Source organism: Biomphalaria glabrata, chromosome 7, assembly GCF_947242115.1.
Source record: "Biomphalaria glabrata chromosome 7, xgBioGlab47.1, whole genome shotgun sequence".
In the NCBI taxonomy this organism is placed as follows: domain Eukaryota; kingdom Metazoa; phylum Mollusca; class Gastropoda; family Planorbidae; genus Biomphalaria; species Biomphalaria glabrata.
The window spans coordinates 13,764,170-13,836,258 of record NC_074717.1 but is presented as its reverse complement, the minus strand read 5'-3'; the positions used below and the strand labels follow the sequence as shown (position 1 = coordinate 13,836,258).

Sequence of the window (72,089 nt, the reverse complement as noted above, 5' to 3'; positions counted from 1 at the left end):
TATTTTCACATTTGTCTATTCTTTTTATTGGTCCGGCACCAAGGCTGATAAATACAACAGTAACCAGTGACAAGGGCTTAAAGATGACAGATATCCTAAGAATGCATATCAGTTAAAGGGAAGGCATGTTAAGGTATTCAAGATATTTTTTTCAAAACTATTGTATCTAAACTGTAGACTGACATTGTTGTATGCAGATTCCTTGCCTTTGTGCTGACACCAAAGTTTGGCTGACTGATACAAGATGCGTGAATGTTGTTGACTATTCGGAGGTGGGAGTTTAGGACAGAAGAATTGGTGGAATGACGACGTATTCCAGATTAAATTTATTTCTTATGAATACACACAAATGAAACCATTTCTCTCTCTTAGATAGATAGATAGATAGATAGATAGATAGATAGATAGATAGATAGATAGATAGATAGATAGATAGATAGATAGATAGATAGATAGATAGATAGATAGATAGTTATTAATTCTTCATCTCGAAAATGAACATATAAAAATCGAAGTTCATTTTACCATTTGCTTTATTTGTGCTTGAAATAACATCACCATTTCCTTTAGTTCTTTAGAAACTGAACTTTCTTCTTGTTATAATTGAAAATGCGAGCTTTTGTCTTCTGTAATAAAAATACATATTCAAAGTAGCAAAACTTCTTTTAAGACAGTCTAGTCAAATCAATCTTCTGTGTTCGTGTGCACACTATAGTATTGGTTCTAAAATAAGATTTTAAAAAAGCAATTCTGTTTAACAGCAATAGAGTAACCTTTACCAAGTGAAATTATATGATGTGAAATGTTGAAGCACGGCTAACCTGCCTACCTAGTTCCTTTCATTTTAGACTTTTCATTTCTTAAGTAGAGACTATCAGCGAAATTGTGTTTTAGTTAGATCAATCTGTTAGATATTCTTTTAAGTTAATTAGAAAAGATGATACGATTCACTATTGTTTAAGAAAAAATTTCTTACAGTTGGCGTGCAAGAAGACACCATAACAGTTCAACAGTTTCAACTACAGGATGATTTTTTCCCCTGATAAGGTAAGTAGTAAGTACACATTAATTCTTTCAGATTTTTAGATTTTGGAATTCTGCATTTTGTATGTTGAAAAATTCCAAGTATTCGATACTTAAGCAGTTATTTGCTTCATTTACATATTCCTAACTCCTGGCTGAATGTTGATGTTGCCATGACAACAAACAGACGATTGTTGAACACGTTGCTGACATCTCTAGTTCATGTGACAGACATGTTTGTCTTGGAGGTATTGATTCCTAACCTGGCATCATGACACTCAGCTTATGACATTTTGTGGCTTGTACCGCCCAGCCATCGTCCACTTCGTACCGGACTCTCTGGGTTAAATCCGGCTGGGTTTTGATCTCTGGGTTTATCCAACTGGGTTTTGATCTCAGAGTTTATCCAATGTATTTTGATCTCTGGGTTTATCGAACTGGGATTTGATCTCTGGGTTTATCCAAATCTGTTTTGATCTATGGGTTTATCAAACTTGGATTTGATCTCTGGGTTTATCCAAATGGGTTTTGATCTCTGAGTTTATCCAATGTATTTTGATCTCTGGGTTTATCCAACTGGGATTTGATCTCTGGGTTTATCCAAATCTGTTTTGATCTATGGGTTTATCAAACTTGGATTTGATCTCTGGGTTTATCCAAATGGGTTTTGATCTCTGAGTTTATCCAATGTATTTTGATCTCTGGGTTTATCCAACTGGGATTTGATCTCTGGGTTTATCCAAATCTGTTTTGATCTATGGGTTTATCAAACTGAGTTTTGATCTCTGAGTTTATCGAAAAGGGTTTTGATCTCTGGGTTTATCCAAATGGGTTTTGATCTCTTGGTTTATTCGATTGGGTTTTGATCTCTGGGTTTATCCAAATGAGTTTTGATCTCTGGGTTTATCCAAATGGGTTTTGATCTCTGAGTTAATCCAAATGGGTTTTGATCTCTGGGCTTATTCTAATTGGTTTTCATCTCTTGGTTTATTCGACTGGGTTTTGATCTATGGGTTTATCCAAATGGGTTTTAATCTCTGAGTTTATCCAAATGGGTTTTGATCTCTGGGTTTATCCAAATGGATTTTGATCTCTTAGTTTATCCAAATAGGTTTTGATCTATGGGTTTATCCAAATGGGTTTTAATCTCTGAGTTTATCCAAATGGGTTTTGATCTCTGGGTTTATCCAAATGGATTTTGATCTATGGGTTTATCCAACTGGGATTTGATCTCTGGGTTTATCCAAATGGGTTTTGATCTCTAAGTTCATCCAACTGGGTTTTGATCTCTGTGTTTATAAGACTGGGTTTTGATTTCTGGGTTTATCCAAATGGGTTTTGATCTCTGAGTTTATCCAAATGGGTTTTGATCTCTGGGTTTATTCAAATGGGTTTTGATCTCTGGGTTTATCGAAATGGATTTTGATCTATGGGTTTATCCAACTGGGATTTGATCTCTGGGTTTATCCAAATGGGTTTTGATCTCTAAGTTCATCCAACTGGGTTTTGATCTCGGTGTTTATAAGACTGGGTTTTGATCTCTGGGTTTATCCAAATGGGTTTTGATCTCTTGGTTTATTCAACTGGGTTTTGATCTCTGGGTTTATCCAAATGGGTTTTGATCTATGGGCTTATCCAAATGGGTTTTGATCTCTGAGTTTATCGAAATGGGTTTTCATCTCTTGGATTATTCGACTGGGTTTTGATCTCTTAATTTATCCAAATGGGTTTTGATCTCTGAGTTTATCCAAATGGGTTTTGATTTCTGGGTTTATACAAATGGGTTTTGATCTATGGGTTTATCCAACTGGGATTCGATCTCTGGCTTTATCCAATTGGATTCTGATCTCGGAGTTCATCTAACTGGGTTTTGAGCTCTGGGTTTATTCCACTGGGTTTTGATCTATGGGTTTATCCAACTGGGATTTGATCTCTGGGTTTATCCAAATAGGTTTTGATCTCTGAGTTTATCCAAATGGGTTTTGATCTATGGGTTTATCCAAATGGGTTTGATCTCTGGGTTTATCCAAATGGGTTTTCATCTCTTGAATTATTCGACTGGGTTTTGATCTCGTAGTTTATCCAAATGGGTTTTGATCTCTTGGTTTATTCGATTGGGTTTTGATCCCTGGGTTTATCCAAATGAGTTTTGATCTCTGAGTTTATCCAACTGGGTTTTGATCTCTGGGTTTATTCGACTGGGTTTTTGAGCTTTGGGTTTATCCAACTGGAATTGGATCTCTGGGTTTATCCAACTGGGTTTTGATCTCTGGGTTTATTCGACTAGGTATATTAGAGAAGTAGACGATAATGCCTAATGTCAATAAAGTGCAGTATAAAAGTACATGCGAGAGAGAGATAAACGAAGACAGAGCGAGAGAGAACGGAGAGTATGGGAGAGTCAGATGAAAAGTTCGAGCTGGGAGAGAGAGAGCGATGTTTAGAAACTAGAATGTAGAGAAAGAAAGTGAGAGTCTCAAGATCTGGGTTTATTTTAAACGTGTCGTCTCTTGTTATTAGATTTTATTTTTCAAAACGAGGCTGCTTGTTGGATATCTGCTCACTTAAATGACAAACAAATAAATAAATTGTTTAAAAATTGATATTCAGGGTGGCCGGGAAACTTCGCATCTTATCAGAAAAAGCTCCGGGCCTGGTGAATGGGAACAACTTATATCTTCCCTGGCGATATGCCAATGTTGATGAAAAAAAAAAACAGGGGGGGAGGGGAGTTTAAGCTCGGAAATGTTCCAACATAACATATCCCCCCCCCCTCTCCTACATATTCTGATCTGCCGTCTTCTCTATTTTCCCCACTCTATCTGCTGTTCCCCCCCCCCCTCATTGCAAGTCTATCTTGGTGTCATTTGTACTTGATGCTCTATCTAAATATAGCAGACGACACTCGTACACTTAGACCGGGCCATTTTTCACTTCATATTTTTTTTTATCTTCCTTCCATTTTTTTTTCGTTGTGTGGTTTTGTCTGCGTCTGTGTGTGTGGTTTTGTCTGCGTCTGTGTGTGTCTGTTTTTAAATGCACAATCTGTCATGATAGTGTGTGCGTGACTGCGTGCATACAAACAAGATGTAACATAGCTCCATGCAAAGAGCTCACATAACTCAATATCATAGTATTCAACTTGATGTAGACCTGTTTAAAAATGCTTGATCATAATGATATTAACTGACGTCATCCTTAGTTATATACACGCAGAGTAACAGGGTATAGTGAAATTGTTTTCTAAATGTATAGTTTTCAAAATAGACATGTAATTTGTTGCCTTTGAAAACATTTATAGGCTTATATTTTTTTTTAATGCTGAGCGGGGTATAGTCTGGTACTTTAGCTGCCACTGAGAAAGCAGACTTCATGGTCATGTGACCGGAGTGTCGTCATGTTGGTTCCAAGTTTGAATAAAATAACCTTAGCACATTTAGTCTCATTGGCTCTACCGTACGGGTATTGGTTTCCTTTTTAACACAAGTCATAATTATAATGGACTCCCCCCCCCCACATCCCACACAAACACACATCTTTAAACACACACACACTTATACACATGTACACATACATTATCTGTGCTTGAACACATAGTAGAGCTAGTATTGTGGAGACACCTCGTTAAGCCAGCGCCATCTATCACCTGTAGACGGTAGGCCCACACTGACTTATCACCCGGAGTCATACACCTGCCATCTCCCCCAAGACACGTACCTATCACAGCGATCAATTGTACTCGTAGCTAAAAGAAGAAGAAAAAATTCTCCTACCGGAGAGCAAGACAGAGTTAAACTATTTACAAAAATATAAGACATGTTCACACACACACGGAGACTTCTGGGTCCAACAGACGCACAGATAAGGTCCGAGTTACCAGGTACACGCCTGGGAATCTGACCAGTGTGAGTAATGACGTCTTCATCAGAGATACGCTGTCCAGACGTGAGTACAAGGGCGTGCTTGTTGAGCAAGAAACTGAGGCAAATTAGATCTACAAATGTGTGTAGGGGCTTCGACCTCACGACCTTTGAACTTCGTTGAACGTATTTCCTTCTTGTAGACATCAAAAACTTGTCCAACATGCAATTTACAAATGAAAACAAAACATCATTATGTATATGTTGTTCGAACTTAATTAATTGGTATTTCTGTGCTAAACGCATAAGTAAGTAGTCATTCTGGGATTTGGTCCTGAGGATATTATATAAGCAATAATCATTTTCCTTTTTTTTTTTTTAGAGTAGTCTATGTCAAGAAAACCTCTTTCTTTGTTAATATTGCTGTTGTCTTCATGAGTAGTCTATGTCAAGGAAGCCTCTCTGTTTGGTAATATTGCTGTTGTCTTCATGAGTTGTCTGTCCATGCGTTTGACTCATCTACGAACATTTTTAAGCTGAAGATTTATTCGTAGATGCTTTTGTAAATTGTAAAGGTACATGTTTTAGGCTTTAACTCTATGATGTCAGAAGATGTAAAACTGTTGTTTCTAAGGCCGAAAGTTACCAATGGGCAGCTAACGACCAACCACCTTTACCCTACCCCAACTTTAGACAAGTACAAGAGTTGACGTACAAAATCTCGAATTTTAAAATCCCTCGGCTTGAACTCGGCCACGGCTTTAGCTTATCGAAGATGCTTTTGTAATTAGTAATACGGCCTCTCTTATCGACGCGTCTATGTTCTATTTGAAGGCTACACTTCTAATATTAGGTTAAATGTTTGAACTTCTGAGTGTGTACTTTTCATCAACATATAAAAAGACATATTGCGTTACTCTTAATAATTACACTTGTATTACTAAATTCACTTTTCATCCACATTATCTGTCCCTTGACTTTTACTGGTCAGCATCTATCAGCAGAAATCAAGAGAGTGACCGGTCCATTCCTTCACTAGTCCAGCCAGCTGGACGGCCCTCTCTTGGTATCACCTGTACATGTCTTAGTTCCAAATCTGCTTAGCTTTACTCTTCACAGTATGGAAAAGTTCCTCCTATTTGTTAGCCAGAGTATTGACTTGTAAAAGTAGCCTTCACGCTACGATTATTCAATTATTGAATCAATATGGACATTTTAGTGGCATGAAATATTTATATATAGCGGCATTTCATTTATACATATTTGTTTTTAATTTATATATATATCTTTCAAGGTATGAAAGGGGAACTTAACTTTCACTTTTTTAAAATATCTATGTCTATCTATCTATCTATCTATCTATCTATCTATCTATCTATCTATCTATCTATCTATCTATCTATCTATCTATTTATCTATCTATCTATCTATCTATCTATCTATCTATCTATCTATTTATCTATCTACCTATCTCCCTATCTACCTATCTATCTATTTATCTATCTATCTATCTATCTATCTATCTATAAATCTAACTATTTATCTCTCTCTCTCTCTCTCTCTATATATATATATATATATATATATATATATATATATATAGAGAGAGAGAGAGAGAGAGAGAGAGATTGAATGATTTGTTTAAAGTTTAAAATAACCAATATAATGAAATATTGCCCTAAATGGTTAAACTGGTTAAAAGTCAATTTAGAAGCGCAACAATTAATTTTACAAGTTTAGTTTGAAATAGATATTTCTCATGAATACATTAAGGAACTATCCGGTAATAAAAAAAAATGATGTCTTGTTCCATCTGACTGTAAGACAGCTGACTGTGGCATGGTGAGATGAATTCAGGCTTTAAATAGAAAAAAACAACAACTTCTTGTTGGAGTACTTCTGACACCCGACATGTTGGTAGAGACAAAATCTGACGGAGCTGTTTGGTTCCCAGGCAATTTATCAAGTCTCGAGAAACCTCATATTTAATAAGAGATAACTGGGTTATACGTGTCAGGGGCGGAGAACTGACACATCTTCTTGTGCTTCTCACCATCATATTCATCGTCATCGTCATCATCATCTCTCTTTTTCTCTTTCTTTCTCTGTCTCTCTCTCTCTCTCAAATTTCAAACTTTATTTATTTGAAGAGTTTTATTTCATTTGAAGAGGCCGGAGTGTTATAAATGTTTTAGCTCCTAAACCACAACCTAACATGTGGCTATGTGTGGTTCTATTTGTTTTCGTACACCCACATTCAAGTTAGGACAACATCTTAGGCTTAATTGTATTGTTTTAATTATGTATGAAATCTTGCTCGAATAGTATCTTTCATTCATGTCAACACTATAAAACCTGGTTTGACCCCTGTCCGTTACAAACGTCTGTTATTCTGTCATAGCTTTCTAATGACTAATTCACATCTAAATCTTTCCAGTCAGTCAGTTTTACGTTAGATTTTAAAATTTAAAATAAAAACCTTTAGTCAGAAAATTATCATTGTATTCTAGGATGTAACAAGCAAAATAAAAAAATCCTTTAAAAAAAAATCTTATCTAGAAGGGAAGAACTTTACACTTGAAACTATATATGTATCAATGATGTACAAGTTATTTCCTTAATTTGATATCAAACAAAATAAAAAATTTTCACTAATTAATTGACTTATTGGGTATTTTTTGTTTTGTAATGATTTTTGTTTTTTTAGGTACACTAAATACTTTTTCCAAGTATCAACTTGACCAGAAAATGCGTGTGGGAAAAAAAAAACGTATTGAATTGTTGAAGCAGACTAAACCCCAAAAAAATTGAGCCATACGGTGAATACTGATTTGTTACAAGTGTAGGTATCAAACAAAGTAAATTAATTATCAGTAAATAATTGACTATGGCTAATTGATTTTTCTTCTTCTTCTTCATCGTTCTCATTGTTATGTTGGAGCGTTCATATGACTAGACCAATATATGAGATGAACTGCGCAGTGGTTTCCAAATCAGGGAGCTCTCCAAATAGTTTTCTTTCTATTGGGGTGATTTGGGGCCAATGTCTTATACGGGCCTCTTAGTAGAGAGAGCAGTTTTGGAGGACGTGGTCGGCATTTTCTGGTGATACTCCACATGGGCAGATTTCACTGGTTCCAATTTTGAGCTTCCGGAACATGTGTTGTCGCATTCTGTTGTGTCCGGTCCTGAGTCGAAAGATTAGACATTGGTCTTGTCGTGATAGCTTATAGTAAGCATCATCTTTCTTGTGATTTGGATGGGAGCTCGTCCATTTCTCATTTATTTTATCTACAATTAATTTCTTCATTTCTTCTGGATAGAGTGCAGAGTTTACTTGTGAGTTTGTTCTCCCACTCTTGTCGAGTGTGTCAGCCTTCTCATTTCCTGCTAGTTGTATGTGAGCTGGTATCCATTGAATAACAGTTTTTTGCTGTTGTTGTTGAGCTTTGTAAGTGCTGCTAATTGATTATTTTTAAAGAATTAATTCATGTCTTGTTTATGTCCATAAATAATTGTGCAGAGTTGTAACTTGATCCGAGAATGGGTGTGGGAGAAATAACCTGCACACATTTTTTCCAGACTGACAAATAGATAGACAGACAGACAGACAGATTGAGTTGATATAAGCTTTAGAAAAATGTCTCTTTTGATTTTGAAACAATGTTCACGTAGACGAATAAAGACCTTTGGACCATTAATTCCTAGAGGTGAACTCAATGGTGTCGAGTGGGATGTTGGTCTTGTTCTGTTTGTAAGTAAACTCATTTTAAACTCTTACCCTAATCCTAACTCTAGCTCTAGCACTAACCCTAAACCTAATCCTGACACTAATCCTAGCACTAAATGTTACCCTGACCCTTAACCTTACCTTAAACCTGGTCCTAACCCTTACTCTAAGCCTAACCCCTAATCCTAACCTTTTATTATTCGCCAATGTTAACAAGACCAAAGGACACAGCTCAATCCCATGAAGATCTAATTAAGGAGCGAAAAGTCTTATAAATATCAAAAGACTCATATTCTCTTAAACTCAATAAATATCAGTTCTTAGAAAATTAATTGGTATAATTCTAATCAACGGATATAAACAGGCAGTAACTAACATCTATTTTTAGAACCTATATGAGTCTCAATGCTAGAAGTCTCATCTAAATGATTTTCATTCACTTCAGACAGTCATTGTGCCTCCATTAACATCTAAAGGCAAACTTTTCCTAGGCTCCAGACAACCAAACACACTTAATAACACTTCATATTATATGTTTCATTTCAGATCACAAGTTTTACTAAAACAAAAGTAAATCCACTTGGCTAAAACGTAAGTTGATGATAGTTGTCATTATTATGGTTCTGTTACTTGTAACATTTAAATCTATACGCCAATGTTGTTCAGCGTTCTTCTCTATATATGTATATGTCATGATGTCCTCTGACCTACTTTGCATATGTATGTCATGATGTCCTCTGGTCTACTATACATATGCATGTCATGATGTCCTCTGACCTACTTTACATACGTATGTCATGATGTCCTCTGGCCTACTTTACATATGTATGTCATGATGTCCTCTGGCCGACTTTACATATGTATGTTATGATGTCCTCTGGCCTACTTTACAAATGTATGTCATGATGTCCACTGGCCTACTATACAAATGTATGTCATGATGTCCACTGGCCTACTTTACATATGTATGTCATGATGTCCTCTGGCCTACTTTATATGTGTATGTCATAATGTCCTCTGGTCTACTTTATATGTGTATGTCATGATGTCCTCTGACCTACTTTACATATGTATGTCATGATGTCCACTGGCCTACTTTACATATGTATGTCATGATGTCCTCTGGCCGACTTTACATATGTATGTCATGATGTCCTCTGGCCTACTTTACATATGTATGTCATGATGTCTTCTGGCCTACTTTACATATGTATGTCATGGTATCCTCTGGTCTACTTTACATATGTATGTCATGATGTCCTCTGGCCTACTTTACATATGTATGTCATGGTATCCTCTGGTCTACTTTACATATGTATGTCATGATGTCCTCTGGCCTACTTTACATATGTATGTCATGATGTCCTTTGGTCTACTTTACATATGTATGTCATGGTATCCTCTGGTCTACTTTACATATGTATGTCATGATGTCCTCTGGCCTACTTTACATATGTATGTCTTGATGTCCTCTGGCCTACTTTATATATGTATGTCATGATGTCCTCTGGCCGACTTTACATATGTATGTCATGGTATCCTCTGGCCTTTTTTATATGTGTATGTCATGATGTCCTCTGGCCGATTTTACAGATGTATGTCATGATGTCCTCTGTCCTACTTTACATATGTATGTTATGATGTCCTCTGGCCTACTTTACATATCTATGTCATGATGTCCTCTTGCCTACTTTACATATGTATGTCATGATGTCCTCTGGCCGACTTTACATATGTATGTCATGATGTCCTCTGGCCTACTTTACTTATAAATGTCATGATGTCCTCTTGCCTACTTTACATATGTATGTCATTATGTCCTCTGGCCTACTTTACATATCTATATCATGATGTCCTCTTGCCTACTTTACATATGTATGTCATGATGTCCTCTGGCCGACTTTACATATGTATGTCATGATTTCCTCTGGCCTACTTTACAAATGTATGTCATGATGTCCACTTGCCTACTTTACATATGTATGTCATGATGTCCACTTGCCTACTTTACATATGAATGTCATGATGTCCTCTTCCCTACTTTACATATGTATGTCATGATGTCCTCTGGCCTACTTTACAAATGTATGTCATGATGTCCACTGGCCTACTTTACATATGTATGTCCTCTGGTCTACTTTACATATGTATGTCATGATGTCCTCTGGCCTTTTTTATATGTGTATGTCATGATGTCCTTTGGCCGATTTTACAGATGTATGTCATGATGTACTCTGTCCTACTTTACAGATGTATGCCATGATGTCCTCTGGCCTACTTTACATATGTATGTCATGATGTCCTCTGGCCTTTTTTATATGTGTATGTCATGATGTCCTCTGGCCGATTTTACAGATGTATGTCATGATGTCCTCTGTCCTACTTTACATATGTATGTCATGATGTCCTCTGGCCTACTTTACATATCTATGTCATGATGTCCTCTTGCCTACTTTACATATGTATGTTATGATGTCAATTGGTCTACTTTACATATGTATGTCATGATGTCCTCTGGCCTACTTTACATATGTATGTCATGATGTCAATTGGTCTACTTTACATATGTATGTCATGATGTCCTTTGGTCTACTTTACATATGTATGTCATGATGTCCTCTGGCCTACTTTACATATGTATGTCATGATGTCCTCTGGCCTACTTTACATATGTATGTCATGATGTCCTCTGGCCTACTTTACATATGTATGTCATGATGTCCTCTGGCCTACTTTACATATGTATGTCATGGTATCCTCTGGTCTACTTTACATATGTATGTCATGATGTCCTCTGGCCTACTTTACATATGTATGTCATGGTATCCTCTGGTCTACTTTACATATGTATGTCATGATGTCCTCTGGCATACTTTACATATGTATGTCATGATGTCCTTTGGTCTACTTTACATATGTATGTCATGGTATCTTCTGGTCTACTTTACATGTGTATGTCATGATGTCCTCTGGCCTACTTTACATATGTATGTCATGATGTCCTCTTGCCTACTTTACATATGTATGTCATGATGTCCTCTGGTCTACTTTACATATGTATGTCATGATGTCCTCTGGCCTACTTTACATATGTATGTCATGGTATCCTCTGGTCTACTTTACATATGTATGTCATGATGTCCTCTGGCCTACTTTACATATGTATGTCATGATGTCCTCTGGCCTACTTTACATATGTATGTCATGGTATCCTTTCGTCTACTTTACATATGTATGTCATGATGTCCTCTGGCCTACTTTACATATGTATGTCATGGTATCCTCTGGTCTACTTTACATATGTATGTCATGATGTCCTCTGGCCTACTTTACATATGTATGTCATGATGTCCTTTGGTCTACGTTACATATGTATGTCATGGTATCCTCTGGTCTACTTTACATATGTATGTCATGATGTCCTCTGGCCTACTTTACATATGTATGTCTTGATGTCCTCTGGCCTACTTTATATATGTATGTCATGATGTCCTCTGGCTTACTTTACATATGTATGTCATGATGTCCTCTGGCCTACTTTACATATGTATGTCTTGATGTCCTCTGGCCTACTTTACATATGTATGTCATGATGTCCTCTGGCTTACTTTACATATTATGTCATGATGTCCTCTGGCCTACTTTACATATGTATGTCATGATGTCCTCTGGCCTACTTTACATATGTATGTCATGATTCCCACTGGTCTACTTTACAAATTTATGTCAGTAATGTCCACTGCTCTTCTTTAAAATATTTTATATCAGAGTTGTCCACTGATCTTCTTCTTCTTCTAGCCAGCTTTATTGCTGCTGAGCTGTGAGCTCTTTTGCAGACTGTGCGAAGGAAAAAAAAAGTGTGCTGTTTTCTTCAGTTGTTCAGTACAGGGTGTTGGTTATATTGGGCTGTAGTGTAAGTAGGGTCTGCCTAAGGTGGATTTAATGAGAACAATGTCAGCAAAGGGGGAGTTGTGTGGAGTTTATTTTGTTCAGGTTGTAATTTAATAGTGGTGTGTGTCCTGTTCTTTGTTGGAAAATTGTAGATTGTTTTTTGCGGGGGAGGAGTTAATACTGTCCAGTTTGTTATTAGTAGTCATTTCTTTGTAGGTCCACTGGTCTATTTTTTTATTAGTCAAATGAACTTTAGTATAGTCTCAAATAATGAATGTTTCTTTTATTGCCAAGCAGTATTTGTTCTATTTTAACAAATTTAGCACTTTCTTTTTTCAATAGAATTTCATGAAGATTTAAAATTCTGTCCACACGTAGAAGCTTGCTTCCATTGGACGTTTTCACGAGGATCTAGCACGTGACACATTTGAGTAGTTTGGTTCTCCGGCTGCTACTAGCAATGTTGATTGGCACTTTGAACATCTACATTTATGTTGCTATTTTCTTACCAACTTAATTAGATCCAATGATCAGTGATTTCAACTATGTTTCACTATTTGCCACTAGTGACGTTATATATATTATATTAAAAGTAAGCCCCTCCCACCCCTTTTTATTTTGGGGGGGGGGGTGGGAGTGAAAAAAAAAGAATAATAAAAAAAAAATTAAAAAAAACGCTAAATACGTTACAAAAGCATATTAGTATTTCCGCAAGCTGTAAAGGCAATAAGCACTTCTTTACCTTTAAAATTCTTCCATTGGCATGTGTCTCAAATAGCCTCTGACAAGCATTCAAATACCTTACCTACACGTGTGGATCAGATAGTGGATCCGGCGTAACCATTATTACCAACAGAAGGGGCTAAGGCGAGCCATAGATGCCTAAAATCATTAAGCTTAGTGCGAGAGCAGCTCTTAGTTATGGCTAGCTACTCCCCTAGGAGAAAACAATTCTGAATCAAAACCCCTGCTGGAAAGGATTCGGGAGTCAACCCCAAGGAAAAATCAGATGTCGGCGCCTCTTAGGTATCTTGCAGTACATAGTGGTACTCCCTGGCAGAACCAGCGACGCCGCTGATCCCAATCTGTATCTGCATTGGCCGCTTATATGGAGACATCAGTTGCGTGGAGATGTGGGAACCTTGTGTGGGCGACATCGTTCAACGTTCACAGCTACTGTCCAGGTTTACTCTATAGTTGCTTCAAGACAGAGGGAGGCCATAGATAAGGCGTTACAAACTACAAACATAGTACTGTTATTGTTATTGGTAGTAAGGAAGATGCATAGCCATCCAAATATATCCGTTAAAATATTTTTGTTAAAGTCAAAATATTCTAAGTTTAACACAACATATTGCTAACACAATCAAAGAAAAACAATGATCTCAGTTTAGAACTCATATATTTAATTTGTGAATATATTTTGTTGAATTAAAAACATTTTCAAGCGTCAAAATTTTCCCACGTATTGTTTTTTTTAAATACAAGAAATGAATGCGATACAAACTAGACATGCAAGTAAGAGAAGGTGTCAGGAAGTAGGATCAACATTGAAAACAGATTGAAACATAGCAAGGAGACAAGCATGAGGACATGAAACAGTACGTCTGTCAAAATCAAATCATTACTGACATAGATGTTGTATATAAGTACTGGTAGATGAATAAGGATTGCATGATCTAGTGAACATTTATTTATTAATTGCTATTCAACAAAAACAGATAAACGAAATTTGTTCTCCGAAATGTAATGCTACTTCAATACTCAACCATTATTCCTAGATTATTATTCTAAAATCTGTTTATTTAGAGAGGCTCGCAGGGAAAACAGTTGGTTGAAAAACACGAAGTGGTTATTTCAGGATAGGCTACTTCGGGTAGCTTCACACCGAGAGTTCGTGACTTTAGTGAGTATCTTGTTTCATTGTCTTTACAACGATCTAGGGCACAGTGATAATAATGTTTATAGTGCAGTGTTATGCTTTCGTAGATATATCTGGGTAATACTTACTCTTTTATTTTTAAAAACAAAATAGGTTTTAAAACTTTAAATATTGTAATTAAAAAATATCTGTAAGTCGACTGTGATCATTTCATTATTTAACATCTCTATAATTATAATGTTTTATCATTCTAAAGTCTTATATTCATAAGTCTACACTATATTACATTTACATAGACAGTAAATAAATCTGATTCAAATATTGTTGTTTTTTTTTACATTTTAATGAACAATATTTTGTTTTCTAAACATTCAATATTAAATTTTACATCAAAATGTATACAATTATTTCATTTAATATTAAACGAATAGAAACGAAAGAAAATAAATATTTTAAAAAAAAAGGAATTTCTCCTGGACGGTACTGACTAGCGATAAAAGAAAATTTCAAACATTAACTCAAGAGATCGTATTGGTGAGTATAAATGGGAGCTGCATGTCATAAAGTGGACATGATAGAAGTGAAAAAAAAAACACATGATTAAAACATTGGATTTGCCCACGACCCATAATAACATGTATACAACAGATTCAATACAACCCACAATTATCAAATAGTACATCATATTCATAAGAGCAAGATCTAAAATGTTGGATTTTTATGAATATATTTACAGCTTCACAATTGCGATTCAAAGGTCAAGGGTTTGGAACTACGTCCAGTTCAGATAAGTTTATTACTTCCCTTGGCGATATGCACACACGCAAAAGTTCGTTTAGTTTTGGTGCAGAGAGTATGGCGTACTGGAAAGGGGAAGGACATGTGAGCGGGAGTTGGGAAGCGACTTAAGCCGCCATATTGGAGTCCGTGTCACGCAGACGTCGGCCAATCCAAGGCTGATGTCACGTGCCAATGCTTGAGGACTTGCATCTAGACGTTGGTCGTATTTACAAGTCAAGATGGACAACAAGATTGACCGGAGAGATCTAGCGCAGGAAAAAAAAAAATGAAGAGATTTTTGTTTTTCTGCTTTTCCCCCTTGAAGACAGTTTTTAACCATGTTGAGAAGGGAGGTAATCCGAGTCAAATTGACTTAACGGTATTTCTTGATGTTGTGGTCAATGCTAAGTAGGTCATGCAATGCCTGGACAAGTTGTGCTTTGTTTTAATTGCGAGTCCCGTACTTCAATATTGACAAACACGAAGTTCTCTAGTAAGTACTGAAGGATGGCGCCTCGTTTTGAAGTAGGACAATACACAGAGCAATCGTTGACAGAATATAAACATCTGGACACTCCCATTCTGGTTCAATCTGTTAGCCTGGAGTGTTTACTTTCCACTGACACCAGCCGATAAAACAAAAAACAACCTTTAAGCACTCGGTGGACATTTTTGAAGGATGCATCAAGGCTAAAAGGATTTGAGCTGGCACCGTGAGGCAACCGATATACGGTGAATTTCATGCTATACAGTTTAAACTTGAGGAGATTTCCATTGTCAATGATCCTTCAGAGAATTCTTCTCTGGATCTACCTCCTTGTATAAGTAGACTTTAGTTGAAAACCTTGTCTTTGTGTGTGTGTGTGTGTGTGTGTGTGTGTGTTGTTGTTGTTGTCCTTAATATAATATACAAATATTCTGTTCTTGTTGCTAAGTAAAAATAAGACCCTCAATTAATTGTGCCTTCTGGTATGAGACCCGCAATAAACTGTATAAGACTCAGAGGCTTTCACTAAACTGTGCTGATATCTGCTTTACATTTTCACGACAGGGCATCGTTGACCATCTGGTAATGAAAGCCTAATGGATGAAACCAATGTGCTCCGTTTGAGGGTCGATCTATGAACATAAAAGATGTCTTGGTGTGCACACGTGACTTAGTGCCAGGAGCTCACCGGAGGCTTGAATCTACAACCAGTCTGGATGGAGCCATAACTGTTGAGAGAGAAACAAAATGTGTTACCTATAACTGTATTGTTATAGTACAAACTATCGTAAAGATAAAACAACACAAACATATGAATAAAATGTTATAAAGTTTTGGTTTTGGTTAAAGTTTACATACATGTGTGTTGTGTGTGTGTGCATAAATATGTATGCCCATTTGTTGCAGGAGAAATGGCTGCCTGGTCATGAGCTAGTTGCCACAGGTCAAATGTTTAGTGAGTTACTAAAGTAGCGATCATAGTGAAGTCGGTAGGAGAAGTAACAAGGTAGCACGAGAGTCAGTAGAAGGAGTAACAAGGTAGCACGAGAGTCAGTAGGAGAAGTAACAAGGTAGCACGAGAGTCAGTAGGAGAAGTAACAAGGTAGCACGAGAATCAGTAGAAGGAGTAACAAGGTAGCACGAGAGTCAGTAGGAGAAGTAACAAGGTAGCAAGAGAATCAGTAGGAGAAGTAACAAGGTAGCAAGAGAATCAGTAGAAGTAACAAGGTAGCGAGAGAGTCAGTGGGAGAAGTAACAAGGTAGCACGAGAGTCAGTAGGAGAAGTAACAAGGTAGCACGAGAGTCAGTAGGAGAAGTAACAAGGTAGCACGAGAGTCAGTAGAAGTAACAAGGTAGCAAGAGAATCAGTAGAAGTAACAAGGTAGCGAGAGAGTCAGTGGGAGAAGTAACAAGGTAGCGAGAGAGTCAGTAGAAGTAACAAGGTAGCAAGAGAATCAGTAGAAGTAACAAGGTAGCGAGAGAGTCAGTGGGAGAAGTAACAAGGTAGCACGAGAGTCAGTGGGAGAAGTAACAAGGTAGCAAGAGAATCAGTAGGAGAAGTAACAAGGTAGCACGAGAGTCAGTAGGAGAAGTAACAAGGTAGCACGAGAATCAGTAGGAGAAGTAACAAGGTAGCAAGAGAATCAGTAGGAGAAGTAACAAGGTAGCACGAGAGTCAGTAGGAGAAGTAACAAGGTAGCAAGAGAATCAGTAGGAGAAGTAACAAGGTAGCACGAGAGTCAGTAGGAGAAGTAACAAGGTAGCAAGAGAATCAGTAGAAGTAACAAGGTAGCGAGAGAGTCAGTGGGAGAAGTAACAAGGTAGCGAGAGAGTCAGTGGGAGAAGTAACAAGGTAGCACGAGAGTCAGTAGGAGAAGTAACAAGGTAGCAAGAGAATCAGTAGGAGAAGTAACAAGGTAGCACGAGAGTCAGTAGGAGAAGTAACAAGGTAGCAAGAGAATCAGTAGAAGTAACAAGGTAGCACGAGAGTCAGTACGAGAAGTAACAAGGTAGCAAGAGAATCAGTAGGAGAAGTAACAAGGTAGCAAGAGAATCAGTAGGAGAAGTAACAAGGTAGCACGAGAGTCAGTAGGATAAGTAACAAGGTAGCGAGAGAATCAGTAGGAGAAGTAACAAGGTAGCGAGAGAGTCAGTAGGAGAAGTAACAAGGTAGCGAGAGAGTCAGTAGGAGAAGTAACAAGGTAGCGAGAGAGTCAGTGGGAGAAGTAACAAGGTAGCGAGAGAGTCAGTGGAAGAAGTAACAAGGTAGCGAGAGAGTCAGTAGGGGAAGTAACAAGGTAGCGAGAGAGTCAGTAGAAGAAGTAAAAAGGTAGCGAGAAAGTCAGTAGGAGAAGTAACAAGGTAGCGAGAGAGTCAGTAGGAGAAGTAACAAGGTAGCGAGAGAGTCAGTAGAAGTAACAAGGTAGCTAGAGAGTCAGTAGTCTGTTCGGTACAAAGTGAATATACATGTATATTGAAATTCAAGTGATCAGTGTGTATTTCAAGACAGGTATAAATTATTTGTATCTATTATGTACATAGAAGTTGGAATGATCTTGTATCTTCTATTTAACTTAAACATTTGTCTTAATTATACAGTGAAGAATTAAGTCATCATATGTCAAGTCTCAAAGTAGTTCCTGTGATCATTGTTGTCTAGTGTGTCCGAACAATAGTACTGTGCCTACAAGCATCCTACAAATAAATGTCATGATGTTTGTTATGTCATTGACAGTAATCCTGTACGTTCGGACTGATGTTACGTTAACCCCTTGCCAACACACACCTGCAGTAGGTTTAGACTAAGATAAGAGTTAGTTGTTTTAATAATCGAGATAGTTAATAGTATAAATATGAAAATAAAATCAGAACCAGAATAAAAAAAAACGCTACATGAAGTTTTAAATGTCTTAAGTGCCGGTTATAAATCTTGGCAAATGAGGCGAGGCTAGGGAGCACAGCCACGTCCCAGGCACCACGGTCCGTCAAATGTTGCCCTTGATGTCGCTGCCCAAATATCCTTTATCTGTGCCTTGACGAAGTGCACACTTGTCACGTGAACGGTGAGACTCCTCGGAGTACAGAAAGTAACATCCCTCTATGTGATAATAGTTTCTCCCGAGGTCAGAGGTTATCTTGCTACAATGTCTCACACGAGTTGGCGACAATCTGGCCACTTGAGTTTGGTGGTTACAGATCAGATGACAGCATTGTTTTGTTTTTTTCATTTCTTTATTTTCACCGGACTAGAGACTCGGGGCAATCAAAAGAAAATTTGTTGATAGGATTTGCTAATTGCCCAGAGAAGGAGTTTGCCCTACAGGTTAAATGAAAATTACTAATTAGATTTTTGGTAACTCTAGACCTCCCTGGAGGTGTAGTCTGTATTTCTGAAAATTTGATACTAAAATGAACATCTATGCTTTATTTTTGTATATTTCTTTCACTTTGTTGAAATGTTTTCAACATCTTTCATTTAATTTAAATTAGGAAGAGCAATGCATTTTTAAAAAGAAGCTATTTCGTTTTAAAATAAATATAATAACGACAATAATAATAATCTTTACTATACGTATATATATATTTTCTTTACATTGTGTATTGCAAATAACAATATAGTGATGCAATAACATCCTAAAATGAACTCTATAGTTACATATTCCACAGGTCTGAGTATGGAAGACATTGCTTTGCCAATGGTGATCCTAATTAAAGTGTGCTAGATCTTGGAACAGGTTAAAGTTAGCATTGTTTACGTTAGTTCATACCTACAGCATGGCGGCACGTCACGAGTTTCGTTTTTAGTCAATGCACATTTTTAACTATTGATAGAAATTAAAAAATTATTTAAATGCGATCGGTTTTTTTTTTATAGATTGAAGAAAAAAACAACACCATTACTACAGAGTTTTAAGTTCATTATGTTTGTTTTTATAAAGCTTATATCAACTCACTCAGTCTGTCCGTCTATCTTTCTGTCTGGTAAAAAGTTTAAACATGTTTTTTTTCGCCCATTTCCCATACTTGGATCAAGTTGAAATTTTGCATAATTATTCACAGTTCATGACAATACACGAATCAATCCAAAAATCAACCCAAATTAGTTAATCCTTTAGTACTAATAAATTAATTTTATTTTAAATAGCAGAAAGGGAGCTAAATCCTGTAATTCTCAGATCAATGGCAGTAATTAGAGGTTCTTTTCCTCATATAAGCTTTCTTTTTTAAAAAAGTATTCTATTTTTCTATTGCTTGTTACTCTCCACAGTTTCTTTTCAGTGACTGCGTACGTTCCAAACTAACTGAACCACATCTTTTGTATGTATCAGTTCGACTGTTCCAGTAAATAGCTTGGTAGATGATTATCTCATGTATTTATCTCATCAACTAATTACATGTAATCTTTGTTGCCATTTTCTTTTCCAATCAAGTCGCTGGCTGAAAGCAGACGTGGAAATATTCAAAATGTTAAAAACCAAAACTTCAACACGTGCAACAAAGAGGGCTCAATTCTCTTGACGTGAAGGCTGCTGGAAATGAATCACACTCTCCAATAAAAATGTCTGAAATCCCTCTGCCCTCGACCGATCCTCCCAGAGCGATTGGGCGCCATTGTCTTCTGGATTCCCCTTTCGTCTTCCAAAAGGCGCGGCCATTGTCTCATACAGATAATGGGTTTATTTGGTAAAATAATTTGTTAGTATAGAGAATCGGGACTTCCCAATACTCTCACTGTCAGCTCTTTTACAAGGCGACTCAATCAAATGAAAGAGAAAAGAGGGGGTGGGGTGAGGATAAAACCGTGAAAGGGGGGATGGAGGGGTTGAAGTGTTGCAGCTACGGCGCTTGAGGATAAATGTTTGCCCCCCCCCCCTCCCTTTTTTATAATTATCTGGATCAATTTCACCCTGTGCTCCTTCGTGGACCCTTTTTTTTCATACTTGTCTTGCTCTTCGTTTCTTCCTTTCTGACCGTCCCCCGCCCCCCTTTCGAAGTCCATTCATTTTCCATTCATTCTTCCCCTTCTCTCCCAGTTCTCTATTTTTCATTCTCTCTTTCCGTTGTCTTCTATTCTTTATAATTCCTCTGGCCACAATCTTTCAATTAATACCAAAAGTGATGAATGCACACAGCTTAGACAGACGTGGACCTTGGACAGACCTCACGGTAAAGACCGCCGTCACGGCGTGGCGATCCTCAGGGACCGGTGACCTCCGGCAGAGAATCTTGCGGATGTTTTTAGATAAACGGACCAGCACGCGAAAGAGCGAATGAACGAGAGAGAGAGAGAGAGAGATAGAGAGAGAGAGAGAGAGAGACTGAGGGTTCTTCCAGTTTGATTCTGTTGTCCTGACTCATGAAGGGCTAATTAATGGAACTGAAGAAGGAGTCTTGTGTATCTGACAGAATGGGCAATGCTGCCCTTATCGGCACCAAGCCAGGCGTCAGCGCCCTCTTTCCACCCCTGTTATCGTTAACGTCTTCGACTCCAGCCAGCGCCCTAACTCCGCACTTTCCTCCCGCCCCTTCCTTCCGACAAGTTTCTGGACATCGAATTGTGTTCTCCTATTAGAAATTCTAAATGTGACATATCCTATACTCTTAAGCGAGCAATTCTTGTATGTATGTATGTATGTATGTATATATATTTATATTTATATATATATATAAATTTTATTTCGAAAACGGCTCTAACGATTTTCTTTAAAAGTTCATGGTATGTGCATAATAGTGAGAAAAAAATTCTCAACTCATTGGCCACATCGGGAAAACTCGAGGTCGACCGTTATATCGGTGTGAAAATGCCTCATTATCGAAAAATTAGTTTTGGCTAGAATGTTTTATGAATGAAAATTTTCCATGACGTAAACGGGAAAAACGCTGCTTACGTCACTAGGCTTACCGCAGTACACTAAAATATTTCTTTGCAAACAATAACTAGTTCTAAAGAATCAATAGACCTAATGAAACATTTGCGCACCATCTTAATGTAGATTGATTTATTATAGAACTATGAAAGAAAAGTAATGAAATTAAATGTGCCGATATATGATTAGTTATTGTGTTTTAAGTGCTTAATAAGTTGTTTACACTTTAATTGTGTAGAGCGGTGTAGATACCTTTTACTTTGTTGTTTATTTTGCTGGTGACCTCCAGCTGTCTCGTTCTGAGGTTGAATGCAACCATGTGCTCTCTTCTATGTCAGCTAAGTCAAGTTTGCGCCATAAGCTGGTCTTTTAAGGGTTTCGGTGTTACGTCGACCACTTTTTAGCTCACCAAAAAAAACACTGCCTTTGGCATGCGTTCGTCTAAGATTCGTCTCCCATATAGGATACTGCTCTGTCCAGCGTAACTGTCGGACTTAAAGAATTCCCTCTATACAAAGGCCGCGGATACACATTTGAGACCAAAAGAAAATTTGCTGCCGAGGACAGACGCAGACGCTAAAAGAAAATCTTAATCGAGCATCGCGGACAATGGTTATGCTTGCCCTGGATGTGGCAAGATATGTAGGTCACAGCTGCAATCCTCATTAATTTTCGGACTCTAAGACAAGCCTTATTATTATTATTATTTTGCTGGTGAATTATTACCATGTGTTCATGCTTCAGTGTCTACCTCTCCTGTACCAAAACAAAGGAACTGGTCATAACACAGCTTCTCTACGCCTTACTTGCTCACACTAAACATGATATCCATCTAGCGGTCAACGAGTTTGAGTACACTGCAGCCTCTTTTGATTTAACTATAAACCTCGGTAAAAAGCTTGGAGTTAGGGCCAGGAGAGATCTGAATGGATGGATGTGTAAAAGCAGGCCATAGTACCACAAGGATGGATGGATGGCAAAAGCCGGTATGAACTTCCTATAGTCCGACTGTCAGGCTGGGCAGGGCACGTATCCCGTATGGGTAACGAGCATATTGTTTTGCGTAACAGAGGTGCCCCACGGAAACGTTTCTTTAGAAATCTAATGCCATGATTTAAGTCTAATAAGAAAAAATGCGCCATTTTACTTTGTCACTAAGTGCATGTTTTACCCTATAACGTAGAGAAGTTACATTGCAAAGACTTTCTTCCAAGCCAATAATAGTAAGCCTACAATAGTTTTACGCAAAAGATAGATTGTAAAACTATAAGACGGACGTGAGCTGTAGTTTGTCTAGACTGTAGGAGGACTTAAAAGACTTTAAATTTAATCGACATGTACAATTAGGCCTACAATTAGAACTAACAGAACACTAAAACAACTCTTCAGATTAGTAGTCTTTATCCGATCGTTCATTTTCGTAATTACAAGAATATTCCCAAAATGACTTCGGGTATATAACCTTCCGAAATTATTTAACAGAGCGAGGTTCGGCCACCTGGTACAAAAATATTCTCAAAATGACTTCGGGTATATATCCTTCCTTAACAAATTATTCATCCGAGCGAGGCTCGGTCACCTGATATTATATATTTATATATGTTATCCTTTGAAAATGTCTTCTCACAAATAGACTGAATATTATGTAGCACCTGTTGCACTCTTAAGAAGAATTCATCGTCCTCCTTGTGTTTAACGAAAACTTTGTATTGTTTTTCTGGAGTAATGTCTTAAAGGCATTTATAATTGTTTTAGTTTGTCATTGAAGATAAATGGTCTCTTAGTGGTCAACTCATGGTCATTGTTATGGAATGTAATTTTGATATGAGTTTGTGTGCCATGCCATTTGTGAATACCGGTACCACTGAAACAAAGAGGCCGGCTATGTGTATGTCTTGCATTAACTCCCTTTAACGTTTTATTCGATTCATAGCAAGAACTATTTGAAAGTAGTGATTCTCGAATTAAAATAAAATCCTTTTTTTTTTAGACAAATTAAAACAAAAAATATTTGGACGCTATGAACTTTGAATGTTTCTAATCATATGTGTGTGTGTGTGTGTTTGTATTTTTTTTTTTTTTTTTTTTTTTACTTTCCTATACTGCTGATATTGCTATTATGTTGCTATTGTTATGTTGTTAGTGTTGGAAGTTATATTTCCATGTTGTCCTTTCAATTCGAATGTCCTTCTGGCGGCTGTCCAGTAAATAAAGGAACATTCCAAGAAAGAGACAATCAGTACAATAGATGAAAGACATTCAGATTTGGAAGAGATAGAAGACGTCTCATTGGGGGGGGGGGGGGGCGGGCACAAATCAAACAATTAAGAGATGGGTGAGGCAAACATTATTAAGCCCGTCTCTCGTGTTTAAATAGACCCGCAGTCAGGCGAGAAAATGAGACCATCTTCAAAGTGTCCGAAAGTGGCATCGGGCGACAGCTTCTTTGAAAGCAGTGACAATGTCGCAAGTGCAAGGGCGGTCGACTTATTGATCTTGAGGGCGCCATATTACAATGGCAGCTAACGTCTTCTTTTTCCAGAAGCAGCATATTTCCATTGGAGACAGAGGGCACTGCAAACCTAAGTATTGTGAGCCGGGAGCTGAAGCGTCAATTTAGACGATCGGGCGGAGCGAAAGACATTGAGAGAAAGGCCGCCGTGAAAGAGTGTGTTGGCCAGATTATTCTAGCGTCCAGGGGTCAGTTTCCACAAATAATTGTCTCCTGTTTAGTTCCGTCAAGCGCGATTGAACTTGTTACATGGCTACTCAATGACAATGTATCATTTCTAGCATAGGTTGATTCTCTCTTTGGAGCCTTAACCCTTAACTATAAAGAAATCATCTACTTTTGTTATAGTTTATTTTGTTATAGATCCTTTGTTATAGCTATTTTCTTATTGAACTGTTTTATGAAGATGCTAATGCCCAACGCTATTGGTATAGTGCCATATTATGGCTTATGATTTTAAAAATTCATCGGTTTCTAAGGTCCACAGTTAAGAAGGGTGTCGTCTGACAAGCACAACGACCAAAAGCCTTTACCTTTCCTAACTAATGTCAGGTGTCCATTAAGGTTGGGTGGACTTGGAGCGTCATTACATGCCGAAATTCTTCACCGAGATTTGATCCCGAGATCTCACGTTTCGAAATTCAAACGCTCGACCACTCAGCAACATTGTTTACCTTCAATTGGTCATATTTTTTTGTTAGGTGTCTATACTTAAAGTAATGGGCGTTAATAAGCATTATGTGGGGATTATATCATCTATACCATGACGCGTTATTATTGTGTAGAACACATGCTTTTCAAAAACAGTTCACTTTTGTAGTATCATGGTCTGGTGGATTAGCTGACATTCACGATAGAAACATGAAATGCACGATACCTTCAAGTACTCGATACACAAGCTAAAAATGTGCTACCTTCAAGTACTCGATACACAAGCTAAGAAATGTGCTACCTTCAAGTACTCGATACACAAGCTAAGAAATGTGCTACCTTCAAGTACTCGATACACAAGCTAAGAAATGTGCTACCTTCAAGTACTCGATACACAAGCTAAGAAATGTGCTACCTTCAAGTACTCGGCACAAAATCTGCGATACGAGATACCTTCAAGTTCTCTGTACACAAGCTGAGACAGGAATTGTTTTAGAAATAAAGATTATTGCCTTCTAGCCGACTCTTCTTGCAGGGTGACATGGGATAACATCGGACAGTCTTAGAACTAAAACCGAAGAGCATATCACTGCAACCTTTGTGATTGAAGTAAACTTGATATCACTTGGCTAGGGAGTTATTCCACGGGTTGCTTAGAAGTTGGTAGTAAGGATTCACATGAATGTCAGGAAAATGTTTGAAATGTATTCAAATAAAAGTGAGAAGAAATACAAAAGAAAAAAAAAATCGGTTGAAAGGGTTAGTTTTGAGAGACGCTGCTAAAGGCGCCATAACTCTGTCCATGTTGGTCATTGCAGGAGATTAGACAGAATCGTTTCTTCTTCTTTTGGCTCACGCCAATGTCTGCTCTGGTAGGGCACTCATTAGTCATATTTCTGTTCCTGTCGTGACATAAGTCCAGGTAATGGACATCACAGTCAGCGGAAAACTGCGAGATAAAGTCTTTATTGACGTCACTTGTGGACGCTTGTTAGAAGCTTTTTTTTTTTTTTTTCAGAGATGCTGGAATAGTTTAGACATCACGAGGGCGCTCAATTTAGTGCGATACCAACACGGAGTTGACTTGTTCACGTCATCCACCTCCTCCCTGGCCTCCTGACGTTCCTCAAACGTCCTCATCTACACGTCTTACTCTGTCGTCTTTCTAGGAGAGGGCTTACGTTAGGCCTCTCGGGGGATCTCAAACAATAGAAAGAGGACACACAAATATGACGGATGTTATAACACACCGCCTTCTGGACATAAGTGGACATAATGGTCCACTTGGCCAAACAGAGCAGAAGGCTGGAGGTAACAAATGACCGGTAAGCGGCTTTGTCCCGATTGGTGTTTGTTTTTCTCTGCCATTTTGTGGTGATCGGTCTTAAGACCTCAGGAGTGTGATGTTGCGGTCATAGCCAAACGCCTGACAGCTGAAGGGGGGGGGGGAGAAGCGTGAGGTACAAGAGTGTGAGTCAAACAAATATTCAGCTCCCTTCTAAACTCACTCCTTTATTAATAGAGCTGAAAGCGCTCAGGGCCAACGCCCTAATGTATCGACATTAGCAACATTACATTAATAAGCTTACAGAACTGCTCCAGACAATTGCAAACAAAAAATATATATGTATGACGTCATTTTGTTAGTAAATATTTTGCTTCCAACATTCCTAAACATCGTAAACAGAGTGCCAATTTCTTGAAGACATATTTCTTGTCCGACAAAGACTTTCTTAACATATTTTCAGTTCGTTGCAGACGGGCAGTCTGGGGTGAATCTGTGTTCCATTCACGCGCTTCAGTGACGTCATGTACTTGTTTAGCGGGAAAATCCCAAGATAAGACTAGCCGACGATATAAATAGAAAGGTAGATGGGGGAAAACACACACACACACACTTATATTTAACAGAATCGGTGAGTTTTCCCAAAGGTACACACACACTCACTCAGACAAGCAACACGTAAACACACACCTCCACCCACAAACACACATCTAGCATCCACTGAAAAGTTAATGTCAAAACGAAACATTTTTGGCGGGCTAATATTACTTGTATGATAAGCTAATGAAAAGACCTCACTGGTGGAGCGTTGTTCATCTTGGTCATCTCATTTGATAGAACCCACATGTTAATCCGACGCTGGGACATCATCTCGAGGTGTGGAGAACGAGAGAGTGAAACGGGGGGACCCCCACCACAGGGGCTCCTCGCCAGATTTGCGGCGAAAGCAGACGGCGTGACTAGAAAATAATGCGAAGGCGGGAAAAGTAAGGGTGGAGGAAAGGGTAGTGAGAAAGAGGAGACAATTACCTGTCGTCTGAAACAAAGAGTTGCCTCCCCATTGTTAAATCTCGTCATTTATCATTCCGCTCACGAGAGTTGAGCCGATGTATTTATCATTGTATTCACGTGGTCATAATAAACTAAGTCACTTGGGACAGTGACTTCTATCTATAACAATACTAATAACACTAATAATACTAATAACTAAGTGAGCAAGTGGGGAATGGACTGTACTACAGCATCTGTACTGACAATCAGAGGAACATGTATTATAATTATTATTCATTCCACAACCATTTAGATGAGTCTGAGTACCTCTGTAGACGTTAGGTGGTACTATGTTAAACGAGCTGGTACTAACACTGTCTCTTTCTCTCTTCTCACTCTCTTTATATTTTCTTATCTGTCAATTTCTTTCTCTCCTTCTCTTTATCTTTGTTTCTCTCTCTCTCTCTCTTTCTTTTTCTCTCCCTCTTCCCGTCTCTCTTTATCTTTTTCTTTCTCTCGGTTTCTTTCTATATTCTATCTCTGTCTTCTTCTGTTTCTTTTCTCATTCTCTCCCTCTCTCTTATATTTTCTAATCATCTTTCTCTCCCATTCTCTCTTACTCCCAAAACCCAAGGTAGGCTCATCTTATTTGAGGTCTTATGCTAAAGACTAAATAATAATTCCACTACACTGGCCACCATAGTACTGTAACAGAGCTATCACCCACGCATGTGAAAGTTCACAACATGCTCGTATGGCAATAGATCTACATTATTATGGTAAGGTATTACTTAGCCCTAACCCTACGTACTAAAAGTCTGGGTTTTCTGTAGCTCCGACTAAGTGAAACAAATCTATTTTCGTCCTCGGCTTATCATCGTTGACAAACCCCAGGGAAAGAAATGGAAAGACAACTCAGTAAACACAACACGCGAGGTGCATTGTCTAAACTGTTAAAACGTGTTTGTTTCTCTCCCTTTCATTCCAGCCTGTTTTCTCAGTTTCAGATTTAAGTCCAGTTTTAAAACCCCAGGTTGTTTCCCTTTCATACGGGTTTCTTCCCCCTTTCCCAGTCTGTTTTTTTTTTTTTTCGGTAAAGCCGGGGTTGTCTCTGCCTGCCTGACGTGTGAGGAGCGCGAGGACTCTGTGGACATGCATACGAATCAGCTCGCGCAAATTATAGCCAATCGCCTTCGTTCTCTCCTCCGAGCCCGCGGTCTCCGGTTTCCGGTTTCCTGGATTACCGAGACAGAAATGAACAGCGCTGTTGTCAGGTCCGAGCCATGTCGTTTTCATTGTTGAGCAAGCCGGGCAATCAGCTAGCGGATCAAAGCGAGGGCCAATATCTCGGACTGGGAGGAAATGAACAGCGGCCAAGAGCGACAATGTTGAAGATTGAAAATACTGCACGAGGAGCTGATGGGAAGAAAGAAATCTCTGGACAAAAATGAAGGAGAAAAAAAAAACACAGAAGAAGAAAAGAAAAAAACTTGAGAGAATCAAACGGAAGTTTTATGTTAATTCAACCGTTAGGAATGACAGTTCAGGGGAACTGAGAACAATACTGTATTGAATACATCTTGTGCGGTACAGTTTACAGATAATTTGTGCTAGTTTGTCAATCAAATAGTATTGATTGGTAAAGAGATGGTCAGTTATGTGATTGAGACTTTCACTTACAAGAATTGTAGTTATAATATCGTTGGATTGTATCTCCATATTTATAATATCGTTGGGCTGTATCTCCATATTTATAATATCGTTGGGCTGTATCTCCATACTGCCAGGCAACTAAATTGTTATTTGCTTCATATAGAACTTAAAAAATATCTAATAAACTTTTTTCCAAAATCTATTTTAATCACAATTTCGATGTAAATGTATTCAGCAAAAACAACAGCAACAAGATGAGTACTTCAAAGAAACTAAAATTCACCTAAAAAAACTACAAGAAATAGACATCTTATTATGTTGCTCAGTCTCCGGCATTAATTACTCTCATAATTCAAGAGAATCACTCACCCCTATTTATTAACGTAATGGCTATACTCGTGGTTACATCACTATTTAGCCAACAAGAACACGCACACACGCTCCAACACCAGAGTTTCACGCCTGCGAAGAAATGGTGCAGCGCTGTGTAAATACTTTCATGAATGTGGTGGTGGTGTGAAACAAGGAATGACGTCACAGAGAGAGAGAGAGAAGACAGCATAAATCTCAGTCTTCATTGTTGCTGATGCTGATTTGGTTAAACGAGTTCAATATTCCACTTTACCAGTTGTCTGATTAAATTGAAAGTTTATTCCAATGGAAAAGAGTCTCAACGTAACACCTACAGTTTAGATCTTATCTTGTCAGAGAGATGGTGACAAAGAGAACTATTGACAGCGAAAATGCATTGGCCTCAACTCTGGAAGAAAGGCGTACCAAACGAAAAATGGCTGCTTCTTCTCCCCCTCAAAGCGAATGCCACCTTAACCTGCAATACACGAGGAGGGAAATGTGTCTCGAGAATGGGGCTCCACGTGTTGTACAAGATGGACCATAACTTAATGGAGGCCAACAACAACAGACTTAGTTATTTAAATATATGGATAATATGTACGATTGATTTCTGAATCAAAGAATAGTATAAATCAATCAATATTTACTGACATGTTTCTCCACTCCAGCTTCACACCTAGCTAATATCTCTACTATTAAGTCCCAACCCAAGCCAAAAAAAAAAAATAGGTAAAGTTTTAAAAAGATAATTTAAAACATTTTTACAGAACTCGTTTTCCATCAATCCTAAAACAAAACTTGCAATGAGTCTTAGTCGCGTCTGTGTTATTTCTAGTTTATATAAATATTGAATTCTTTACATTTTTATGTATTATTATATAAACTTGACGTTTTTATGCTTTTACCATAAGCGTTAGTCATTTACAGGCCAAGGCTGACTTTGTCAAGGCGCCCCATTCTCCATGTGACTTTTCTCAAACACCCCCTCCCTAAACATTGTCCCAGCCCCTCCTGTTTTATTGTAAAATGTTTAGTACGCTAATTACATTATTTAATGACTGTATCTTTCGAAAAGAATTTGTTTGACTTTTAAAACTCACTGCTAAGTTATCCAGATGTACAGACTTATAGTACACCTTTCAAAACATCAGGACAATGTTGCGTAAATTAGCTGAAGTATCTATTTTTAAAAAGGAAATAAGGAAAGGCATAAATACTTTTTTAACTGTAAAATAATTATATTATTAAACCAGACACCAGCTTGCGACAGAATTGTCTCCCTTGCAAATACACATCGACAAGTCCCATGACTCTCTAGACTCCAGAGATTCCAGTTTTAAGGGGGATAACACTAAAAAAAAAGTTTTAAAACCGAAATTTCGAGACAAAATGTAGTGTACGCTTGTAGCACTCATTGGTAGAGAGGCAACAGAGAAACCAGTTGCCCTGCTCTTGTAACAAGCCTCTCACAAATTAGGACTACATGGCTTATGTCTTGGAGCCCGAGGAAGTGACGCGAATGTGTAGAGCCGGCCCGAATTTGATAGGAATCGGGTTTGAGTTTTATGCCCTCTTAGAGTTTAACTGCTTGAAAAACTCCTGAAGGGAGGGGGGTTATAGAAGACACTTTCTCTATACGTTCTCTTCCCTCTCCACCCCTCTCTCTTTTCTTTAGTTCTTCTTCTCTCTCTCTCTCTCTCTTTCTGGTCTCCCTCCTCCCTTTTTCTCAATCTCTGTCTTTCTTTCTTTTTCTCTTTCGCTCCCTCCCTCATTCTCTCTGCCTCTCCTCTCTCGCTAACTCTCCCCCTCTCTCTCCCCCCTCCCTCTCGCTCCCTATATCTCTCCCTTCCTATGTCTGTCTCTATTCTCACTTCTAGCTTCCCTCTCTGCCTATCTCTTTCCTCTCTATTTCTCTCGCTTGTAGTTACTTTACAATGTTCCTCACAAATCTCAAGATGTCTACTTGGCAGAAGTAAAAAAAAAAAAAGAGTTTAAAAAAGCTTTTATTTTAGAGGACAAGAATATTTAGGAGCTAAGAATCAAGGGCGGAGGTGAATCAATTGAGAGGGTGGGGTGCTGTAAGTGCAGAAAAACTTCAAACTAAGTGAAACGGAATTAAAAAACCTCCCTCAACAAATAATTTACTCTTGGTTTCAAAGTCCTGACATCCATATTGAGGCACAAATAAATTGTGTTTAGCGAGAAACTCGAAGCTGTGCCTCTCAAGCTTCCGGCAGCTTTACAGTTGTTTGAAAGCCTGCACATGTCAGTCCTTAGTAAGTCCAGGGACCAGGAGTTTCTTCTATTAGGGAACAGGGCTTAAAATAGTCAGATGCTGTCGTTTACGATTGTACACTTTTAATTCTGTGCCAGTCTAAACAGATTTTCTTTTTTTTTTTGCTTAAGTATTTTTACATTCCAACAAGATAGACATTTCCTTTCCTTTTTTTTTTTTTTTTTTTGATATGGCAAATTTAAAAAAAAAAATTGTTTTCTATTTGAATTTACTTCTAGACAACATTCAAGCTTTACAAGATATACTCTCTACAAAGTCTTTTTTAACAAATTCCTATCAAAACTTGAAGGAAACGTAAGACCTATCAATGTGAAGACTTTCAGCTTTCAAGAGTTTCACTTTAATAATTATAAAACTTTTAACGAAACTGTAAGGATAGTTACAGCCTAAGAATACAAGTTTCAACAAGCCCGAACCAAAAAAAAATATATTTGAAAAAATAAAAATAATATGAACATGTAAAATAAAACAAAAATGAACAAACATCCAATGCTCTTCAGAAATATCAATGCTCCATAAAATTATGAAATCTTAGATGTAGTCCTAGTCTTAGTCTTGGTCTAAGTCACAAAAAGAGAGGCACCTTGTAACAATAACGGTTCGACAAACAGTAACAAAAAATATTAAAATAATTTTACAAACCTTGTTGTCGAACGCCATCAATATCACGTGCCGGTGAAAATATGGAGCTAGCTGGAAGTCGAGGAAAGTGTGGATGTAAGGACAGTTTCTCTCCAGAGCTAGTTCCGTCTCTGCTGGCCACTCCCTCCGCAGCGGCTCTTGCGGCCATCTGGGCTGCATGTACGTGAGCCTCGAGCCCTGCCCGAGCTGCCGAGGAGGTGGTCAGATTGTACGGGTAGGACAGTGGGGTGTGAGTCAATGCCAAGGGGAAGTGTCCACCCAGTCCGGCAAATCTTGCGGCCGCAGCCGGCCAGTGCGCAGCTGCTGCTGGTGGCAGAAACAGGAATCCTTGGCTTGGATGCGGTCTCTGGGGGGAAGTCGACGGAATAGAGGAGTTGAGGAACGCTGACTTGCCCGTTGATGACAGTGATGTCTGAAGCGTTGAAGAGATAATGCTGGATGAAGATATCGGCGATGAGGACAGTGAAGTGGCTGAAGTCGTAGATGAAGATGACGATGTGGTGTTGATGAAATCAGATATAGACCAAATTTTCGGTCTAGTCACCGGCGGTGTCGCACTGGCAGAATTTCTGTTGGGGCTCAACGAACTTGCCTCACCTGACGATTGCCCAGAATTGGGCGTTTTAGAAAAAGGTTCTCCACAGTCTAAACTTCGCGAGTCTCCATGAGACCTGCGTTCGGAATTTTTGTCAATGGTTTTGCACCTGGCCTCGGAAAGCTCTTCTCGTGAGTCTACGGATGACGTGACCCGAAGAGGGGATCTGTCGCGTGAAGCCAAGTGTCTCTCTCGCTCAGCCATGGCTTCTGCCATGAGCCTTCTGTGGTGAAAACTATCCCTGGAGGCGTCATCGTCATCATCTTCGTCCTCACTGATGTCATCGTCGTCAACCCGTATAATTCGTTCCTTATAAGGTCTGTTATTGTTTTCCATTGGATGGTCAGAATCTAAAAAGAAAGATAAATTAATTAATTGAGAGGAAGCCATTGTCTTTCTAAAGTTGAAAGACTAAGACAGAGTTGAAAGACTAAGACAGAGTTGAAAGACTAAGACAAAGTTGAAAGACTAAGACAGAGTTGAAAGACTAAGACAGAGTTCAAAGACTAAGACAGAGTTCAAAGACTAAGACAGAGTTGAAAGACTAAGACAGAGTTGAAAGACTAAGACAGAGTTGAAAGACTAAGACAGAGTTGAGGAAAAAAAATAGGAATAAAGAATAGAATCAATTACCAACTAATTAATACATTGAACATTAATTCTAAGAACTATTAGATGACTAAATAATTGCCGAATATTTAATACGAAAATATTGTGCTCAAATTTTTCACAAATATTATTACATCATTGGATATATTTTAGTGTCATTATATAAACTCCGGCGCGCACACACCAACATAGCAAATGTATAGCAATAAATAGCAAATATATTAAAATAAAAAAAATAAAAAAAAAAAAAAAACAACGTCCCACCATCATTGGGAAATCATTAAATCCAACAAAAATATATTTTATCACTAGTGTATATCCCTTCTGGTTTTCAAGTCCTCTTATCTTTCAAATCAACGTAATCCTGGAGGATTATTTACCCACAGATATCTATCGCTGAGTAGATGCAGTGTCTTAGCGCCCAAGCGCAGAGAAGCACGGGCTTTGAGCAGAGTCCCCCATACGACCAGATCCCCGTGAGTGGTGTGTATACTTAGAAATATCTGCCCTCGATAAGTGGCCCAGTTAATGTTCAACATGAGTCCACAGATGTAAGATCTTCAGATGTAGGCGAGCAAGCAAGTAGATTAAAAGCCTAGGCGGCAAGATTTGAACGTAATCCTCTGCGGTAAACGGATACTACTCAATGAGCCCGAGGACAGAAAAAAAAACAACTTTCTGTAGTATCAGGAGTAGAATAAAGAAAAAAAATAGGGGCTAGATATAATTCATAAACATTAGTTTTGATAGTCGAATAAAGCAGTTAGGATAAGCTGTGAGAGTCTAGGTCTCCTTGCAACATATGTTCAGCACTCGCAGTGTTTTAGATGCAGTTGCTATAAGCCATAGATAAATGGCCTTGAGCAGGGCCGGCCCTACAGATTGCAGGGCCCTATGCGAAACGGATTTCGCGGGGCCTAGTCTGGGTAGGGATAAGGATAATTAGTGAAAATTAAGAATTTTTGTTAAAAAATAACTTCGTCATTGCATCATTTTATTCATACGTTACTAAGTGCAAAATCACGGTCAAATTAAATTAATAGCCATCTACAATACAAGGTAGTTTTCCAACAAAAAGTTCGAAAAAGCCGATAAACATTCACATCTGCCTTTTAGATTTACTATCGACTAGCAAAATATCGCTTTTGATTTTTTTTAAGAGATCGAGATAGATTTAGATCTATATTTACATGCTACCGACTATTACAGTAACTTAAGTATTGGAACTTCCTGTTTTGGTTTAAATTCGCCTTATTATTTTTATTAAATGAAAGTAGACAATGCCGTTTTTGTTTTTAATAAAGCGAATAGGATTGGCGTTTTTCTATATTTAATGGCACCCCAAAATGACAATTTTGTGTATTTTTCAGAACATTTTTATGAGTTTTCAGGATAATTTAATAATTTCAGGAGATTTTCATGACTTTTTTTTCGTATACTTTGCAATTTCAGGAGATTTCCAGGAGCTCCTGGAAAATCAGGAGGCCACGGAAACCCTGTCATAAGTTAAAATGGGTTAATTTAATAGTGTACAACTAGTGTTTGCGTGGGGCCTATGAAAGTGCGGGGCCCACTGCGGCCGCATAGGTTGCAGTGCCCTAAGGCCGACCTGGCCTTGAGTTAGTATTGATACTAGAATTCCAAAATCTGTGTATCATGTAGCAGAAAGGTGGTGGCTACAAAGCAGGAAATTGAATCTTGGCCTTGACATTGTTGTAGCACTACACAGACGTCAAAGCATTTCTTTTCAATCAAATATTTAAATGAACTAGTTAGGTAAAAATAAAGTGACCCTTAAATATAAGTACATTGAATATTTTATTTAAAAATGCGATTTAAAGTTATTGGTGTCTAAGATTTGTTGACCTGAGGTCAACTAATTTCCCGATACTCCGATGTCTCGGGGGCACACCACCTAAAACGTCGTCGAGTTAAATAAAACATTTCTTGACCAATTTGGTCAACTGTATGGATCACTTGTTTGCAAAGAACTAGGGACTGGATGTCTGGTGTTTGTTTTTTTTTAACTTGTAAGAACAAAAAAATAGTATTTAAAAAATCTACAAGCGTGGCGTTGCAAGATACACGAAGGCACGGTGACACAATGGAATCATCCTGCAAATATCAGCAAAGGAACAAACAAGACACTCCTATATATATATGTACAACCTTGTACAAGTCATGATGTTCTTAGTCTCAATTTACTGACGTCTTCGTACACGCAACAGTGCCGTTCCACTTAATACTTATACATCTTCTTAGAAGTAATGAGCCAATACCTTTCAATGGCCCCCTTGGGCCTCTATAAGTCATTGGCCCGAAAACAAAGAACATCTTCGCTAATCACTGTATGTTTTGCTATGATTCCATTAAACCATGGCTCATTTATAATATTTGCTTGGTTATATTATAAAAAGTGGGCACGTGTATTTATTAGTACTCTATTAAAACAATTCCTAATATAACTAGAGAAGATAAAGCGATCGACTAGCTAAAGGTAAGACAAAAAGAATAGAAAGACAATAAAATAAACACATAAATAATGAAATAAATAAAAAAAACCTGACTAAACACGTGTAAGATTTAAAGCATTTTTGACACTCGTGACTTGTCGGTTTTTTGAGTGGGTGTCATGTCTGCGGACACCAGAGCCAGGGAGTCACGGGGTTTGAGAGGATAAGATAAAGGGGGCAGCGTCCATCATCGGCTAAGCTGTTTCCAGTGTTGTGACCACGGCTAGACGCTATGTGTAAACGAGTGTACATGGATATGTAGACACACACAGACAGTGAGGAGATAGTGATGTACATATGCTCGTGATGCACCGAATGCACAGTGTAGATGTGTAAGATAAAAATGATCTATAAATAGACTTAGTTCTTGAGAGGGTTACCGCCCGGTGTTTCATTTCTAGAGAATTCAATACAACCTAGACTACTAGCGAAGTCCGTATGAGTCACTTATAAGATACTCAACATTTGTAATGGAGTCTTTCTGTATCTTCTACTTTCGTTTTCTTAAACACACACTTCCTCTCTCTCTCTCTCTGTCTCAAGGGAAGAGTGGTCGAGAGGCTAAGTACCCCCTGCCCCCACCGGTCCACAACTGAGATAGGACCAAAGCGCTCTGAGCATGCTATAAGCATGAAAGTAGCGCTATATAAAAGCCATAATTTATTTATTTTATTTATCAATACCATCTTCTTCATCATCCCTGTTCTACTTGAATTAAAGACTATTTGTGTGTGTGTATCTATGTGTATGTGTGTGTGTGTTGACCCCCCCCCCAAAAAAAAAAACACGTTTCTACTAGTGACTGCCATCCCACGTTCAACATCTGGAGAAAGTCAAAGTACTTTAATCACTGGTTCAAGTGCTCTAGTACCTTGTGACAAGTACTCGTCCACTTAATGCGTGGCACTTTTATCACCACGAACAGTAAAACAGAAAGTTCATTATGTGGGTTTTATCGGGTAATATGCAGTCAGCAAAAATGTATTTACGTTAGTATTGCTTGAACAATGGTCTGCAAACATAATGGGAATCGGGTAACAAGAAATAGGCAGGACAGATATATTTTGGTTTGTAATGTGGTAAACAATGGTCAGTTGTTGTGTGTGTTGTTGTTTTTTAATAGGAAGAGAGTGATAAAAAAAAAAAAGAATAAAAATGATATATGTAAAGAGTAGAGGTTGATCGAGGATTTTGTAGTTAGTTTTTCTTTTTTTTTTTTTTTTTTTTTTTTTGGGGGGGGAGGGGGGGTTTCAGGGTAAAACAGTTGTTTACATGTATGTTAACAATGTCTCTATTCTGGTCTATTCATTCTGGATCCTGGAAACAATTGGACATTGGAAACTGTTCTGTAAAACGGCTCTTACCATTTTTCCTTGAGATTTGACAGCTGATGTTATTCGTTGGAAAAACTATTACTGGCCCATTGACCACGCTGGGAAAACTCTAGTTTGACCATTCTAATGTTTGTAAGTATAAAAAGAAAATAATTTAAACTTGATCTACAAGACTAGAAAATATTTACCTTGATCCAGACGTTAGTCGCGGGTATTTCTGGATGTTGTCATTTTGTGTTTAAATCTAGTCTTCATAAGTTAGCGTGAGCAAAATAATTGCTCGATAAGAAGAATAACGGAGGTATTGTAGTTTGTAATTGAATGTATTTTAATAAATATTTCTCTAGTTTAATTTTACTATCCACCTAAAGGGAGGTAAACATCAAAGAACGACTATTGGAGATTTTCAAGATACGTTGTTAATTCTAAACAATGTCAAGGTCACACTCTTGCAAATAACATTATTAAAATCTGTTTGGGCTACAAGAACTAGAACTTCGAAATTTAATTTGACACATTGAAGTTTGGTCTACTTTCTAAACGACAGAGCTAATCAATGCTTGCTGTTTCTTGTACACCGTATACACCAAATAGCTATAAGCTATAGATGAAAATCTCCGAAATTAATGCACATGCTTGTCATACTTTCACCTAAATATTAAATTCATGATATTGTATACCCTGACTACCATATAAATTACACTAAAAGGTATCGGCTCAAATCTCTAAAATCATAATATATTTATATATACGGTATATCTTTGGATCTTTTTTTTTTCTTGTAGCTTTCAGCTTTAGAGCTGGGAAAAATTGGGGTATAGCCAGTGTGTAAAAGTGAGTGTGAAATCAACAAAAGCTACATGCTACACCAATTTTTCAAATACACTTTTCGAATGTGTGTCTTTTAATTGGAAAGAAAAGTGAGAAGTGTTAAAAGAAGAAAAAAAAGCTTTTGAGTTGGATAGAGATGTATCCGTCAGGAGCACAAATGTGTATGTTTGAAGTATCATGATAAGCAGGATGATAAGCTCGCTCTGTCTCCATCTCTAAACTCGGTTCTTTTCAACTCTTCGACGCTCGGCTCGTTGATTTCAAAACTGACCCCGATGTCACACGGGGCGAGAGATAGTCTGCTGGCTGAGAGAGGACTCAAGGCTGTGGGGTAGACGATAGGGCAGACCCAGGGCTTTTCTGCGCCCTCATTGTTTTTGGACATGTGGTTCCCACGCTGCCATTTCGGGGAGCGGGGGGCCGACGTTTTTCAGTGGAACAAGTACCTACAGTCTCAACGTAAGACAAAGTGAGCAGCAGTCGACAAGAGTGACGCATGTGAGTCTGACTCTTTAGCGCCGTTGACCTCTGACTTATTATCTCTGACACTCACACACTAACTCTCTCTCACACACACACATTTAGACTAGGTTTTGCTTTTCGTAAAGTCTCGTTTAAACCAAAACTTTCTCCGGCAATCTCGCGCATTGACGCGTCCCTGTCAACATGACAACGGGGGAGGGGGATATTCGTCAGTTCTCATTTCATTCGGGATATTAGAGTTTGTTAGGAAAAGAAAATGAAAAGTCTTTTGCGCCATCAGAGCTTGTCGCGAGTATCTTTCAAAGACTGCTAACATGTTTAAAACAAGATTAACTTTCTAGAAGTGTTTTTTTTTTCTTCTCCTCATTTGAGACTTTGAGTTGTCTGTGTGGTTTCTTTTCGTTTCCCTGTGTTGTTTTTTTTAATCAGTCTGTTTGCTACTTTGACAGAGGTGTTCAGCTTGCAATCAGTTCCAAAGTTTTAAAACCATTCATAATGGAAGTATAAGACTTAGCTTTCCAAGTTTAAACCCAGGTCGATAAAAGTAGTCTGAGTTATTTAAATGTCTTAGTGGACTCATATCTTAAGGCCAGTTTAGCCTAGAAAACATGTAGCAAGATGACCATACAAACACAGTGTCTGAAGACACACAAGAACATATACGGGAAACTCGAGGACACACATAGACATACAGAAGGGTAATCAAGGACAACCAAGGTTACTCAGGGACAGTCAATGACAATGAAGGACACATGCAAGACCACTTAGGGACACCCAAGGTAACAACTTCATTGAGTGACATATTCAACGACAAGTAAGGTATCTCAGGGTTACTAAATGACACTGAAGGACATTTGACGACGCATACATGGTCACTTAGGACCTTCAAGGACATTCAGGGACACATGTAAATGAAACTCACAGACACACTCAAGAAAACATCCCCCTTTCCCGCCACAAAAAGAAGGTCAAATAAAATTTATATCCAACAAAAGACCGCATAAATAGTGTTTAAGTCTATTACATTTGATAAGTCTTGCTTGAAAATCAGATTTTATATATTTCTTGTTCAATAGTAATTTTTTTTTCTTAAATATGGAAAATCCCAAATATTTTGACATTATTTCACAGTAAAAAGACCTGCCGTAATACAAGAAGCCTTCACATCCTCAAGCATATTATATTTTTTTCCCATGCTATTATAAGAAAGTACATTATCAAAACCTGCAATTCTTTTAGCTTAGCTGTACCCCACCCCACCGTAGGGGACCAAAACCCCAACTCCATACCCCCTTCCTCTCAATAAACTCCCTACAATGCGGTCAAAAACATCAAAACGTAGACAAAATGTAGCTAAAATGAACAGTATTTACACCTCTCATTGACAAGAGAATGACTTGTTTTCAAAGGGAGGGAAGAGAGTTAGAAACAACAACTCGAGTTATCTCCTTCATCAGGTTTCTTGTTTTGCCCTATGTACAGAGACTTTAAACCTCCAGCTACTAGCCGCTTATTCCGTCGTATTCACGGAGTCTGGAACAAGAGCAATGAGGGGGGCGGTGGCGCGGGGGGGGGGGAGGTAATGACCGTTAGGAAGGCAAGCCAGGAAGACGAATTCTTTTGTCCAGCAGTTTGCGATAAAGTGTGTGTGTTTGTGGGAGGAGGGTAATACTTGTAAATAATGAGGAAAGAAGAAAAAGCCTTTATGCGAAATTTCATACGCTTACTTTGCTTGGGTTGTAATAATTTCGGTCTTTGTACCATCATAATATATCTTACATGGTTGTTTTGTAGGATTGGATGTGTATTGTGCTGTTTGTAAGATAATTGTTTGCATGACATTTTAAAATTAATAGTTTCAAAACAAGTATCTGAGTTACTGCATTAAAATTGGAATACTGTTGCTTTTTTTTTTTCAGGACAAAAAGGGTGAAGTCATTCTTATTAAAGATATTTTTTGTTATTGAAAGCTTATAAATTGCACTACGTTTGTACTGTGGAACATGAGGCATTGGCAGGTCAACGAGAAGTGCGTGAAGCCAAGATGGAAGGAACTGCGTGTAAATACAAACAACCATGGAATTGTACGCTCTGTTACGTGAGTAAAGCAAACCAGTGGGCGCCACCCACATTGTGCAGTGAAGGCCCGTCGCTGAATGGTACCTCTGTAAATCAAATCAAGATACTGGTGGCGGCACACGGCAAGGGGGCGCATAGGCATCATTATGTGTGCGTGGGGGGAGGATGGGGTGTTGTCTCACCGTGTCATCGCCCCCTTGCTTAGAACAACAGAGATCCTTCTACAGTTCCAGTCTCTTACAACAGTATCTCTTCGCACCCTCTTTGAAAGCACCCCCTCCTCCCCTCCCCCACACACAAGAGGTCGCCCCTCACCAGTTCGTTACATTGGCTTGCTAGGAATGTAGAAGAGAGCGAGCCAATCTCAAAGGGCGATAACTTGTTTGTTAGCCCTTATAAAAGAGCATTTTTATGAACAGACGACAATGTTAATACCTTGAAAAACTTAGTCTAGAATCAACAAGGGGTGGGCGTGGAATTGATATAGATGTGCCAGAATGAAGAAATAAACTTCATTGATACGAAAAAAAAAAGACAACCCATATTTTTATTTTATTCATCTCTTAGGCCCATTTCGAGCGCTCTAGTGACCTTAAGCTCTTAGATTCTAGTCTAGTAGAATACCATCCCCATCAAGAGCACTTGTTACTTCTATTTATATAGTCTCCTGTTTCCGGAGAGAACAGTAACAACAATCAACAACAACTCTCTGTGTGACTGAGGATAACAAATAGCAATCAATTTAAGGCGATGAAGTGTATATAAGTTCATAATAATAGGAGGCTGTATAATTAGAGAAAGCGCAACTGAGAACTAGTTTGGAGGCGACATAACAGAGATAAAAAGATTTAGTACTGAAAGAGATAACGAGTAAGCTTGGTATTAACGTTTGATAGCAGCAATAAGGTACAATAGCTAATTAGGTATCAAGAGAAGAAAGTGGAGAAATTATGGTGAAACATAGCTCTAAAACATGGTTAAACATAGCTCTAAAATATGGTTAAACATAGCTCTAAAATATGGTTAAACATAACTCTGAAGTATAGTTAAACATAGCTCTAAAATATGGTTAAACATAGCTCTGAAATATGGTTTAACATAGCTCTAAAATATGGTTAAACATAACTCTGAAGTATAGTTAAACATAGCTCTGAAATATGGTTAAACATAGCTCTAAAATATGGTTAAACATAGCTCTAAAATATGGTTAAACATAGCTCTGAAATATGGTTAAACATAGCTCTAAAATATGGTTAAACATAGCTCTGAACTATGGTTAAACATAGCTTTGAAATATGGTTAAACATAGCTCTGAAATATGGTTAAACATAGCTCTGAAATATGGTTAAATATAGCTCTCATGAGGACATGACCTCCGAACAGGGCACAGATCCTAGAAGCGACTACTAACCAGTCTAAAATCTGACAACAACCAAAAAAAAAAAGAACCATTTTAAAGTCCTTACAGTTACATGGGCCCGTATTGTTTCACCACATTCTCTCACCTTCTCTGAATAACTATTGTACCCTAGTGTTGCTATTAGAATGTCATGTTTCAATATACTGCTAGCTTTGGGTTTAAAAACTTAGGCTTTAGAGTTCTTCTAAACCTAGTTCCATGGCTCCGCTTTAAGTTTAAAAACCGATAAATGAATTCCATGGATTTTACGAGAAACCATTTAAAAGTCTTGACTACGTGTAATGAATAGCGCTGGTAACAGGAAGCGACTCGAGGTCCGCTATTAGCCTGCCGTTGAACTTACATACACCAGACGCGCACCCCCCCTCCCTCCCACGTCCCCGTGTAGTGGATGTAGCAGTGTACCTGACCAATTGATCACTCTTGGAGCCGCCAGAGATGCCACGGACGCTGCTGTTGCTCCTGTAAATTTTTACCGACTAATAACCCGGAGAATATAATATTGTCACTCTTGACACGCTGACTGGAACATGTACCACTTGAAGCTTTTCGAGAGGGGCTGGGAGAGATCTAGCAGAGATGGGGAGAGAGAGGGGGGGGGGTTGCTTGAATAGAGAGAAAGCTGAGAAAGGGGGGGGGTAGGGAATGGAAGAAGAGAGTAAAGATTGGAGTCGGATGTGCTATAAATAACTCTACTAATGTTTTTGGAATTCTTTTTTTGAAAACCATATTTAGCGTTTTCTGATGTCAGTAGCAAGAGGTGTGAGAAATAGCATAACAACCCCCTCCCCAACCAAATTGTTTAATGTGTTGCTAGGTTGCATAAGTCACTTGTCTACCAAAGTTGGCGTGTGTTCAAATCCAGATCGTTGACTTGAATTTTGTATTTTCTGAGATGGACTCGAGCTGTGTTTGGTGGGTGCCTAAAGGAAGCTAGGGAACCTCCCAGATACCCCCTTTCCATCACATTTCCACTAAAGAGATGAGGCTATGGCTCACTGGGAATGTTAAGGGAGCATGGGATTCGCGGTTGGTAAAAACAAAACACACACACAAAATTATTATTATAATTATACTCATCATTAGAAGTACATGTACAATCATTATACTAATCAAACATTTTGTGAAAAACGTTGACCTATTTAAAGTTTGTTGAAGATTGCAATATATATTTCGTAAATTCACACTGATATGTTCGTCATCAAACTTTGATTTTTTAAAATATAAAACTGATTTCTGAACAGACTTATGTGTTTACTTGTTTGTCTTCTGTGTTATTAAACATTAAACTGTAATCCAATTTATGTTTTAAAAAATCCATTGGAAGCACAAAGACTAGCTGGACATGCGGTCCAAAATATGCTGAAGAGAACCATGCCCACAATGCACGCACGACGATTAAGTGGAATGCACCTACACGTCTCCAGATTTCAACAATCTCTTGCCCGCCTAACTACTTAGCTACCCCCCCCTCCCCATCACCAGCCCCACTCCTGTAAACGCTCGTGCACTTCAGCCGAAGCATGGCCAGCAATTTGTGAGACGTGTATGCCAAAATGTGATCCCGAGAATCTTCAGTAATGCTTGCGGTCCGTTATTCATGTTCCCAGGGCCCATCACTCTTGGCCGCCGCAGACTGGCGTTCTCCCCGGCATTCGGTATGATCTTTGGAATGTGTGGAAGCTACTCGTCAGTGGGTCTCGTGTTCCTTGTGAAGACCTTATCGAGACTTGTTTTTTCGTCTCGCACAAAGCCAAACATTACAATAAGTTTTTAGTTTAAGTTTTCTTCAGTTTGAATTCAATAGTATAAGCCAAAGTATTCAAAATGTAATTATTTTTTTCTGGAAATAAATTTAAAAAAAAAAGATCAAACCAATAAACATGTGATATGCTGTTTTAGTCAAAGTCTTCTTCCTGTTCCTGAAGTCCACACGTGGAAGTTTCTCAAGTCAAAGACTTACCAAGGTATTTAGACCAACTGACCTAACATTACACATCCTATCCTCTACTGCTATGTCAAATAACAGTGTCTCCATCTTACGACCCTCTACTTCACATCTCAGTAACTCCCACTCCCTCCCTTTTGTTTTTTATTTCTATGATAAAAAAGTTTAGACTCAGACTTATATGAGATGTTTAATTATCAAAATGACCATTAAAATTATCTTATTTAATTTTTCATGTTGGTTTGGTCATTGAGGGGGCTGAACTCTACTCGTCCCCTTTGTCTGATAGTTCTGGGTCTCCCGGAAAAGAAACAATGTTTGTCGGCAATCTCACGAGGATAGCCGAGATCTGCCTGGCCGTAATGGCCTAACGCAGGAAATGTTCTCATCTTCTTTGTTGAACGCAACAATTTGTTTTCCTTTGTTCTGTTTAGTTTTTCCGCCTTTTTGTTTAAATATGTTTTTTTTTTTTTCCAGTTTGTTTTAATATGTTCTAATTATTTGCCTATCTGTTTAAAAAAAATATGTTCTATTTGTTTTTCCCGCCTTTTAATGTTCTATTAGTTTAACCTGCCTATCTGTTTGAATCTATTCTACATTTCTTTTCGCCTGTTTTTTTATGTTTGCTTTTAATTTGTCCCGTGTTTCCGTTTGAATGTGTTTCTATTCTCTGTTCTTCTCTAGGCTGTATTCTGATCAACAACAACAACAAAAAAAATCATTAATTTAAAAAAATAAAGTAAAAAAGTTCTCCTTGCGATCTATAGGATCATCTGTTTTGAGGGTGTCGTGTGTCAGGTGCCCATTAGAGCTGGGTGGTCTCAGAGACGCCCAACATCCCGAAATTAAAAAATCACAGTCTTCAGTAGGATTCGAACCTGGAAACCCTGTTCGTTACCGCTCATCCACCCCGCCTCCCAATTTAAATATGTACTGACTACATATAATGTTTATTTTTCTATTTGTAGTAATAAGTTATTACCTTCGATTCCAAAGACCTAGGATGGATGCAGCAGTTCACGTGATCACGCAGACCCATTTGTGACCTACATATTTTGCCACATTAAACAAAGCCGTGGGTAAATTTGTATTTATTAGGAAGCAGTAACTATAAGTCAAGCTGCTGTAAGTTCACTTTTTTTTTCTTATGCCTATTCAACTTGGAAAATTTAGATTTAGTTTTGACCACAGAGATGGATTTTTTTAAAGATGTTTTATAAGAACAAGTGTACTCGTTTAATAGATTAAAGAGATAGTAGAACTAGTTTGGAATCACTTTGTATTGACAACTTGAAACATGTTCTTAAGAAAACAAAAGGTGAGTATTTGTTGAATGATATGATTTCATATCACCTGGAGCAAGAAAGTGGACATTAGAAACAAAAGAGCGGCTCCAGACACCGAGCTATTTTTGTCATTGAATTAATCACACATAAATATGTGTTCGGGCCTGGTCACATGACATGCCTCTCTCCCCTGAAGACGTTGTTTCCATAGACATTTTCGGCATTTTTTCTGACACGGAATTCCGAGAGTTGTCAGCTTAATCTGAGACATTTGGGAGAAAACACAAGGGCAGGTAATTCTTAGCATTTTCTTTCTCTGCGGTTACAGAGCAACGCAAATAGCTGAAAAGAGTTTGCGGGGCCGTTTTTTGTTTTTTTGCGGGAGGCTGTGAAATATGACTTAACAATGCAGCGCTTTGTGCGGCTCGATATCTGAAACCGCATCTTTCAGTTCCCCTGTCTGGTGGGGGTCTTTGCCACAGGGGATCCCTGCAAGTACTCCCAAAGAATCAGCTAGCCATCTAAACCGAATGAGATCACTGCTAAATAAACATGAGCTCGTGTAATACGCTTTATCTGTTTTTCCACTGTATGCATGGCCCCCAATTTGTCCTCTCAGTCGTGAGACATCTTCTAATAATAGCAGAGCCATGGCTGGGGTAGATTTCGTCTCAAGAGAATGGATATTCATTGATTCTTTTAAGACGACGATCTGGCGATGGTTTAAACTGTCTTAACTGTTTCTAAGACGTCGAGATTATGTAAATCAGCGGAAGTATACTGACTTGATAGATAAGAAATAAAAGTAGTTATCAGTCACGTAAGGCTACACCTCTGAAATATAGTTCTTCGCTTTGATCATTATACTAGGTTTATACTTAAAGACCAAGCCAATGGATTAAAGAAAACAAAGTAGTCAGGAATGAAGATCGGATCAACATATTTTGTTTCTAATAACTGGAAATTAGAAAAAAGAAAATATCTAGACAACGTTTATTGCAGTGATGCCCAAACTACGACCCGCGGGCCAAATCCGGTCCATAACGCAATGCGAATCTGCACCTCGAAACAAAAGAGCTTAAAGTCACAGCGGATCTCTTCTATTGAACTTTAAGAAATTTTCAGGTGGTCTGCCCATGATATGTGTCTCAAAAGTCAAAATATATGGACCCTAGGCTGTAACAGTTTATGCACCACTGCAGTCAGCAGACGGTAAAACAAGAATCTGTGAACAACTACAAAGGGAGCAGACGTGACAGTAAGATTGACAAGGTGATCGAAGTGGATTGAATCCAGGCATTGTGATATCACGTGACATTAAACACTCAAATCTGGTAGCATGGAAATGTCTAAACTTGAAAATTACCTCCCCCTCCCATTTACTGTCAATGAAAGAGAGATGGGGGGAGGGGGAACATGAGATGTGACGGTTTCTTAAAATTAAATAACATGATGGACAGAAGCTTCGACCAGGGTTGAGACAGACAGTTGAGGAGTTTCAAATCCAATCGATAATTTAACTTTTAACAGAAGAGCTCTACTCTTATATGATACACCACAATTTAGTTTCATTTTCTGATGCAGGAAAAAAAAAGTCACGTGGTTTAGACGTCGGACCATAACATAATGAAATACTGTAAAATAAAAAGTAAGTTAAGTTTCTCTCTCAGACCTTGTGGTCTATAGGGCATGCTGTTGAGAGAATCTCATTGAATCTTGTTCTATTCTCTAAAGTCTAAGCAAGCAAAAGCAACCAAAGAATCATTGTTGTGCTGCTTAGACTCTAGAGAGTAAAAGAAGATTTATTGAGATCCTTCTATGAGTCTGTATGTTTTCTCTCAACAACTTTTAAAACGTTTATATTTTTAATTTGTTTCCATAGTGCTTTTTTTTTTCTCTGTTGCCTTGCAACTATTCAGATGAAAACTTTGCATAAACACTTGAGAGATTCAGTTTTCTTATTCACTTCGAATTGAAAAATGTGTATTTCCAATAGAGCTTGTAAATTATTTATTTTAAGTGAAATGATGTCATCTTATGACCACAGAGTCGAACTAGAATTTGTTCACTTCTTCGTTAGTTCAACGTTTGCTTCAATGTGTTTGTTCTTATTGAATGAATAAAAGGCAAGTAAAAAAAAAATATTAGATCTAAATCCTTCGACGTCGTCTTCTAGTGACAGTGTCGGCCCTCAATTCAAGTCTATAGTAGGGCTTTTTTTTTTCATTTATCTTTTGAATGTCTTTAACTGTAACTTTAACATGTATGGGCTCAAACATCGCGCACGCATGGATACACAAACAAAGACAATCTTAGACCCCTGCTCGTTACGACAAATACAATTATTTACGGTCCTGGGTTTATATTACGAAGCAGAATTGAGGGCCGGCCCCAAAAAATACAACTGAACATGGCGATGACCTGTTAACAAATCTCTATTTCTCCTTTCCTCTAAAGACTCTGTAATAAAATATATTTCCCCGCCATTAGTTCGTCTGGTCCTGTAATACAAGCATTAGGCAGCCATCATTGGGCAGACGTCAACTAAGGGAAAACATGATATAATAGAGGGCCGTACGACTATCGCGCCGTGCAGATTATAATTGTCGCAATTTATTGTAAGCGCGTTATGAAAAGTCGTAAAAATATGTTAGCGAGAAATAGCAGACCACGAGAGGGAACAAGAAGGCGGGAAAAGGGGGTTGGAGTGAAACGACAACAAAACGACAAAAGGGTGCGAACGACTTGACTAATACGGCGTGTCAAGTTTGCTTGCCAGGCGACATTTATTGATGCCTTTTTGATGACTTAGAAGTGTTTTATACGATCAAAATATGCCCCCCCTCCTTTCTATTCCTTTTTTAAACGATTCAGAACCGTTCATTAGGCCGTGTCCGCTGAGTACGATGGGGTCACTCAAGCATGATTCAGGGCGCTCTGACACCCGGGGAGCAGTGAAAGCTCGCATGTTGTTTTTTTTTTCGCTGAGCGTAAGGCTCGGCGCCCATTCTCAATAGAAAGGACAGGGCGTTTGTTTATGTGTAAGCAATTCACTGGTCCAACAGCTTAGCGCTGTAGCTCAGTTGTCCTACTGACACCTTCTCAATAGTCACCTTTGGAACAGAGGGGGGGGGGGGAGAAATGTCTTAAGAAGGAACATGACTAAATAGAGGGGTGGGGGAGAGCAGGGCGAGAAAATTTAGAATCGCTGTAGGCTATGAGAACTCAATCTAAAGGCTTACATTGCAGCACATTTAAGTGAGCTTGGTTTTGTAGCCCATATGTTGTTTGTAATATGATATCAGTTGTCAACAACTTGGAAGTATGGCTGCATTTTAATAAATGGACAACGCCCAGTTCAAATCAGATGTATCACTGGACATTGAGGCAAAACGTCCCCTAAATGCTTGGCCCATATGGGGAAATGAACAACTCCTCCTATGGCACGAAAGTTGTACTTTTAAAAGCCCTTTTAGTTTGTAGTAGATTGACACAGAGATACACAAATCCAGTCACTCACCTGGAGAGAGGAGAGGCGAGGAGGGCTTGGAGGAAGTAATGTCCAGCTCGTGGGCTGGAGAGATGACGTCACGTCGCCTGCTGTCCCCGCAGTCGTCATCGTCGTCATTGTTGTCCACGTCATCGCTGCCGTCCTCGCTCCTGTTCCTGGGGGACCAGGTCATCTTGTTCTCTTTCTTCAGGCGGCGCCTGGCGTTGGCGAACCAGGTGGAAACCTGGACAAAAGTAAGATGAGGCTCCTTGAGTCCGTGTGGATGTTATGGAAAGAGTTTAGAGAATGTACAGGCAAGTGAGGACAAAATGATAGTTGGTGACAGTTTTTCAAGAGGGCAGAGATGTGACTAATATTTGGGTCAGTTTAGCTCTGCCTGCGTGAGCGCGCGCTTTACTTTTGAACCTGCTGCAGAAGAAACGTAAGGTAGAAGATTTTCTACCAAAAGTTAATCACAGTAATCTGCCCTTCATTTATATTATCATTCTTAGGATCTGGCTTGCCTTCTTTAAGTTATACATTTAAGTTAGAGAGCAAAGGAAGAGGATGATAGGGAGCAATGTGGGAGTGAAATAATGGACAATTAAGAAGTACATACAAAAATAAGAGAAGAAAGAATTTGAGACGTTTTGAAATAAATAGACTAACAAAACAATGTCAAGGACGCTTTTAGGATGTTGCCAACTACATAAAAAATAAAAATAAATTAGAATTTCAAACTTAGATTCTGCAATACTAAAAGTTAGACTAAAAAATATTATATGCCTTATGAAATCCTTAGCTATCTTATACTTCCACATTTTGTTTACCGGATACGCCGAAAACTCCATTTTAAAAGATCCACAAAACTTATCTACAACCAAAAGAATTAGGCGTTTACTGTTTCCTTGGTCTGAAGAATGAAACAGAAAGTCACTAAATGCGGTCTGCTTTATAATTGTAATACGAAATGAAGCCGAAAAGAGTCATTGGATAACTCACCTGGGTCAATGTCATTTTGGTGATGATGGCCAGCATGATTTTCTCCCCTTTGGTAGGGTACGGGTTTTTCCGATGTTCGTACAGCCAAGCCTTCAGTGTGTTTGTGTTTTCGCGGGTGGCGTTCTTCCTGTAAAAATATCAAACGTCAAAATATATTTGAATTTCAAGAGTTTCCCGCCTTTATAAAATTGGCGCAATGTAATTTTTTTTATAGTCTTAATGTTAATCTAATAGTTATTCGAAACATGGCGGTCTAGAAATTATTTGCACAAGTTTCTATTTTTATACTTTGCATTATTGTTAATAGTAGTTAGAAAAATGTATAAATTATTACAATGCCAAAAGATAAGATCATAAAAATATTTAAATGTAATAGAAGTCTATGGCTGAGGGGACTTGACTAAGAAAAAGGCATTGGTAGAAAACAAATGTTTTGGTTATATTTCAGCCCATCACAAGGTGCCGCCTTGATTGTGGTGATAAAGCACTAATGACAGTATTGCTTTAAGTATTTTATTTCAAATTCAACCAGCAATCGCCGTAGTAAATGTAATAATTATAAGCATCACTTTATATCTACACTGATTTGGCTATATCCACACTGATTTGGCTATATCCACACTGATTTGGCTATATCCACACTGATTTGGCTATATCCACACTGATTTGACTATCCTACTCATTATCAGAGTCCTTGTTGTCGTAGCAGTAGAAGCCGTAGTCTTGGTTGTAGAAGTAGTTAGTACATCCATTATTTTCATCATTTTAATCATCCTCTAGTTTCGCTATAATTAGCATCGCCGTGTATTTAACAATGATCTCCACCATCCTAACCACATCATTGAACATCATTATCACAGTTTTCGTTATCCTCATCATCGCCTTCATTAGCATTGTTGCATAGTCATTTTTTTTCTCCCCTTTTTTTCTTCATTTGAAACTGTCGTCTGCTGGCACTCTGTACTGTAACGTCTTCCTGATTCCTCCCGTCTTTTCCGATCATTCCCCTTCAAAGTACAGCAGCTCATCTCTCTCTTTACTCGCTCTGTCCTCGTTATTCTTTCCAGGCTCTCGTAGTGCCAACTTTTGATTTTCATTCATGGAGTCAGAGTCAACAACTTATGTATGAACTTAAGAGTTTCAATGTCCCCCCCCCCCAAAAAAAAAAGGTTTGAAGTGCCGGTGTTTGTTTCCTTCTTGTCTAGGACGCGTTGAACTTTGTTGCATTGCACCAAATAGATCGGTCCAAGCCAAGAGATTGGCGAGGGACTGTGTTCACTCCCTCCTTTCCCCTTCAAGGGCGGGCTGCTGAGGGTAGTTTGTATTCAGTCGATGACTTTCGGCGTTTGCCGTCCTGCCAAGCTCTTATGAGGACATGCAGTGTGTGTAGGTCTGTGTGTATGCGTGTTGGTGTGTGAATATGTCAATGAAATAAAAAAAAAATTGGGGGGGGGGAACCTCTCCCCACTAGTGAGGGAACCAAGAAAAGACTGTCATTTGAATGGTACCGTGAAGGGTCACGTCGAGCAAAACTATTATATTGTACTGTGGGAGGGAGGGAGGGTTACAGCTCCATCACTCCCCCACATAGTCACTTTCCTCTATACACGTTCAGTGTTATAGGCTCTGTTCAAAGCGGACAAATTTCTCCGTTTAATAAACCTTTAAACGTGTTGAATTTTTTTCCTTTCCAAATTTTTTCTTTTGCAACTACTGTTACTTGTCAGATCAGAGCAGGGGCGGCATCTCTGAAAGGTCTTTGATGTCGAGTCCAGTCCTAGGTGACTTGTACTTGTCCAAGACGCTAATACCAGGCCGTGAATAACACACCCCAGTCCTTCAAAGGTTTAGAGCACAATTGTCCTGGACCCAACACAATGAGGGACGTAAAAAAATTTGGTTATTAAATCTTCAAACACAAATATTTAATTTTTGTTTAATTCCAGGACTTTTGCTTTCCCGCATACGTGAAAGAGTCAATTTTAAGTTCTTAAGTTTTGAAAGGTTTAAAAAAAAATAATTAAGCGGCTAGAGTCAACTACAACAAACCACAACTTTGTTCGCCGTCATATTGGCCGGAACATGTTTCAACTTTTTAATGTATTGATGGCATGAAAGAATAAAATAAAAACAATGAACATGCAAGAAAAAAAGAAAAGAAACAAAACAAAACGGAAATCCCAGCGATATTGTTTCGAAAGTATTTGTCTTGGCGCGCGTGCTGTAACGACGCACGTGCGCGGTACTCACCCTGGTCCATACGGGTACATAGACATTGGGTCGTATGGGAAACCGGGCTGGGCAGCTGCCAGTTGCCTCCAGGCTTCGGCGCTTTCTTTCAGATCGTACGGTGAACTGCCCTGTCAGAAGAAACAACAAAAAATCGTATAGACCTATAAAAAAAAATTTCCCTACAAAACATCAACACTTAATTCAATGCTATAACATTTTGCATTAGGGTCGGATGATTCAGAGGCGGAAATCTTACAGACGATTGTGGAGGCATGTGGACGAAGATGGAGAAAACATTTAACGTTCAAGATCCTATTGATTCTTGAAGAAATGTTGACAAGGGAAATGTTTCTGTGGAGTTTCATTCCAGTTAATGTCCAGTGTTCTACTATTTGTGATATGTCCAGTGTTCTACTATTTGTGATATGTCCAGTGTTCTACTATTTGTGATATGTCTAGTGTTCTACTATTTGTGATATGTCCAGTGTTCTACTATTTGTGATATGTCCAGTGGTCTACTATTTGTGATATGTCCAGTGTTCTACTATTTGTGATATGTCCAGTGTTCTACTATTTGTGATATGTCCAGTGTTCTACTATTTGTGATATGTCTAGTGTTCTACTATTTGTGATATGTCCAGTGTTCTACTATTTGTGATATGTCCAGTGTTCTACTATTTGTGATATGTCCAGTGTTCTACTATTTGTGATATGTCCAGTGTTCTACTATTTGTGATATGTCCAGTGTTCTACTATTTGTGATATGTCCAGTGTTCTACTATTTGTGATATGTCCAGTGTTCTACTATTTGTGATATGTCCAGTGTTCTACTATTTGTGATATGTCCAGTGTTCTACTATTTGTGATATGTCCAGTGTTCTACTATTTGTGATATGTCCAGTGTTCTACTATTTGTGAAACACAAACAGACACCCCCCCCCCCAATATTTAGTTCGCAACTAGTTCTAGCTCACTTTAACGTATTCGCTGTCGGAGGGATAGTTGGCTAGTGGCTAACTGTAAGGGGTTTGAGATTGAAGCCTGGTGTAGACTAGGAAATAAAATGCAAGATTTAACTTTGGCCTTATGGTTGCACCGTGACCTTCAGAGATTTTTAATCCCCTCCCCTCCCCCTAGTCCAAACAATACACGCACACGCACACACACACACACACACACACACACACACACACACACACACACACACACACACACACACACACACACACACACACACACACATACAAGAATGATAAATTGTGTGTTAAATGGAATCGTTCAACTCGGTTTATTGAAGCATACCACTTGAACTAGCTGAACGATTGCCAGACTCCGGAGCAAACGTTTGTAAACATAAAAACAAGAAAATTGCAACAATTGTAAAGAATTTCATGTACTCTAAAACGTTATGTCTATAATGAATTTAAAGAAAGTTTTTTTTATTAAGTTCTATAATTTTTTAATTAAAAAAAAACTCATAACATGTAATAAAATTGTCATTAAAAATAATGTAAAACTACAGTACTAAAATTCTGATCTCTATATAAATGTTAGATATATCCATGATCAATAAAACAGTTAACACATCTATGTTTTTAAGCAATCGTATCGTACGTGTGAATTAATAGAGGTTTGGGAGAGGGATATTAGACAAGGAGATGGAAAGAGATCGTAGTAAGGGAGGAAAGAGAGAAAGAGAGGGGGAGAAAGAGATAGAGAGGGAGAGACTAGAGAAGGTGATGGAAATAGAGAGCGTAGAAAGGAAGAGGAGAGAGAGAGAATAAAGAATGTGTACAAATAAGAAGACTATATCGAACCATAGAGTACTTGACACTGCAAGATAGAGCTGATAAGTTACATTACCAGTGGCGAATAAAAAGCTGACCCTTCGGCGCCCAGCGCCACATAACCTTGCGACACAGCAGCGGCGTATGCAGAGGCGCTATAGACAGATTCCAGCCCCGGGGGTAGAGCCGCACGTGGGTAGCTGACCAGTCCAGGCGGGTACTGGCACGAGCAGACGGTCTGTCCGGTGTGGGGGTCAGTGAGGATAGGCCGTCCGTTCTCGCAGCACGCCCTGTGTCCACCTGTCGGGGATGCTGATGAAATCTATTGAAAAAGAAAAACAACTGCTGCGTCAAACAAGCACGTGACTAATTTAGGCCTTCATTAAGTATAATGATATTTAATCTAGTAATACTAATTAATAGCCACCTTCATCACACAAAAAATAATATAACATGTGAAACTTCTCAAAAAAAAAAAAACAAATGGCAGTGTAAAATCATTGACATTTTGTAAAAAGTGTTTGACAATATGTATGTTGTCCTACTAATTGTCAGCATTCTATCTACGCCTTGAGTCTAGAAGTTTGGGGTATAAGGGAGGTACTTCTAGTGCTAATCGGAACCTTTATCAAATCAAAAGCAAAATCTTATGACGCAGCGGCTTCAAAATAATAGTAATAGCAGTAGACTAGTAATAGTAATAATAATATATGACTTATGGGGTTGGTATTTCAAAAAACCCTTAGGTTTGGACTATTTGAGTCTATATTTGGTTTAGAACTTCTAATTAAAGCTAACGAGCCTCACTTAGGAATATGATGGCAGAATGAACTACTATCACTATGAACAAAGACATATTCCTCTACCATCCTATTCTAACAGTAACTGTAAAGAAAGAACTAAACATATCACTGGGTTAACAAAGTAGCCAATGAAAAAGTCCTCCAATAGAAGACCAGGGACAATAACTCTCAGAAAGTCCTGCTTGTTGCTTCATGACCATTGTAAGATTATTAGCGTGCATAAACAGATAACGTAGAAGTCTTCAAGAAAACATACTGCCTAGTGAATCTTCTTCTAGAGACGAATGTATATAAACATGCGCATTCAAGGTGTAGACTCATTTCTTTAGAAAGCCCAGCTAAACTAAATGATGCTCACAGACACATATTGAACTTTTAGTGGAGCTGTTCCTGAGAAACTAAACCAATGTCAAGGACTGTTGCCAATGAAATAAGACAAGAACCGACGGGACACAATCCCAGCGTGCGTCCGTTGATCTTTTGTATCTCATCTTTATTACCGCTAGGTAGTTGCCCATGTGTTGAAATACGTTTTAAACAAGCAAAATAGAAACAATTATTTTTTTAAAGTCTTAGCTCAATGCTGTAAGATATATTTCCTTTCTTATTTAAAAATTATTTACTTCTATTTCATAGCTTAATAATAACTTAATAATTAAATTTTGATGGATTCGTGTTTTGTGAATAAATAATTGTGCAAAGTTTCAACTTGATCCGAGAATGGGAAGTGGGAGATATAACGAGTTCAAAATCTTTACAGGACAGACAGACAGACAGACAGAATGAATTGATATGCGCTTTATAAAAATGATAGAGTGACAGTCTAATGCTTCCTCCATATTGAACTTATTTGGTTCTACAAACGGAAGAGCTGAAAACATTTCCTTCTGTGGTGCTGAAAATGTTTCCCTTTTCTTCTTCGTACTCTACAAATGTTTCCGCCATGTAAACACATCTCCAATCTGTATATTTGTTACTACATTCTTTTGGTTAACAATTAAACTTTAGATATAAATGTAGAATAGACATAGCTACGTATATATAAATATATATGATGATTTCCTTGGCTCGCGTTTATATGCAGTGTAATATCTAAATAGTGCACATCTTGTTTTAAAAATCTGGTTATGTGCAAGCAGTTTGGCTAATTGTATGTTTAAGACAAAAGGGTTTCTTTTAAGATACCATTAGTAGACCTGGTCGCTGCATTCACTTTTAGCATGCTAGCGAATACGAGGAAATCGGATTTTCATAGCGCTTTTAGTTTGATATTTTAAAAGTGACAGACAGATGGACAGAAAGAGAGAGAGAGAGGGACAAACAGACTCCTCAAAACTTGCTGCGGTTTTTCTTCCTTTGCTGGCCGCTGTTGAGTTATACTCAAAGCTTAAGGTAATGATCAAATTAATCTGCAACTGATAATTGTTGACATTCATTTATTTAAAAGTTAAATTTAGTTCTTTAATATAGAAGATAAAATAACAAAATATTCAATTATAATGTTTGTATCAGATGTCGAAAGAAAACATATTTTTTTTAATTTCCCCATTAGACCTAGCAATAAGGATTTTCAAAGATCATTAGTTTCAAATGATTAGTATAGATCTTACAATCTATGGAGCAGATGATGTGAAAGTCCTCTGTTTCTGTCGCCCACGGTTAAGGAGGGTGTCATGCGCCCAGCACAAAAACAAACAACCTCTATTTCCCTCCAACTAATGCCAGATACATTTTAGAGTTGCGGAAACTCAGATGCGCCCCAAAACTCCCGAAATTCAAAATCCCGGGATTCGAGCAAGAGTACCCTCGGTTAGAAAGCCAAGCGCCTTATCACTCAGCCACTATGCTCCCTTCAAAATAACTAGATATTCCAATGTAAGTCTGACACTTAGAAGTTTAAAAAACAAAAATATTGAAATCTAATTCTTTCAGTTTTTAAATTCTGCTAAGAGTTAAGTTCATTTTAATTACTGTGCTGTTTTTGTCCATTACACTTATATCGTAATATGCAAAAACCAAATAGGCCACGATGGAGAATTGTTTAAGGCAATATTATTACTAATATATATATATATACACACACACAAACATATATATATATATATATATATAAATCGAGGACATACAAATATAAAGATAAATGACTAAAGTTGTGCTAGTGTGACTCGTCTGCTTGTATTATTTTTATACCAAATACTTATATTTTTTTTTTATATGTTAGTGAATACTCAATGAAAAGCATATTAGAAACCCAAGTTATACCATTCTATGCGAAGATAGTACTATTTTATGCTTTTTAATTCAGACCTATTTTGAGCTACATATTTTATATATGTTTCATATACAGATTTTTGATTCAGACGTAGTTCAAACATTTGCGTCTTAAAAAATAGCACATACGATATATGACATCTATTTTCCAAATTATTAATTAGAAATGGATAATATCGGCGGTAAGTGCCATCCTATACTAAACAACGCCATGTGGCCGAACAAACTTATAAAAGAGTTAAGCCTATATTGGCTAACTGAACAAAGGTGTCACAAGTATAATAATAATAATATAAAAAAAAAAACACGTCACTAAACCATTCGATGGTCTCATAAAATAAGATGCTACGGGAACCTTGTTGGGAGTCCGTTGACATTGGACAGTGATGATAGATGTATGCGATGAAATCAACATAATTTTTGCAAATGTTAACACTGAACAACTTCATACATTTGCAAACATAATTCTGACTGACAGTTTCAACAATGACATGGCGATAGCAAGGACTTTTTCCAAATTTGTTAGTAATATTCGTCCTTAAAAAAAAACTGTGCTCAGCTCACATCTGACTCTGTTCTAGATGTGATAACCTGGTCTGAAAGCAACAAATGACCTTAACGCGTGAAGGAAAATACATTCAAAAACTGTTTTGTCTTTTGACACGCTGACCCCTGATTAGAATAATTCAAACATTACTTTGACTTCTACAATGATCCTTTGTTTCTTTTCAAACATTTCGCGGGGACGACTGCATTATAAAACACGTAGGCAGCGTTAAATAGTTTGACTTTAAAGTTTGCTCAATCATTCAATCTATATCTTTGATAGAGAGCATTTGTTTACAAGGTTTAATGCCTACAGGATGGAACCAGGGGCGTAGTTAGAAATTTCCCATCGTCTGGGGACCCGGGTGGCTTGACCTCTTTGGGGGCCCCTGCATTTTTCGTAATATTTAATTTTTAATATAAAAATACCGATTTGACCCCCTCAAGCGGGGGCCCGGGGGAATTTTCAAAATCTTCCCCCTCCTCCCCCCACCCTAGCTACGCCACTGGATGGAACGTCGCGTCATTTGTCAAAGAAAGCATTCCATTTATATAACGACATGTCGTTTGTTCTGCCCGCCATAACGTTTCAAGTCTTATGAACTATTTGACAGAGGAAGGAGGTTTGCAGTATTCGATCAGTATCAGCACCCTCTACTGGAAAAATACCAAAATGTTAACATTGCAGCAGCTTTTGTTTTGTTGAGTACGAGTTTGTACATTGACCGGCATTTCAAATTGGTCTCAACGATTCGTTCCGAGCACTTGTGGGCATCAGCTGGAAACGAGTCGGTCAGTTGGCTTAGATCTAGATTAATGTTTTACTTATATCAAACTGTTCATGAGTTGATATGCACATCTCTTATGTCGATTAGCTATTTATTTGTTGGTTAGGAAAGAACATCTTGGTACAAGGTCTCAAGTTAAGTAAGTTGTGACTTCTCAGATTTAGAAGTTACAATCACTTCTATATTAACGTGCCATTTTGTCTAAAATATGTGTTTTTTTTTCCGAATCGCATTTAAACATTTATTATTATTTTTTTTGAAATGAATAAGTTTTCATTCTCATTATTATTACTATTTTATCAACGAACTAATATTCATTCTCTGGCACTCTGTCAGGGTCGAGCTTCATTAAAGAGAAACACAATTCATTGTAATCTCTTTAAACAGTTTTCACTGAAAAACTCTGGAGATGTGGCAGGTCTGCTGCAGTACCACCCTCTGACAGTCAACAAGAATCTTTTTAGGAATGTTAAGAGCCTTGGAGGTATCTGTGAGGTTGGTTGTCATTACCATCTCCCAACTGAGAGGGTAATCTTAGGACTCGAAGAGAAGCCGTATTATTATTATAGTATAACCGTTTCATCTCCAAGATAATGGTTCCCATATTTTCTTTCTTCTTCCATTTCAGTTTTCCTTATCAGACGGCGAAGTCAATGATTGTAGCGTTTTTTTTTTCTTTTTTGGTCACTAAACAGCAGATCGCGGTGATTAAAACTTACCATTTTGTCAATCCAAATAGGCATATCTAGTACAATAATAAATCGGTTTACTCAAGAGTGTATTGTAGCGAGTATTTGTAATAATGAAGAATATCTTTCTTGTTCAAATTATGTGTGATGGTGCATTATTGTTACTATTATCATTATTATTGTTAAACAGTTAGTTTAAACTGATGGTATTTAACTATCTTTTTAGCGGCCACCGAAAGTGGAAAAGACGCTATTAGTTTTGTGTGCCCTGTCTGTCTGTCTGATTTCGTAAATTAGAAAAGATAGTGAAAATCCGACATTTTATACCAGTGATGCCCAACCTACGGCCCGCGGGCCAGATCCGGCCCGCGACGTAGTTCTGACCGGCCCGCAAAAACATCGGCACATAATGTAGAAAATAAAAAAAAATATACAAACAAAAAGGTTGAAAAATGTATTTTCTCTATGTTAGGACTCTCACACTTTGATGTATTTCAAAGTAATCTATTGTCTTGTTAGTTATTCGTGTTCATTTTGTTTTCTATAAGAACACAAGTTGTGGTTTTTTTCGGCGACAAGAATTGACATTCATTTTAGAGTCTTGGACGATTCTGCGGCTGTTTTGAGCTGTGTCCTTAAAATCTCATGTGTGTAACAGCGCATCATTTTTGCATCATTTTGGTTTGGGTACTTCTGACATTAACATGATAGGTGCCATTCCATGTAACATTTGTACGTTTATGAAATGGGAGTGTCGAAGAAACGATATGGAGGTACTGTCGGCTTGAGCTGCTAAGAAAAGAGTCGCTAAGTTACGTCTAGAGTTAATCGAGTGAAGAAAATGTTTGCCATGAAGTCAAGAAAATGAGTCGGCTGTATTGGAGGCTACTTGGAGGCATGACAACTGCAAAACGAGTGGAGTAGACGATGTTGGTGAAAATCTCCATTTAAAACTAAATGACAGAGCAGCAGATTTCGAAAAGTTTTCTATTGCCCTTATGAGTGACACCAACTGGAACTGATTGACTTACAAATCAGACTTCTCTGCTTGAGAAATTTCGAGCAATGCAGACAATAGCATTTCTACGCCGTGTTGTCTGCATCAACATTGCACATTTCTGAAAATTATTTGCTTTGTAGTATTACAATGTTTACAAGCCCTTAATTTAGTAGGAAAACTTGTTCATTTATAAGACGCATGAAACCCTTGTTACATAAATGTTACATAATTGACTTATGACTTTAAGTAGATCTACTGCATCCATGGGATTGTGATAAAACTATTTAAAATGGTTTGGTCTCTATTTCATTTTTCTGTATCTTTTCATTAATGTGGCCCGCGACACGAGTGTCGGAAATTAAAATGGCCCGCAAGCTGTATAAGGTTGGGCATCACTGTTTTATACCATTCAAAGTTCTGATGCAACGGCTATTTTTTTCTTTTCTGAAAGCGAAAAATCTTATATTTTAAATCACTTATGGAAGCAGTTTTTCATAAAAATACACCACTTTTACAACAATTCACTATTAATAGTAACAAACACTTGAGGCTCTTTACTAGGACCGACAATAGTCTACTTTATGTTTAACACATTTACGCAAATGGTTTTAGATTTTTTGTCAAAAAACATTTTTTTTTGTATTTGTATTGTTAAGTTATGTAAGTTCTGTTATACTAAGTATTATAGTTACACATAAAAAAATGTTTATTATTTTTTTAAAGAGAAAAAATCTATTTAGTATGCATATAAGTCAGACAAAATTTAAAACAACAAATAATAAGTAGTTGTTTCATGTTATCGCATAGACCGCATAGATCACATAAGCATAAATATAATTTATAGTTGTTTTTTTTTATTTTTTATTACGGAAATGCTTTATTCTTGAGGAATAAGAAATTGGCCCTTTACAAAACAATTAGATCAATTAGATATTTATTCTAAGACATCAGTTAGGCCAGGTTCACATCTAACTTCACATTCAGTTTCACCTATCCTTTAGTCTGCTGGACCGCTGGGGCACCAAACAAGATCTGTTAACCTTTTTTTATCTCCATTATTTTCTGTCATTTGTCTTTGATAGAATTTCATTCTGATAATATTGAAACCTGCTTTTTTACCTGCCTGGTGGACCACTTCGGGAGTCGATTTTCAGTTTGTGTTTCCACGCAAACTGTTTTTGTCACCTTGTTTTTGTTTTAATACTGTTTGACTTCATCCATTGCCCAATGAAAGTGCGTTGCCAGTTTAGGGAATGAACGAGCGTAAAACGAGGGTAGAAATAAAATAAGTTCATTTGATCGTACGACTTTAGTTTGATGTAAGTGTTTTGAACAAACAAGTTTCTACTCTTCAGTTCAAAGCTGTTTTAGTCTTTAATGTTGTTTTTTTTTAAATGCACTTGGTAAGTAATCGATTTGACTGTGTGACCTAAACGTTGAAATGGAAAGTCATTCAAAGTCATTTGTAGCCAACAGATAACGAGGATAGCGTGTTGCTATTACAACAATCGATTTACAAAACTTCTGATACACATCCCAGAGATCCGTATGGATCATTGATGATTATAACATTTCTATCTGCTTCAGTCTTTAAGCGCCTGTTTGAATTGTAGTTGTGTGTTAAAGGGAGCTAGCTCTGTTCTTATCATCACGCCACAAATAGAGTTATAGCCATTGTTCAGTTGTTGTTTTTTATATTAAAAAGTAATTATTAGGTAATTAAGGCCTCGCTGTAGCTGATTACATTACGGTTTTTTTTTAAATTAATACAAGATGGCCAAGGCCGTGGTTTTATGTTTTGAACTCATGTGAAGAGGGAAGTGGAATTTGAAAAAAAAACAACACACACACAGAAACAAAATCTAAACAAATTATTTTGATCCAAAAAAGATACGCATAAGACAATATGCGGGCATTATTTAGTTTATTACGGGATATTATTCGGCCCACAGTCCATAACTGAAAAGGTCAGGTTCCACTGGACTCAACTATTATTTTTCAGTGATGCATCACCAAAACGCGGGTGTCAGAAGTTTGTACATGTCCCTCTGACTGACAAGTGTTTGGAACTTCTGAGCTAAATTCACCATAATTATTAACACTAGCGATGGTGTGCAAACTGTGACAGTGTGTAGTGTGTGAGAGAAATTATTAGGATATAGACTTGTGCATTATTTTGGGGAAAACAAATTGACACTGACAAAATATGAAGCGATGGAAAGACATCAAAGAATGGACAGGCCTGTCATTGAATGAAACTCTATCCGAGGCAAAGGACAGAGAGGAATGGAGAGACACGGTTGACCGCTCCTGTGGGGTGGGACTAAAAGGTAGGTGAAGGTGAAGGCTCTTTATTGTGTGACAAATTAAAACAATTGCGAGCACAATAAACATGTGTGGGACAATGCTATGGTCCGTGACACATGTAGAGGACATTTCTTATCTTATCTTATTAGGCCCTTATATTGGCACCACTGTAATAAGCAAATGAAATCATTATCGTTCAACAAAAAGAAGTGAATGTTGATCTTATCTCTTCTTAGTTCGGGTATTCCAACTCACGCCTATTAGCAGCAAGTGGCAGCATTTAGTTAGACATATTGCCCCAGCTTATGGGACATATTGCCCCAGCATAGGAAGAAAGAGAATCTGTGACGTTTTCCTTCGAGGCTACACGTGTAACTGTGGCACATACATGTCACATGACAAGGGCTCAACACGTCCAAGACCACTTGGAGTCCCCATTGTTTGGGGTCATCTATGACAGGTCATTCCCTCAGAGGAAAAAAAAGGGAGGGGAGGAGGGGGGGGCTATACGTTCGTCTATTCATTGCTCGTCCTGTTATGAATCCACTTAGTATTCCAGGCGGCTCGCCATGTCCTCGAGTCTAGCAGGTAGGTGACCCAGGTCAGACGTGTCCCAGTCCATTAGTTATCTTTATTTAAATCATGTCAGGTTGGTTATCCGTTAATGCCTCTCTCAGATATGTAAAAGATATAATGATGAAACCATAAAGCACTGATGAATAACGAATTAATTTTATGGAGATGGAACAAAACAAAATTTCAGAGCGGCAAGTTCCATTCTATTTTTAAAACAAGGGAGATCACATTTTGGGCACTCAATTTCAAGCAGGTAAATGCAGATATTTAAAATATGCTCTGCTTGACGTATTTGGTTCTCGCCAGGTAATTAATAAAAAGATATGTAAATCATTAGCAATTAGTGAAAATGAAAAGACTGTAAAAAGTGTCTAAATAAAATGTACACTCGTTGTATGGGGGTAATAAGAACATTCTAATGACATCGGACTTGCATGGGAATGACATTAGTGTATATCTTCTAGACCCCTTTATTTGAGATTTAAAAGTGGACTATGTAAATAATTATTTATGGTATTTTTATGTAATAAGTTCGTTATTAAGTGTTGATATGAAAGCTGATCACTAATATTATTATAATTCTCTATTAGGAAATATCTGGCAATACTTTTTTATTCAATCATTTATTCAAAGAGCTTAGAGCTGTATTGATATTGTTTTCCATCTTACTAAAGAAAGGGGATAGCTTTGTAACTACACCGGGGCACCACACCCAACATCTGCACAAAAATCATTGTTGTTGTGTACTTGGTTTAGCGGATGAAAGTGCATAGCCTTGGCTTGTAATCATTTTATTATATTTGCACTCTTTAATGCGGGCATACCTTTTACAAAGCTTTTATCAACTCACTCTGTTTGGGAGAAAAAAATTAATCTCGAATAAAGTTTAAATTTGTCAAACTTGTTTCTTTTACTTGACAACACAAGGATCAATTGAAAATTGTATATATAACCATTAACCAATTCGTTAATTAACTAGTAGTTCTTAATTATTTGGTCGTTGTGCTGGCCACATGACACCCTTGTTAACCGTAGGCCACAGAAACAGTTGACCTTTACATCATCTTCCCTATAGACCACAAGGTCTGAAAGGGGAACTTTACTTTACTTACTTACTATTAATTATTTTGTTTGGTATCTTGAACAAGAGAAAGTAATCGTACTTGATAGATGTGGTGGTATAAGTAGAATTCAGTCCCCATGAGGACTCGAGTCTGAGTGAACATTTTTTATGTATTTCAAAAAACGATCATGTAAAAATTCACCAAGATACCCCCCCCCCTCTACCCTCCCCCTTCCACAACTGGTCCAGACAAGTGATAGGATCATAGCGCATTGAGAAAGCTGAAAGCTAAACAAAAATAAATGGTAAAAATATTCTAAATCGCACAGCTTTATTATGTCAAAGTCAAGAGTATATACTAATACCAGACTAATTGATACAATTAAATTTAATGCAAGCTTTGTTTTTTTTAAAGTACTTTTATTGCTAAGTTGATATAAAGAGAGGGGGACTTTCTGAAGTCATTTAGTACTGAAACAAAACCTTGACTCTTGGAGCTTGTCAGATTGTGACGCAAGAGAAGGACGACTCAAGTGCACTAATCAACGAGTCTCTTTTCCTAAACGGCTTCCCAGCTCTTGCAAACAGCTTTGTGCAGCCCTGCTCTAACAAATGAGCCAATGCAGTTCAAATCTTCCAAATAGCACACTCCTTAGAAAGTTCCATTGCGTGCCTGCTCTTATAAATGGCCAAATGGTTTGACTGTACTCTAGACCGTATACTCACTGTACACTGACTGTACACTGACTGTACTCTAGACCGTATACTGACTGTACACTGACTGTACACTGACTGTACTCTAGACCGTATACTGACTGTACACTGACTGTACACTGACTGTACTCTAGACCGTATACTCACTGTACACTGACTGTATACTGACTGTACTCTAGACCGTATACTCACTGTACACTGACTGTATACTGACTGTACTCTAGACCGTATACTGACTGTACACTGACTGTATACTGACTGTACTCTAGACCGTATACTGACTGTACACTGACTGTATACTGACTGTACTCTAGACCGTATACTCACTGTACACTGACTGTATACTGACTGTACTCTAGACCGTATACTGACTGTACACTGAGAGCCAGTTTGCAATATATATGTTCTTTTCTTTTGTTAGAATGAGAAATACTGAAGATAGATCTTATGTGGTGCCCCAAAGGTTCAACAGAGTAAGGAATAGGTGATGGTGAAGTTCTTAATTTAAATACATTTCGAGACCAAAGGTTAGGTTTTATTTGATTCAACTACTTCTATGTATACTGACCAGTTGGTAGGGGTAGGCTTGTAACGTACCTATGTGAAAGGTTTGGTTTAAATCCCGCAGACTTAACGTTGCCATTTAATTAAGTGATCACGAAAAAAAAATGTTTTACATTTTAGAACTTTTGTATTAGTCAACAAAATATGGTCTACATCAAGGCTGTTGACCGCTGTAGAGGAACCAATGGACTCACTATTAGGTTTAAATAGACTCACTATTGCGTGTTAAGAGACTACTAGGTTTTGATAGATTGACAATTAAATGTTAATACACTCCATATTAGGTCCTACTGAGCTCATTGGTAGGTCTCACTAGGCTCACTCCTATGTCATCTCCTAAAGTTCTCTCTTCTGCTAGCTGAACTGTTTTGTTTCAATAGAGAATTGTTTCCCTGAATTTATACATATTTTGATGAATTAAAACTAATTTAGATTCTTATTCTAGACAGACCAAAGTCTTTGTGTGTGTTTGTGTGTGTCAATATTATTTCAAGAGGTTATCATTATTATTATTACTATTGTTATTTATTACCATGGTAAGCATGAGATAATGTTTGTTTTCTGAAACTTTGAAGATGGGGTCGAAATGGGATTTATTGTAGACCCCATTAAGGTGTACAAAGACGCGTCGGTTATTACGCATGAATGTTGACCTGTACTATTCAAGGTTTGTGTTTATAAGCGATTTTAATTAAGTCATTCATTCGGATTTCGGTGTATTACTATTAAACGCTTAATTAATAATTTATCTTTTATTTGCTAAGGCTGTGACCTTAATGACATGCAATTCTTTTTTTTCCCACTATTTTGTGTTTATTCAGTACTGAACATTACAGACAACACATTGTACAGTCTCATTTTGTTATGCTATTTGCAAGCTCGGTAAAAAAAAACAACCAATTATTAAAATTTAAAAGTAAATTTTGCGTAACAAATTAGGTCTACTGTACTTTGAATATGTTAGTAAAGCAAATTAAATATACAAACTATTATGTGACTATTACAAGAGTAAACGTATTGCATCATTCTATGCATATGTCCACTAAATTCATTGAGCAGTATGTCACATAGAACAATACGTTCAATTTTATTAGAATACTCTCTTCAATTAGAAATATCTACTAGCTATTAATTAATATAAACTTTTGTTTGCTGTTTTTGTCTTAACGGCTTAAATGTCTGTTAATGTTTACACTTGTAACTCATGAAAAGAAATGTTAGAAAACCTTAGAGCAGACCTTAAAGAAGACCTTAGAGAAGACCTTAGAGCAGACCTTAGAGAAGACCTTAGAGTAGACCTTAGAGAAGACCTTAGAGCAGACCTTAGAGAAGACCTTAGAGAAGAACTTAGAGATTCATAATGAACGATTACTTTATGAAGATGAGTAGACCAAAGTTCAAGGTAAAGCCGTTAGACCAGGTTTGAGCTGGATGGTTACAGATAAAGGCTTGATGTATGGACCTGACGGCCGAGCAGAGTTTATATAGAAACGGAGGAGATGTATTAAGACAAATGTTGAAGTGCGTGTGTAGGTCGCACAAATCTTACCTGAGACGGGGCACCTGCGGGGGGTGATGTCCTGTTCAGGTTCGGAGCCGGTGGGAAAGCCGGAAACTGGGCGAGAGACATCTTAATCCAAGAGAATTTGTGAAGAATAAAATGTTTTGATCTTGTGTTCTTAACTTCTGTAATTTATTGAAATTTGGATAGTTTCATTGGTCCAACAGATGCGGCCCGGTAACAACACATTGGATATCCGATGAACACTTTGTGTCCAGATTTAGCAGCGACTGTGAACTTTCAAACTTTAAAAACACTTTGAAGCAAAAATAATAATAGAAATAAACTAAAATATATATCAATATAAACTACAAGAGGTCGTCTAGAAAAAAACTCATCAAAATGAATGTGTCAACTATTATTAGGTTTCTGTGTGTCTCCCGGCCTGATGACAGATGTCTCTGTATTTTATGTACTTTGCGAAGTTTATTGTATGTATTTCTTAAAAAAACAACAAATGGATTGATAAAAAAAAATCTTCAGTTTTAGCGTGTTTACAGAAATGTTTATAGTTAAATCTATATATATATTTTATAGACTGGTTAAATTTTATTTATTGTTAGCCTAATCGGATTGATGTAAATTGAAATTAGTGTTTTATTATAAATTTTTAGTTTTTCTGGAGTAAAAGTCTTTTTTTTTTTTTAACAAGAATTTAACTCAGACCTAATTCTTATTCTGACTCTAAAAAATTCGAAAATATTAGTACGATATATATAGATCTACTTGTATAAAACACAATTTTCAGATCTGATAAACTATCATTGCGTCTTAGAAGACCTAGTTAGAAGACCTACATTCTTGAACGTGTGAAGGCCAGAGATACACTTATCACATAAAACACTTGTCCCAGAGAAAGTGAAAATAAGTCCTTTAGACTATCCAACACATGTAGGGCTTGCTAGTGAGCTCACAGTCCGGGATGTCATTCAGATCAGAAAGACTTGACGTAGCCCCCAGCTGTGAGCAGGCTCCCAGCACGTTTGAGATGTTTTAATATTGAATCATTTGCCATTTAGTGTGCAGTGTAAATAGTTTGGCTTAAGCCGAAGGGCTGTGTTCCTGGCGTTCGTCTGTCTCTCTCTTACGTAATACACTCACAAGTCAGAGAGAGAGAGAAAAAAAAAAGAACTCTCCCGAAAATTCTTTTTTTTTTGGGTTGTTGTTGTTTTTTGTCCTCCTCTTCTGCTGAGTCTAATCATGTGCCAGTTAGTGAGACGAGCCGCAAGCCAGACTTCAACGTCCGCGTGCGATATGCGCCTCCCCTGAAATCGGGCTCCGGATTGGTGTACCGTTAGGGAGCCGGGTATTGATCGCCTGGCTCCCGAGTCAGTGATAGACGTGCGTGGCCCGCCTGTCAAGGGATCACGCTCCGCCCACACTTCAAGGCAAAAGTAAATCCCTCCCGATGGCCTCTGGCAGAACTAAGGATTTAATTCGCCTGGACTTACTGGAGACGTGTTGAAAAACCTGAGCTGAATACAGTGGGGGGGGGGGGGGGGGACGAAAACAGTTCGCACTGGGCTTTTTAAGTTTACTGGGGTTTTATTTTATTTTTGGCAATTTTTAGCATTTATATATTATATTATTTTGTTCAAAACCACTAAAGTTTTATACTATATATTCACATTCGGACATTCACTTTATTAGACAAAATGTGTACATTGTTTGTCAGGGAATGAAAGGCAGAACAGACCAGCTAGTTTAGTTTACACTATAATCATATATATATATAATGTTTATGTGTTGTTGTTTTGCCTCAATTCCAACTACTTAATACAGCCACGAAAACAAAAATCACTTCATAAAAAAGAATGAGAACCACTAAGGTGTACCAAACAGATCAAGGAAGACAAAACATTAATAATAACATACATATTTCTGTCTGAATCAAACGTACAGACTTTTCACTTCCCTCGTCTCAATGAAATGCGTTATCTGTCCAGGCATAGTCATACTAACTGGGAATATTAGGTCGCTCTAGGATATGTACATCTAATTTGTTTTTTTAAATGTTTTGTTGTAAAATGTTTTACATGTTTCGGATGTTCCTTCAGAGTTGAAGATAGTTTACTTCCTAGTCCAAACCTCCCGCAGGACGACGTGGGATGGAAGCGGGCAGGATTTGAACCCTCGACCATCGATAAATCCGAACGACAGTCCAGCACGCAAACCGCACGACCAGGCAGCCAGGCCTTTTAAAATGTATTTAATAAAGATCTTTTAATGAACTAATAGGCTTTATTTAAACTTTTGTGCCGGCCTCACTATTTTCACTTTGACCGCTGGCCAAAGAAAAAAACTTGCATTACATGCACTTCAGACACCCAAGTCTTTGACGGCTTTTGATGGTAATGTAGTAGGTAAGTAAGTTTGGAACTTTAGGGCCTTAATGTAACAAGTATAAATATGTATACATAGGCTTAAATAGGCTACACTTTATCATGTGTTCAAATTTTTATATTGTTAGGCTTCAATTGGTTTGGCTATGTAAAAATAAAAAAAAATGGCTAACTATGTTTAGTTTTTAGAAAGACTGAGTAAGTTTAGGTAGTTTAAAATGGTTTAAATATTTTATGTATGTAATGTATGAATAGTACATCATAGTGGTTCCTTTAAAATTAGACTATCGTACTGTGTCCATTTGATTTTACATTGGTTTAAAAAGGTAACATATTCAATAATAAAATGCCTTTTATTTTTGGTTTGCTAAATTTAAATAAAAAGACTTTGGAGAACTAACCTCAATACTATGGAGGATAAAAATAAATTGATGGGTTGAGATGGGGTGGTTGGAGGTTGTGCAGGTTTCTTACTGGCCAGCTCTGTTGCCCAGACTCACTTCCCCTCCCCCTTTGTGGCTCTGCCCTCTTTTCCACTTTTTTTTTTCTTTTGGCCTCGGTAGTTTGTTGTGAGCCAGGTCTCCCTCTATGTTGACTTGTGTCCAAACAGACCCAGGACACGGCGCGAGTATTAGGGCACCTTAACTTGGCGGGGGACTGAGTGTGGGCGGGAGGTAGTGTTGATGGAGGGGGGGGGGTGTTGCTACGCGGTCCATGCGTAATTTGGATGCGCGTTGGATGCTGGAATTATTGTGAGTGAAGAGAGAGAGAGAGAGAGAAAGAAAGAGAGAGAGGCCGAGCTCTAGGTGAATTAAAGCGATTAGTTTAGGTCACAAAGTCAGCGAGAAAACACTAGCTAAAGAATAAATGTATTAGTATCAGACGGGAAAAAAATTAAACTTAAATTGTACTTAATTTTCACCTATACACTCACTTACTCACTCACACACTTCACCTTTTATTCACTCAATCACAGCCAAACATCATTTTAGATGTCTTTCTTTTAGTGTCTTCTTTTAGTGTCTTTCTTTTAGTGTGTTTCTTTTAGTGTGTTTCTTTTAGTGTCTTCTTCTAGTGTCTTTCTTTTAGTGTGTTTCTTTTAGTGTGTTTCTTTTAGTGTGTTTCTTTTAGTGTCTTTCTTTTAGTGTGTTTCTTTTAGTGTCTTTCTTTTAGATGTCTTTCTTTTAGATTTCTTTCTTTTAGTGTCTTTCTTTTAGTGTCTTTCTTTTAGATGTCTTTCTTTTAGATTTCTTTCTTTTAGTGTCTTTCTTTTAGTGTCTTTCTTTTAGATGTCTTTCTTTTAGTGTCTTTCTTTTAGTGTCTTTCTTTTAGTGTCTTTCTTTTAGATGTCTTTCTTTTAGTGTGTTTCTTTTAGTGTCTTTCTTTTAGTGTGTTTCTTTTAGTGTGTTTCTTTTAGTGTGTTTCTTTTAGTGTCTTTCTTTTAGTGTGTTTCTTTTAGTGTCTTTCTTTTAGATGTCTTTCTTTTAGATTTCTTTCTTTTAGTGTCTTTCTTTTAGTGTCTTTCTTTTAGATTTCTTTCTTTTAGTGTCTTTCTTTTAGTGTCTTTCTTTTAGATGTCTTTCTTTTAGATTTCTTTCTTTTAGTGTCTTTCTTTTAGTGTCTTTCTTTTAGATGTCTTTCTTTTAGATTTCTTTCTTTTAGTGTCTTTCTTTTAGTGTCTTTCTTTTAGATGTCTTTCTTTTAGTGTCTTTCTTTTAGTGTCTTTCTTTTAGTGTCTTTCTTTTAGTGTCTTTCTTTTAGTGTCTTTCTTTTAGATTTCTTTCTTTTAGTGTCTTTCTTTTAGATGTCTTTCTTTTAGATTTCTTTCTTTTAGTGTCTTTCTTTTAGTGTCTTTCTTTTAGTGTCTTTCTTTTAGATGTCTTTCTTTTAGTGTCTTTCTTTTAGATGTCTGTCTTTTAGATGTCTTTCTTTTAGTGTCTTTCTTTTAGTGTCTTTCTTTTAGTGTCTTTCTTTTAGTGTCCATCTTTTAGCGTCTTTCTTTTAGATGTCTTTCTTTTAGTGTCTTCTTTTAGTGTCTTGCTTTTAGTGTCTTTCTTTTAGTGTCTTTCTTTTAGATGTCTTTCTTTTAGTGTCTTTCGTTTAGTGTCTTTCTTTTAGTGTCTTTCTTTTAGTGTCTTTCTTTTAGTGTCTTTGTTTTAGATGTCTTTCTTTTAGATGTCTTTCTTTTAGTGTCTTCTTTTAGTGTCTTTCTTTTAGTGTCTTTCTTTTAGATGTCTTTCTTTTAGATGTCTTTCTTTTAGTGTCTTTCTTTTAGATGTCTTTCTTTTAGATGTCTTTCTTTTAGTGTCTTTCTTTTAGATGTCTTTCTTTTAGATGTCTTTCTTTTAGTGTCTTTCTTTTAGTGTCTTTCTTTTAGATGTCTTTCTTTTTGTGTATTTCTTTTAGTGTCTTTCTTTTAGATGTCTTTCTTTTAGATTTCTTTCTTTTAGTGTCTTTCTTTTAGTGTCTTTCTTTTAGTGTCTTTCTTTTAGTGTCTTTCTTTTAGTGTCTTTCTTTTATATTTCTTTCTTTTAGTGTCTTTCTTTTAGATGTCTTTCTTTTAGATTTCTTTCTTTTAGTGTCTTTCTTTTAGTGTCTTTCTTTTAGTGTCTTTCTTTTAGATGTCTTTCTTTTAGATGTCTTTCTTTTAGTGTCTTTCTTTTAGATTTCTTTCTTTTAGTGTCTTTCTTTTAGTGTCTTTCTTTTAGATGTCTTTCTTTTAGATGTCTTTCTTTTAGTGTCTTTCTTTTAGATGTCTTTCTTTTAGATGTCTTTCTTTTAGTGTCTTTCTTTTAGATGTCTTTCTTTTAGTGTCTTTCTTTTAGATGTCTTTCTTTTAGATGTCTTTCTTTTAGTGTCTTTCTTTTAGATGTCTTTCTTTTAGTGTGTTTCTTTTAGTGTCTTCTTTTAGTGTCTTTCTTTTAGATGTCTTTCTTTTAGTGTCTTCTTTTAGTGTCTTGCTTTTAGTGTCTTTCTATTAGTGTCTTTCTTTTAGTGTGTTTCTTTTAGTGTGTTTCTCTTAGTGTGTTTCTTTTAGTGTGTTTCTTTTACTGTGTTTCTTTTAGTGTCTTTCTTTTAGTGTGTTTCTTTTAGTGTCTTTCTTTTAGATGTCTTTCTTTTAGATTTCTTTCTTTTAGTGTCTTTCTTTTAGTGTCTTTCTTTTAGATTTCTTTCTTTTAGTGTCTTTCTTTTAGTGTCTTTCTTTTAGATGTCTTTCTTTTAGAATTCTTTCTTTTAGTGTCTTTCTTTTAGTGTCTTTCTTTTAGATGTCTTTCTTTTAGATTTCTTTCTTTTAGTGTCTTTCTTTTAGTGTCTTTCTTTTAGATGTCTTTCTTTAAGTGTCTTTCTTTTAG

General features: G+C 37.5%; 1 protein-coding gene across 1 annotated transcript; it reads right to left on the bottom strand.

Moving 5' to 3' along the window:
• Positions 1-13,896: 13,896 nt before the first annotated feature.
• Positions 13,897-67,601, bottom strand: LOC106062571 (homeobox protein caupolican-like). Its single transcript, XM_056036447.1, has 8 exons — positions 67,192-67,601; positions 66,383-66,650; positions 53,589-53,834; positions 51,744-51,853; positions 49,494-49,620; positions 48,522-48,735; positions 31,904-32,848; positions 13,897-16,381 (listed from the first exon to the last, which is right to left on the bottom strand). The coding sequence occupies exons 2-8, from the start codon at positions 66,461-66,463 to the stop codon at positions 16,338-16,340; spliced, it is 1,767 nt and encodes a 588-aa protein (XP_055892422.1). The 5' UTR covers positions 66,464-66,650; positions 67,192-67,601; the 3' UTR covers positions 13,897-16,337.
• Positions 67,602-72,089: the final 4,488 nt, after the last annotated feature.

What these genes read in the sequence shown, in the direction of transcription:
- LOC106062571 (XM_056036447.1), bottom strand. Translation starts at nt 66,463, where the DNA reads ATGTCTCTCGCCCAGTTTCCGGCTTTCCCACCGGCTCCGAACCTGAAC. An exon ending in CCAAAATGACATTGACCCAG is followed by an intron (nt 48,736 to 49,493) that starts GTGAGTTATCCA and finishes ACTTTTGTCCAG; the next exon opens with GTTTCCACCTGGTTCGCCAA. An exon ending in TGATGGCGTTCGACAACAAG is followed by an intron (nt 16,382 to 31,903) that starts GTTTGTAAAATT and finishes CTCTCTCAACAG; the next exon opens with TTATGGCTCCATCCAGACTG.